The sequence below is a fragment of the Microcaecilia unicolor genome, chromosome 3, assembly GCF_901765095.1.
Source record: "Microcaecilia unicolor chromosome 3, aMicUni1.1, whole genome shotgun sequence".
Classification (NCBI taxonomy): domain Eukaryota; kingdom Metazoa; phylum Chordata; class Amphibia; order Gymnophiona; family Siphonopidae; genus Microcaecilia; species Microcaecilia unicolor.
Window position 1 is genome coordinate 434,745,441 of NC_044033.1, and position 72,089 is coordinate 434,817,529.

General features: G+C 44.6%; 1 protein-coding gene across 1 annotated transcript; it reads right to left on the bottom strand.

The window, feature by feature from the left end:
* Positions 1-18,668: 18,668 nt before the first annotated feature.
* On the bottom strand, positions 18,669-55,513 carry RRM2 (ribonucleotide reductase regulatory subunit M2). Its single transcript, XM_030198872.1, is given in 12 exon segments — positions 18,669-19,600; positions 20,291-20,404; positions 20,563-20,667; positions 32,144-32,277; positions 46,896-46,949; positions 46,952-46,989; positions 48,225-48,358; positions 50,967-51,083; positions 54,324-54,476; positions 54,691-54,768; positions 54,868-54,964; positions 55,265-55,513. Coding segments are annotated over 11 exon segments (1,173 nt in total). The 5' UTR covers positions 54,961-54,964; positions 55,265-55,513; the 3' UTR covers positions 18,669-19,447.
* Between the last annotated feature and the right edge of the window lie 16,576 nt (positions 55,514-72,089).

Genomic DNA, 72,089 nt, shown 5'->3' on the forward strand with positions numbered 1-72,089 from the left:
TTGCAACACCTATATTGGATTATTGCAATTCTTTATATTTAGAGCTTCCAAGTTATATGCTCTGAGCTGTTCATACATATAAAATGCTGCTGCTTGTAGGTTGTTTGGTTTATCAAGGTCGCCTAACATCACCCCAATATTGAAAGAACTTCACTGGTTACCAATCTTATGGTGCGTGAAATTTAAGGTCTTGTGTTGATATACAAGACTTTGAATAATGAAACTCTTATTAATTTAGCTAGTTGTTCAATAACTTACTGATAAACACAGTCTGTGGTTTGCAGATAAGCTACTGCTGGATGAGCCAACTTTTAAAGTTATTAGATTAAACACCTACCGTTCCTCCACTTTCTATATATGAGGTGCAGTGTTATGGAACATGCTCCCATTTGAAATCAGATAAATCAGTTCTATTGTGCTGTTTTGAAAGCATACTTTTCCTCCAAAGCTTTTGAAGCCCTGTTGAGATTTTGTGCACTGTACAGTCTGTATGTTATTTTATTTTTGTCTTGTATGATTTATTTTATGTGACTAATGTTGCTGTGTATGTTATGATTGTAACCCACCTAGAACTGTCAGAGAAAGATAAAAATTTTATAAATAAATAAAACCACTTGACTAAGTGCAGACTCACAAACCTCTTTGTGACAGCTCATCCATTCTGACCTTTAAAGCAGTAACTGCGCAGCATCTGGTTGGCAGAATCAGTTCTCTGAGGGGGTAGAGGGTACACAGGTTTACTAAAAGTCTCGTTTCTTTTGACTGTCACAATTTTAATTATACCATGTCCACAGACCCAGCATGAAATGCGTCCTTTTTCCCCAAGCAGCTCTAGTCCAGCATCGTCATTTTGGTACTTCTTAGTCTTTCTATTAGTGTTAGAAGCACGCATGCACATTCAGAACAGAGTAGCATTAGCAAACCAGCATCAATAACCAAGGCCCATTTCCATGAAAACAGGGCACAGCAAGCTGCAATCTTCAAGGAATCTCACAATAAGCAGATAAATCATAACAAACATACATTCAGGGGCCCTTTTACTAAGCTGTGCAGGCGTGTATGTGCGTCCTACGCATGTCAATTTTGAGCTACCGCCCAGCTACCACGTGGCACGGGCAGTAAACTCATTTTTGATGCACATCTGCTATGTGTGCCAGAAAATATTTTTTATTTTCTGGCGCACGGCGGTAACCGGACAGTAATCGGCATTGTACGTGGACTGACAATTACTGCCCAATTAACGTATGAGACCTTACCGCTAAGTCAATGGGTGGTGGTAAAGACTCAGGCCCAAAATGGACACGTGCCAATTTTCATTTTGCCGCACGTCCATTTTCGGCTAAAAAAAAAGGCCATTTTTGCAGGCGCACTGAAAAATGAACCTGTGCGCGATCAATATACGCATCTACACCAGCACAGGCCATTTTTCGGCGCACCTTAGTAAAAGGACCTCTTAGATATTTAGATAATGTAATGCTTGCAGGTTAAAGGAGCATTTCAATAGAGCAGACCTGTAAGTGGATGTCTAGGACTGTACTCTTGTCAGAAATAAGGACAGGAAATTTTCAAGGTCTTTCTGTCTGTATATCAGAAGGCACTATGCCTTGAAGATCCCCACTCTCTAGTAAGACTGCCCATGCTCCATCATCCGCTGCCCAATTGATACTAGGGATGGGCAGTTCAACAATTTTCATTTTGTATTGTTTTCTGTGTCATTTGCATCATTGTTCATTTTGTTTTGTTTTGGTTAGTTATAATTTTGGGCCTGGGTCTACCTGCCTGAAGTGCACTGCACCCACTAAATACTGCTCCAGGGACCTGCATACTGCTGTGATGGAGCTGGGTATGACATTTGAGGCTGGCATAGAGGCTGGCAAAAAAATGTTTTTTTTAATTTTTTTGGGGGGTGGGAGGGGGTTGGTGACCACTGAGGGAGTAAGGAGAGGTGATCCCCAATTCCCTCCGGTGGTCATCTGGTCAATTGGGGCATTTTTTTGAGGCTTGGTCCTAAAATAAATGGACCAAGTGAAGCCGGCCAAATGCTCGTCAGAGCCAGCCATCTTTTTTCCATTATTGGCCGAAGCCGGCCATCTTATAACCACGCCCCGTCCTGCCTTCCATACCCTTCCGAAATGCCCCCTTTAACTTTGGCTGGCTCTGTGACGGAAAGCAGTTGGAGCTGGCCAAAATCGGCTTTCCATTATACCGATTTGACCACGTTTGGGAGATGGCCGGCCATCTCCCGATTTGTGTTGGAAGATGGCAGGCGATCTCTTTCGAAAATAAGCAGGATAATTGAAAAGGGGGTGTGGTCATGGGCGGAGCATGGGCATTTCTAAAATGTATGCACATTATTATAGAATACACCCGATCTGCGCCAAATTTAGGCATCGAGATTTATACCAAGTAAATGGTCATGACCAAATTTAGTTGCGCAGTGAGCCTCTCAGCATATTCTATATACCATATGGAAATTTAAGTCTATTCTATAAAATTTAGATGTACTTTAAGATATGCCTAGGCGTAATTTTTTCTGTGCACATTTTTCAGGCACTATATACAGAATCTAACCCTAAGTGCAATTCCGCAGCATTTAGGGCCTTATTCTATATGCTCCTAAATTTATGCTCCTAAATTACGAGCTTAATCTATTTTGGAGCATAGATTATGCTCGTAATTTAGGAGCTCATAAAGTATTCTCATAAATTTAGGAGCATAACCTTTATAGAATAAGGCCCTTACCCCCGGATTCTATATAAGTGTGCTTAGATTTAGGCGCTGAAAACAGTGTGGATTCTATAACACCACATGTAACTTAATTGACTTAACAAACTAATTGGCACTGATTAGAATTTAGGCACACAACTTACAAAGCGTATTCTGTAACGATGAGTGCCGAACTTCTAAAGTGCAGCAGCAAAAAGGGGCATGATTATGGGTGGGGAAATGGGCATTTCATGGGCATTCCAAAATTTAGATGCCTAGTTATAGAACATGGCCCAGTGTGCCTACATCTATGTGCTGAGATTTACACCAGGTTTTCGTTGGCATAAATGTATGTGAACAGATATCAGCGCTGAAATATCAACTAAGCATATTCTATAATCAGCGCCTAAATCTAGGTGCTAATTACAGAATACGCTTCGTCAGCACTGATTTCAGTGCCAATTTTTTTTTTTTATTGAATTTACATATTTACAAGCCATACACTTGAATCAAGCAATATCGAGCTAATGTTTTTCCAAACATAATATTTAAGCAAGTAAAAGAAAAAGAATATAATATAAAGAAATTCCAAGAATTCTACAAGTATTACATAAAGTAAATATAGCTCAGCCTCAGACCACGATTAGAGTAGAGGGCTAGTGAAAATAATAGGAGAACAATTCACAGGGGGGCGTGTCAAAATGGCGGTCGCGACTCGTGAGTGATCTGGTCGCGTTTAGCTGGTCTCTGAGTCTTTTGAAATTATACATAAGAAATAATGCCACATACCAAGAGAAAAGGTTTGGTAAGAAATCAACCGTCGATGAGTCTTACGTCTTCACTGGTACAGCTAACGATAGACCGCTTCACAGCGAGTCGAGCACCGGAAGTTGGCGTGGTAACCCCTGCAGGGGACGCCGATGGAGGAGCATCGACGCCCCAAGGGTTTGAAACATCTCTGTCTCCGCCAGAAATCAACCCTCCACCGCGACCAGCTTTTGAAAAGGGTGAGCTGAAGGAGCCGCGAAAACCGGAAAGCGGCAATCACGACTCCTCGTTCGGCGGTAGCTCGCCCCGAGAAGCTGAGACAACCAGCTTAGAACGGAAGGTTCCCCAGGTGGTGACGCTGGAATTAATTTGGGAAGCGATTCAAGAACTGACTATGGCTTCGAAGAAGACAGCTTTAGAGACTGCTTCAATAGTGAGTAAACTTGACTCCTTATCCATAGCGTTTGAACAATTGAAAAGTGACTCGACATCTCAAATTTCTCAGGTTCAAACGGACTTAATAAATTTGAAATCAATGACAACAGCAGTGATGAAAGATAATATGATAATAAATCGAAAAATTGATCAGATTGAAAATTATAATAGGAGATTGAATCTGAGAATATTGAATTTCCCGGTTGTTTCTGGAATTTCTGTTCTTGAACTTTTTAAGAAATACCTCATAGAAATACTTCATTACTCATCTTCCTTGTTGCCCCCAATTAATAAGATTTACTATCTACCAAATTCGATAAAATCTGTGGAAGATAAGAAAAACGTAGTTTCTTTAGCGCAAGAACAAGAGAAAGAATCCTTGGATATTTCAGCAATCAGTCACTATCGGATATAAAGACTCGAAGTTCAGTCTTGGTCTCATTTGTCTTCGAACAAGACTTGAACTCTCTGATGAAAATGTATTTTAAAAATGCTTTGACTTTTTTCTGTGGGGCCAGGATATGGATATATCCTGACGTGACCAAGACGACTCAGGACAGACGAAAATTATTTTTGGCTTTAAGAGAAGAGACTAAAGCTATAGGAGCAAAGTTCATGTTGACATATCCCTGCAAATGTATTGTTTATTATATGAATAATAAGTATGAGGCTTATTTTCAAAGCACTTAGCCTCCCAAAGTTCCATAGAAACCTATGGAACTTAGCCTCCCAAAGTGCTTTGAAAATATGCCTCACATGTCTTCCTCGAGCCTGATCAGCTCAAATTTTTTCTGGATCAGAAAAGTTTAACCAAATAAATTCTATCAGTGCCAATTTTTTAGGTGCCATATATAGAATCTCCTCCTTGTGCACAAGGATTTACACCAACTGAACCTGGTGTAAATCCTCATGCCTAAATTTGACACAAATCTGCCATATTCTATGACACTGCATGCAAAACCTAAAAATGCCCCTGACCCAACCATGCCCCTTCCATGGCGCCTTTTTTAATCCGCATGTAACAATTTACGTGCATATCTTTATAGAATACTAACTAGGAAGATGTGCATATATATTCAAATTGTTGTCAATTAGTGCCAATAATTGATTGTTGGCACCCAATTAGCACTCTTGGTGCTAATTGGCTGATTGTTCAATTAAATTGCATGTGCAAATTGGGAGCATGCCCAAATTTGTGTGCACAATTTTGAGTGCCATATATAGAATTTGGGGGTTAGTGCATACTATTATCAGCAAATAAAAAAAGCACACACATGTCCAATTTTTCTCTCATTTTTATTTGTTAACAAACATGCAATGACATGGGATATGTTGTTGATATTTCCTAAAGGATAACCCATTCTTAATAAATACAGCAGGTATGAACAGCGCACCCAGAAACTCAGTATCTGAAACAATCATGCCAAAATATTAAGTGTAAATAGGTACTAAAAAAAATAAGATATCTATTTCCTGGTTTAACCAATTACTAACCAATGGCAGGCTGTTTTGTTAAAATGTATAATGCCAACCAATGGTGAGGCAGTTTTCAAAATGTTCAAAGACCTCACAATTTTCTTTGACCTCTCTGACACTTCACATCCATAATTAAATAATCAGAAGTAAGTCATGTACCACAAGATGTTCTTTCTGAATGCAAACTTCCAATTATGAGGTAGGGTTAGTTCTTAAAATTATTAAAGTTAGCTTGCCAGGTGCCCTTGGCCTGGATTGGCCGCTGTCGTGGACAGGATGCTGGGCTAGATGGACCCTTGGTCTTTTCCCAGTATGGCATTACTTATGTACTTATGTAATTGTGAACTAGATCTATTGCCTGGAAACATGATCAAAAGCTTTCATGATATAACTATTCCTTTACTGGCTTACGTGCACAGCCAACAGTTCCTTGGCTCAGGTATATGTCCCTCCATCCTTGAAAATGGTCACTGTTAAACCCTGAACTTAAATTGCTTCAATTGTTTTCACCCAGTTTCTAACATGCCATTTCTTTCCAACCCAATGGAAGTTGGAAAGAAAAGAGGTCAACAATGTTTGTCCATCTAGCCAGCTGTCTGGAGGCAAAATATCTCTCCTAAAATTTAACAGAATGGTATGAAATTTAGCATGTCAAAGTAAAAAGTAAAGTAAAAAGACACATCAAAGTTTCTAAAAATGGGCAAAACTGAACCAGGGTTCCAGAGAAATATGCCCTCTCTCCCCTACCCTACAAAAACAAATGACCCAGGGCATTTCTATGAGTGCAAGTCTGGAGAGAATAATTCTATAAATATTTAATAGAATGGGATGAAACCTGACATGTGGGGAAAATTAGCAAAAAGACACAAGAAGTTCAAAAATGGGTGAAATCAGACTTAGAGATCCAGAGAAATAAGCCCCCACTTTAAAAAAAAATGGCCAATGCTTTTCTATGGATAAAGAATTCCAGCTTCTGTACCATAGAAACTTAATATATAAAAAATAGCAGTTAAGGAATTCTTCCTTTCAAATTGTCTCTCCCTATTCTCTGCTCTCCCCTAAATTTACAAACTGTCCTGAACTCCCCACACACAAAAAAAAAAATCTCCACAAACTGCATCACCACTCCCAGCTTCCACCCACAGACACAACATATGAACCCCCTGATTCTATAATTTGCGTACATAATTTTATGCTTAGCACCAAAGTTGTATGCGCAAGTTATAGACTAATCAGTATCATGTGTAACTTAACAGCTTAATTAGCTACTAATTGTTATTAATGACCAATTATTGGCTGTAATTGGTGTTAATTGGCACTTTTTAGCAGTTGCATGCATAAACACCATTAGTCGATATTTTATACATTGTGTATGCAAAAACCAGCCTTCACAATTGCAAGGGGATGTGGACCTGGGCGGACTATTCTATTTTCAGAGCCTGAGCACATCAGTATCAGTTTATCTTTGTGATTTGTTGGAGCATCATATGCAGACTTGTGGAGCCACAGTGCTTGCTTGTGTTTGTATAAACGACACATCAGAAATATCAACTCCTGAAACAGGCATTGAGTTGCCAACACATGGTTCTGTGTTGAGTCTGATTTAATCTGAGTGTATTTGGTTTATCCTGGACAATAAATTCAGTATTTTTTACATTGACCTCTGATTTGGCCTCTTGTGTGGATGCCCATTGGTCCTTCACTACTCCTTTCCTTTTGAATTCAGTTCACGCAGGGAATTTACCTTTCTGGTTTTGTTGAGGGGTATGGGTGGGTCAAGGGCATGGCTAACTGCCTACAGTTAGGTGCAAGCATTTATGTCAGCCATTGAGCTAGCATAAGTATTAGGTGACTTAATGCCAGTATTCTATAATGGCAATTGCACTCACAATTTCTGGTATGGAATCACATCATCGTGACACCTAACATTAGGCGATCTATAAAGAATTACCCCTACAGTGTACATGCACACAACCGAGATACACATACACACACATGTGCAGAAGTTTGGAAAGAATATTATGGGCCTTCTCCACTTGTTTGCTTTTAATGTAATAGGACGTTTTAATTTGACATTATCAGGTAACCAGTTGTCTACACTGAAACTGGCACTTTACAACGTGTAATTAAACTCTGGAATTTGTTGCCAGAGAATGTGGTAAAGGCGGTTAGCTTAGCGGGGTTTTAAAAAGGTTTGGGCAGCTTCCTAAAGAAAAAGTCCATAGACCATTATTAAATGGACTTGGGGATAATCCACTATTTCTGGGATAAGCAGTATAGAATATTTCGTACTTTGGGGGGATCTTGCCAGGTATGTGACCTGGATTGGCCACTGTTGGAAACAGGATGCTGGGCTTGATGGACCTTTGGTCTTTCCCAGTATGGCAATACTTATGAGTTTTTGTTTTTTGTTGTTTTTTTTGTTTTGTTATTTCGCATATACCAATCCATAGTTACAAATTTGAACATGTCCTATTGCCACAGGTTGTGTAAAATGTGTAGTAATATTTTTGATATTTTTCAGGAGCCTGGATTTCCATCTCAGAGATACCATGGACGTAAGAGAAAGAATCAGGAGGATGGTCACTCTAATCTGAGCTCCGGTCAAGAAATGGAAAGTTGCTCCACAGCTGTTTTTTTATGTATGATATATGGTTTAATTCAAAGGGTACATTTTTTAACACTCCTTGCTCATGTACAAATGTGTGAAATTGTTACAATGTATGTCTAACCAAAAGAGTGGTCTTGATTTTCCTTCTTCATGTGGTCCCATTAGTGTGGTGAGTCTCAAGGTAGGAACACTCAGGCAACTAAGAGTAAGAGACTCTGAGGACCTGAAGAAGATCTGGAGACTTGGGGGCCCTTATACCAAGCCAGCTAAGCGTGTACGTGCACCCAACATGTGCCAAAATGGAGTTACTACATGGCTACCACATGGCTCTTATGGTAAATTTATTTTTGCTGTGCGGCCGATACAGACGGCTATTTTCGGCCATGCGTATCGGACGCATGCCAAATGGCATTTGGCGCACGTGGGTCATTACCACCCGGTTACTGTGTGAGACTTTACTGCTAGGTCAATGGCTGGCGGTAAGGTCTCAGACCCAAAATGGATACGTGGCAATTTTGATTTTACCGTACGTCCATTTTCGGCAAAAATTTTAAAAAGGCATTTTCTACAGGTGCACTGAAAAATGATTCTGCGCGCACCCAAAACCCGCGCCTACACTACTGCAAGCCATTTTTCAGTGCACCTTAGTAAAAGGACCCCTTGAAGAGGATCAGAGGCTGAAGCTAGTGAAAGAGAGACTAGTCTAGAACAAAAACAAAAATCCACAATATGAAAATGTTCAAAAAAAGTGTTACTGAGCTAAATAGATCTTCTCTTCATCATCAGCAAAAACCTTCTACTACTTATCATTTCTATAGCGCTACTAGACGTATGCAGCACTGTACACTTGAAAAAATAGCTACTGCATGAAGAAGTACTGATACCTTAAACAATATCAATTGTGAAATTCTAGGAATCATTCTTACCTTCTACATTAGTGTCTTTTGCAAATCTTTATAAATATCTCTTTTTGTTATTATTAATCCAAAATTCAATGTTACAATCAGTGCTAATGTGGAAGGCTTTTTTTGCCAATGATGAAGAGATCTTTTGATCTATTTAGTTCTGTAAATCTGTATGATTTTTGAGCTCTTTGAGGCTTTTTCCTTCCTTTCAGTAACACTTTTTAAAACATTTTCATATTGTAACTTGAGGGGCATAATCGAACGGCCGCCGCAAAAAGCAGTCCCGAACCATATTATCGAAAAAGATGGCCGGCCATCTTTCGTTTCGATAATATGGTTGGGGCCGGCCAAATGTCAAAGATGGCCGGCATCGGTTTTCGCCCATAAGGCATTTGGCTGTGGGAGGAGGCAGCATTTGTAGTGCACTGGTCCCCCTCATATACCAGGACACCAACCGGGCACCCTAGGGGGCACTTCTAAAAATTAAAAAAGCTCCCAGGTGCATAGCCTCCTTACCTTGGGTGCTGAGCCACCCAAATCCCCCCCCCCCAAAACCCACTCCCCACAATTTTACACCATTACCATAGGCCTTATGGGTGAAGGGGGGGCACCTAGATATGGGTACAGTGGGTTTGGAGGGGTCCCATTTACCACCACAAGTGTAACAGGAAGGGGGGGATGGGCCTGGGTCCACCTGCCTGAAGTGCACTGCACCCACTAAAAACTGCTCCAGGGACCTGCATACTGCTGTCGGGGAGCTGGGTATGACATTTCAGACTGGCATAAAAGTTTTTTTTTTTGGGGTGGGTGGGGGTTGGTGACCACTGGGGGAGTAAGGGGAGGTGACCCCCGATTCCCTCCGGTGGTCATCTGGTCAATTGGGGCACTTTTTTGAGACTTGGTCCTAAAAACAAATGGACCAAGTGAAGCCGGCAAAATGCTCCTCAGAGCCGGCCTTCTTTTTTTCCATTATCAGCTGAAGCCGGCCATGTCTTACAACGCCCCCGTCCCACCTCCCATACCCTTCCGAAACGCCCCCTTTAACTTTGGCCGGCTCTGTGACGGAAAGCAGTTGGAGCCGGCCAAAATCGGCTTTCCATTATACCGATTTGGCGAGCTTCAGGAGATGGCCGGCCATCTCCCGATTTGCCGGAAGATGGCCGGCGATCTCCTTCGAAAATAAGTAGGATAGTAACATAGTAAATGACGGCAGATAAAGACCTGTACGGTCCATACAGTCTGCCCAACAAGATAAACTCATTGTGGGTTTTTATTTATATCCACACCCAAAAGTGTTTGTTATTTTAGTGAAAGAGAAGCTAGTTCCATATTGCTGAATTTTAGAAAGCATTCCTAAATTCTAGAATAACTAGAGATATGGATAAGAGTCAAAGAAAAGACTGCCACACGTGAGAAACAGCATTGCAGCTAAAGATGAGTCAGCAGAAGCTAAGTAGGAATTTTCTAAGGAAAGTAGTTTGCTTGAAGTTGGAGTCTGTATCTTGAAGTAGGTAACCTACAATATGGGGAAAACCCAGGAACAATCCATCTCCAGAATGTACATTGACTCGGGAATGATTGAAGAAGAAATTTCTTTTGAGAGCAATACAGGAACGTAAGACATTTGAAGTCAGAATGATTGAATATTTTGACACCCAACAGACAGGACTTAACAAGGATCTGGGTTTTCTAGCCCATTCATAAAATTGTATTTCTCTGTTTATCACTCTCCTCGCACCTACCCACACCCATCCTGTTAGAATATCAATGAAATGCTTTGATGTCCCCATGAATACCTCCTACCCACCCCCACCCTGTCAGACTGTCAAAGTAATGCTTGGATGTTTCACTTATATATACTACCTGCTACCACATTTGCTTATTTCCGATCTGACGAAGAAGGGCAACCTTCGAAAGCTAATCAAGAAATGTATTAAGTTATGTCCAATAAAAAAGTTGTCATCTTATTTTCTTTTCCATGTTTTATTTTGTTTGATTTCTATTGATAACCTTTTGAGAGCAGAATTTCTTGCAAGAGACCTTTGTGATTTTTTTTTTCAGTTTTGCCTTTTCATTTGCTGTACCAGGAGTGTGAAAAACCTAGGGGTCCTTTTACAAAGGCACGCTGAAAAATGGCTTGCGGTAGCCTAGGTGCAGGTTTAGGGCGTGCGCCGATCCATTTTTCAGTGCGCCTGTAGAAAAAAAAAAAAGGCTTTTTTAAAAATTTTTGCTGAAAATGGATGTGCGGCAAAATCAAAATTGCGACAGGTCCATTTTGGGTCTGAGACCTTACTGCCAGCCATTGAACTAGCAGTAAAGACTCACGCGGTAGGCAGGTGGTAATGACCTATGCGTGCCAAATGCCACTTGGTGTGCATCTATTCCGTGCATCTGAAAATAAACATATTTTTCAGGCGCGCATATCGGATGCGTGCTAAAAATTAAATTACTGCAAGAGCCACATGGTAGCCGTGCAGTAACTCCATTTTGGCGCACGTAGATACCTACATGGTTTAGTAAAAGGGTCCTCTAGGTAGCATGGGGTGACTGCTTCTCCCACCACTCCTAAATGGACACCTAATTTCTGCTAGCCTAGGAGAAAAAAAAAGGGGGGGGGGGGGGGGGTTGCATAAGTACAATGCAGTATTTATACGACAATGAGTGGAGGAGTGGCCTAGTGGTTAGAGCACTGGTCTTGCAATCCAGAGGTGGCTGGTTCAAATCCCGCTGCTGCTCCTTGTGATCTTGGGCAAGTCACTTAACCCTCCATTGCCTCAGGTACAAACTTAGATTGTGAGCCCTCCTGGGACATAGAAATATCCAAAATACCTGAATGTAACTCACCTTGAGCTACTACTGAGAAAGGTGTGAGCAAAGTCTAAATAAATAAATAAAATGCTGAGCAAAGAAGCAGTTGGATTTATTGGATAACAGGAGCATTCAATTTGCTTTCAGAAAACCCACTGGAAAGAAAGGGAGCTATTGTTTGTTCAAAGTAACTAGGATGTTTTTGTTTTTTATCTATTGAGAGTTTGTTTTCAGTAACTTTTCCCTGATTGACCTCAATTAGTGCATGAATTGCAGACATGTCATTAAAAAAGGATGCACACTGCAATTACCAAGCAATGAAACCTCACTAAATGCCTCACTCTCCAACCCATAGCAGACTTGGCCAAGAGAGAAAGTTTCACACAGCACAAGCACATACGGAACTAATTGTACTAAAGGTGATGGAAACAGACAATTCTTTATACATTTTTACAAAATGACATCCAGAATGACCACCTTGCCCCTGCCTAATTTGCATTTTCTTCAAATATTGGCCAAGGCAATGGAAAAATCAGATCTGATATAATTATCATCTTCCAGTTCTGGTATATCAGGCCTAGCCAAGACTACTGATTCTAAAAGGAAACATTCTTGGCTTTGAAACAGCCTTTAAAGACCCTGAGAGCCAAATATGGGTTGTTTTATCCTGCATGGATGTTAATTTCCTGTAACAATGCCACTATTACATAAACTGACCTGGAGGCTTTACAAGGATATTTGGACTCGCTGTATATGTACTGAATTAGGGCAGATGCAAATGTGCTCATTCTTTGTTTTATTAGATATGAATTTCCATGCTTTGCTCAACTAGTTGAAATGCTCTATTGGTCTTATCATCCAGAACTCATGTGCCTTTAGACGGTAATATACAGTGGTTTTGGAACTGTACACTTGAAAGAGAAAAATGTAGGCAGATAAAGACCATATGGCCTATCGAGCCTGACCATCCATGCCATCTATTCTCCCTTTCACTCCCTTAGAGCTCCTATGTACTTGTCCCAAACAACTTTTGAATTCAGATACTGCTTTTGTCTCCAGCACTTCCACCGGTAGGCTATTCCACAAATTCACCACCCTTTTGGTGAAGTAGTCTATCCCCTTTCACCTGGGGTTCTGCACAGGCTATATATTTATATAGCGAATGATACATACCTGTAGCAAGTGTTCTCCAAGGACAGCAGGCTGATTGTTCTCACGCTTGGGTTGACGTCCACAGCAGCCCTCACCAACCGGAACATGCGCGGCCGTCTTCCCGCCCGTGTGCGACCGTTCCCGCTCAGTTAAATGATAAGCAAAGGAATGAGTAAACGCAACTTCAAAGGGAGGAGGGACGGTTGGTGAGAACCATCAGCCTGCTGTCCTCGGAGAACACCTGCTACAGGTATGTATCATTCGCTTCTTCCAAGGACAAGCAGGCTGCTTGTTCTCACGACTGGGGTATCCCTAGCTCTCAGGCCCACTCAAAACAAGAACCCAGGTCAATTGAACCTCGCAACGGCGAGGGCATAACAGAAATTGACCTACGAAGAACAACTAACTGAGAGTGCAGCCTGAACAGAATAAAATCGGGTCCTGGAGGGTGGAGTTGGATTCAAACCCCAAACAGATTCTGCAGCACTGACTGCCCAAACCGACTGTCGCGTCGGGTATCCTGCTGGAGGCAGTAATTTGATGTGAATGTGTGGACAGATGACCACGTCACAGCCTTGCAAATCTCTTCAATAGTGGCTGACTTCAAGTGGGCCACTGACGCTGCCATGGCTCTAACACTATGAGCCGTGACATGACCCTCAAGAGCCAGCCCAGCCTGGGCGTAAGTGAAGGAAATGCAATCTGCTAGCCAATTGGAGATGGTGCGTTTCCCCGACAGTGACCCCTTTCCTATTGGGGTCGAAAGAAATAAACAATTGGGCGGACTGCCTGTGGGGCTGTGTCCACTCCAGATAGAAGGCCAACGCTCGCTTGCAGTCCAATGTGTGCAACTGAAGTTCAGCAGGGCGGGTATGTGTTCTGGGAAAGAATGTTGGCAAGACAATTGACTAGTTAAGATGGAACTCCGACACCACCTTTGGCAGGAACTTAGGGTGAGTGCGGAGTACTACTCTGTTATGATGAAATTTGGTATAAGGTGCATGCGCTACCAGGGCTTGCAGCTCACTGACTGTACGAGCTGAAGTAACTGCCACCAAGAAACTGACCTGCCAGGTCAAGTACTTCAGATGGCAACAATTCAGTGGCTCAAAAGGAGGCTTCATCAGCTGGGTGAGGACGACGTTGAGATCCCATGACACTGCAGGAGGCTTGACAGGGGGCCTTGACAAAAGCAAGCCTCTCATGAATCGAACGACTAAAGGCTCTGCAGAGATGGCACTAATCGCACTAAGGTAATTCCTTACTGAGTTGGTCTTGAGGCCAGACTCTGATACGTGCAGAAGGTATTCAAGCAGGTTCTGTGCAGGACAAGAACGAGGTTCTAGGGGCTTGCTCTCATACCAAATGACAAACCTCCTCCACTTGAAAAAGTAACTCTCTTTTAGTGGAATCCTTTCTAGAGGCAAGCAAGACACAGGAAACATCCTCAGACAAACCCAACGAAGCAAAATCTATGCCCTCAACATCCAGGCTGTGAGAGCCAGAGACTGAAGGTTGGGGTGCAGAAGCGCTCCGTCGTTCTGCGAAATGAGAGTCGGAAAACACTCCAATCTCCACGGTTCTTTGGAGGACAACTCCAGAAGTAGAGGGAACCAGATCTGACAGAGCCAAAAAGGCGCTATGAGAATCATGGTGCCGTGGTCTTGCTTGAGCTTCAGTAAGGTCTTCCCCACCAAAGGTATGGGAGGACAAGCATACAGGAGGCCGGTCCCCCAATGGAGGAGAAAGGCATCCAACGCTAGTCTGCCGTGTGCCTGTAGTCTGGAACAGAACAGAGGCAGCTTGTGGTTGGTCTGCGAGGCGAAAAGGTCCACCGAGGGAGTGACCCACTCTCGGAAGATCTTGCGTACCACGCTGGAATGGAGCAACCACTCGTGCGGTTGCATGACTCTGCTCAGGCTGCCGGCCAGACTGTTTACGCCTGCCAGGTATGGGGCTTGGAGAAGCATGCCGAACTGGCAGGCCCAACGCCACATCCCAACGGCTTCCTGACACAGGGGGCGATATCCGATGCGCCCCTGCTTGTTGATGTAGTACATTACAACCTGATTGTCTGTCCGAATTTGGATGATTTGGCAGGACAGCCAATCTCTGAAGGCCTTCAGTGCGTTCCAGACCGCTCGGAGCTCCAGGACGTTGATCTGAAGATCTTGTTCGTGGAGGGACCACAGCCCCTGGGTGTGGAGCCCATCGACATGAGTTCCCCACCCCAGGGGAGATGCATCCTTCGTCAGCACCTTCGTGGGCTGCGGAATTTGGAATGGACGTCCCAGAGTCAAATTGGTCCAAATGGTCCACCAGTGCAGCGAATTGTAGCAACTGAAGGACAGACGGATGACATCTTCTAGATTCCCGGTAGCTTGACACCACTGGGAAGCTAGGGTCCATAGAGCAGGTCTCATGTGAAGACGAGCCATGGGAGTCACATGAACCGTGGAGGCCATATGACCCAGGAGTCTCAACATCTGTTGTAGGCGTAGGGCGCAGCCTGCCTGGCCCGGGAAAAACAGGCACCTCTTGAGGTGGATGGTGAAGGCGCCCGGTGGGAGAGCTTGTCGAGAGCAATTTCCCGCTGGTGTAGTTGGTCCACCACCTGCTCGACCTTCTCGCCGCAGATGTTATCCCGCGGCAAGGGACATCCGCCAGTCGTTGCTGGGTGCAGCTGTCCAGGTCAGAGGCACGCAGCCAGGAGAGTCTGCACATCACTATACCTGGGGCCGCAGCTCAAGATGCCACATCACAGGTGTCATAGACCCCTGGACAGGAACTTTCTGCACGCCTTCAGCTGCCTGACCACCGCCTCAAAGGGCCTGGACTGCTCCGGAGGGAGCTTGTCGACCAGGTCCGCCAGTTGCTTCACATTGTTCCGCATGTGAATGCTCGTGTAGAGCTGGTATGACTGAATGCGGATCACGAGCATGAAAGATTAGTAGGCCTTCCTCCCAAACGAGTCCAAAGTGCGAGACTCCCGCCCCGGGGGCGCCGAGGCGGTATCCCTCGAACTCCGTGCTCTCTTGAGAGCAGAGTCCACGACCGCCGAGTCATGAGGCAATTGGGGCCGCATCAACTCTGGGTCAGAATGGATCCTGTATTGAGACTCCGCTTTCTTGGGGATGGTGGGGTTAGATAATGGCTTCAGCCAGTTCCGAAGCAGTGTCTCTTTGAGGACATTGTGGAACGGCACCGTGGAAGACTCTCTAGGTGGTGATGGATAGTTGAGGACCTCTAGCATCGCAGCCCTCGGCTCATCCACAGAGACAACGGGGAAGGGAATGCAAATAGACATATCCCTGACAAAGGAAGCAAAGGAGAGGCTCTCAGGGGGAGAGAGCTTCCTCTCCGGTGAAGGAGTGGGGTCGGAGGGAAGGCCCACAGACTCCTCTGAGGAGAAATATCTGGGGTCCTCCTCCTCTCCCCCCCCCCCCCCCCCCCCCCCGAGGCCTCTTCCTCGGTGTCTGACATGAGCTCTTGCAGCTCAGACCTCAACCGGGCCCGTCTCGAATGCGAGGAACCAAGTCCCCGGTGATGGCATCGAGCGGTGGACTCCCGCGCCAGCGGGGATGAAGCTCCCTCCATCGACGTCTACGCCACCTGCGTAGCGGTCGACACCGGTGCCGCGGCAAAGCTAGAGCACACCGGCGCCTCCATCAACGGCGCTGGGGGCGCGGGCGCAAGCACCCCCGGTGCCGGCAGAGCCTGGCGCATCAGCCCTTCCAGAATCCCCGGAAGGATGGCTCGGAGGCACTCGTCAAGGCCTGCTGTCCGGAAAGGCAGGGGGGGGCCGGTGTGGGTGTCTGTGCCGGAAGCTGCTCGGGTCCAGGAGACGGTACCAAAGCACCCATGGACTGACGCGACACCTCTTCAACCGAGGGGGAATGCTCCTCTGGGCACTGCCGCTTCCTCGGCGTCGAATCATCTCTCAAGGCGCTGGAGCTGGTAGTCCCGTGTCACCGTGGGCGACCGCTGATGGTGCTTCTTGGTTTTCTTTTGGTGCCCGTCGTCGGCGCTCGGCAGTAGAGATGAAGAGGAGGTAGAACCCCCTCCCCCCGGCCTCGAGGGATTAGGTCTGACAGGGTTCGGTCCCGATGGCCCTGGGTAGAAGGAGTGGCCGGGGCCGATTGCCCACGCAGCCGCTCACCCCCGCCGTCGCCGGCAGGTCGGCGGGCCAACAGTACCTGTACTCCTGGGGTCGGTGCCATTGTCAGTGCCGATTTCGTCAACATCTGTACCAAAGATCCGGCCGTCGACACTGATGCCGTCGAGGGGCCAGCGCAAGTTCCAAAAAGACGGTCCCGAAGAACTTGCCTCGCCACCTGTGTCCGCTTCCGCAAGCAGAGACACAAGGTGCATGTCTTGGTATTATGTTCCGGTCCAAGGCACTGGAGGAACCAAGCGTGGGTATCGGTTTGCGAGAGCTGCCGGCCGCACCGACCACACTTCTTCAATCCGCTCGGGACCTTCGAGGACATCGACGGAAAAATCGCGTCGGCGAAGTCAGTGTCGTCGATGGTGGCAGTGAAAAGCACACCCGAAAAAGAAAACGACCGCGCGGCAACAAGGAAGCGCCCCCGTGGCTAAAGATGACGAGGGGACAAACTTTTTTTTTTTTTTTTTTTACAGAAGAAAAGGCTGGCTGGTCCTACCTCCACTACAGGGCCATATTTTGATGGGCAGGTTGGCCCCAGTGGTGTCTGTGCAGGGGTCTAAGGAAGGTGGCTGCCAGCACAGCTAAGGAACTTGAGGCTGCCATGCAGTCTTAACAGTAGAGTCATGCCCTTCTGATGATTTGGAGCTTATTGTTTACCTACTACTGATGAGCCAAGTAGTTTGCCCCTCTTATTTTTGTTACAATTGTACCCCGCGCTTTCCCACTCATGGCAGGCTCAATGCGGCTTACATGGGGCAATGGAGGATTAAGTGACTTGCCCAGAATCACAAGGAGCTGCCTGTGCCTGAAGTGGGAATCTAACTCAGTTCCCCAGGACCAAAGTCCACCACCCTAACCACTAGGCCACTCTTTTGGCAAGTCTCATGAAGAAAGCTGAGGAAAAGTATAAAAGCTTCAACTCAGAAACATAGAAAGTGATAGAGAAGCTGCCCTGCAGAACTCCCACTAAAGACTAATGCTAACTGTCTCTTGAACTGGAAGAGCTCCAGCATAAAGGATTTGTTTAACTATGTAGTGTGCCTGCCTGGCCCTGCTTGAATGCAAAGAAAAACAGGATCTCAATCCAGTCCTCAGGGCTCACCCCCTACCTGAGAATATCCTTATGAGAAATGCATGCAAATTTCTCATTTTTGTACATAGATAGGATCTTGAAGACTAGGTAGAGAAGTACTACTCTACTCAAGAAGACTCATGCAAAGTTATTTTAAAAAAAGTCATAAGGAGAGGCACTTTATTACAGTAGTGCATCTCAAGGCAGAGTAGCAAGAGATGCAGAATAAGTTACAGTACTGTTTTTTTTACACTTTAGTGCTAAAATTACAAAATAAAAGGGGAGCATGATATTAACATTAGAATACAGCAAGAACATGAAGACAAGCAACCAAAAATAGGGAATGTACAAGAATGTTCCAGTTTTCTAATAAGGATGTATATTCATTACAATATACTGTAATACTGCCAACACACCTATATAAGATTCCAAATATGCATGAAAAAAAGAGTCCTGTGTTGATGCTGTACCCGAGCATGTAGAAGTGATTTTACTTGACATAGGAGCCACACTACATCTTCCTTATACATTCAGTTGAAAGTACATGAAAGTAAACCAGCAAACCCAGACTTTTTAACCATGTTATGGTTTAATAAATTTCAATTAAGGTTTAACCATAATGCAAATAGCAGATGGAATCATTTTTCAGTGCTAGATTTTTCTAGTATAAAGACTATAGGATAAATTTAAAGCATGCAAAAGCTTTCAAAGAACAAAGTTAAGCAGGTCATCTAACAAAGCAACTTATTTTAATGGAAGACTCATTAATTCATTACATGCACAAACTAAAGCTAGGCTTGTTTTCTACTATACACTCTGCCTTAATGAGCCTAGTAATTTACCACCCCTAACTAGTAAAGGCTATACAGATGAAAAATGAAATACTGGAAAAATGGTTCACTTTCCCAAACTACAGATGTTTCAATCATTTATTAAAGTGCCATGTTTATATATTATATACAAACTTAAAATACTAAAAAGAGTAAACCTAACACCTGGTAACAGGCAGTGAGGCAATAAAGCTGACCCTGCAGACAATTCTCTTAAGCAGTCCCACAGCAATCTAACTTCCTTAAGACTGCACCCATTTCCTAGACATGAACCTGTGCAACAAGAGTCATTCTCCTTTGTGGCTTGATAACCCAAAGTCAGATTTTACTCTATGAAAAACCCTTAAACAACTGCAGCAAAAACGTCTACAAATGGGTTAACTAGTCTTTCAGAAGAGCACCAGTGACACAGTAAGGCAGTTTCTGAAAACTGCAAAACTTTAGCTGCATGCAAGATGCCAAAAAGGTTTAGATGAGATTTATGGTGACCAAGATGACAATACTGTATTCTCCATTTTAGAAGTCAGCATCTAGGGTAAATGCATTCTCTGTTGGCTTGGACATCACTCCCATTCTCTGGTACTCGCCTACTCTCTTCTCAAAAAAGTTAGTTTTTCCTTCTAGCGAGATATTCTCCATAAAGTCAAATGGATTCTCAGACCTGAAAATCTGAGAGAGAAAGATTAAGAGCAAGTTAGAAAGTGCATGTTACGTGACAAAAGGGGCACTATTTCCCTTCAAGCGGGTGAAATTCAAAATAGGACAAAGTGGCCTCATTTACTCAGCCACACTGATTTTGCAGCAATTGCAAAGCTTCTGCATCAACTCTTGGGAGGTGTTTCCAGCATTCTGTCTTGCAGTTAATGACAGGAAAGCAGTTACTCTGCCATGATACACCTAGTTATACTTCATATGACATTAACAGCAGTTAAACTTAAAATTGTGAGTCCACTAGGAATAGAACAATTCTGCACATAATGTAAAATGCTTTACTTGTACCACAGAAAATGTGGTATATCAAATCCATGACCCTTTACCCACTTAAGTTGATATGCAGTCATGACCTCTTAATTGTAAGGCATACACTTCTGCATTAGATGTTTTAGCATTTGATAGTTTCCATGTTAACACCATGGAGCCTATGCTACTAAGTTAATACAGTACAATAGCAATACTCGGGTTATTTAAACAGCTAAACAGGCCTCAATTGTAAAAGTGTTTGAATTGGTATCAAAACTTAAATTTCAAACAATCCTCTGTGCTGAATTGTAGCAAAGATTCATCCATACAAATATATTAAGTGCTTCCTAGTGTCAGGCTTGCAATAATTAGTGTGCAAAAAATGCATAGAGGTCTTACCTTGCCAAAGCCCAGCTCTAGCATCAGTCTATCTGCTACAAACTCAATGTACTGTTTCATTAAAGTGCAATTCATTCCAATCAGATTTACAGGCAGTGCTTCTGTCAGGAACTCCTGCAAAATGTCAACCAATTGTTCTAAGCAACATGTGCACACCAGCATATATTCAACTGATTTTGATCTTTATATTCCAAATAAATTTACATTTTACTGACTCGTGTTCCTCTCCCTGTTACACCCCACCCCCCAAAAGTAAAATATGGGACAGTTACCTGTTCAATCCTGACAGCATCGATTATTAGTTCCCTCACCCTTTCCTCTGATGGTTTATGTACCAGGTGTTTGAACATGAGGCAGGCAAAGTCACAATGTAAACCCTGAAATGTTGAATCATGCACAACACACAAGGATCAAAAACCATGGACTAAACCATGATAAGCTTCACAAATCGTGCTATAATGTAATATATACATTTGCTAATTGGCAAGCAGTTTCACCTATTATACATGCAATCCCTTTTTCTGTTGTCTTATGTGTTACAGCACTGAGTTAAATCAGTATCCAAATGCTTTATTGAATTTGAAATTTGAAGATGGCATACAGGTGAGCATATACAACTCTCACTTATTAACATGTACTTATTACTGCAGTCACTGAATTTACTGAAGGAGCCAAGGGTCTGTCTTGCCATCAGACTAGGGTGATTATGAAAACTCGCTGAAGGACCAACACCAGAAGTTCTCCAAATATGCTGGTCAAACAAAAGGCATACAAAAATAGATGCTGGGTGAAAAAAAAAAGCCACCAGGCCATAAAACCTGCAAATCATGAAAACTATATTTTTGGACACTTCTGTAATACTTCAGGAAGTGTTGCAATACTGTGACAGACTGAAGGTCCATCAAGCCCAGTATCCTGTTTCAAACAGTGGCCAATACAGGTCACAAGTACCTGGTGAACCTTTTAGGAAGTTATCTAGACCTCCTTTAAACCCTGTTAAGCTAACTGCTTTTAACCATATTCTCTGGCAACAAATTGATTTTAATTACACCTTAAGAAATATTTTCCCCATTTTAAAAAATTACCATTTTGTAGCTTTCTGCCCCCCAGTCCTAGTATTTTTTTCTCTCCAAGAAGAGTAAACAAGCAATTCACATCTACATGTTCCACTCCACTCATTTTACATACGTCTCTCCCCCTCATCCATCTTCTCCAAGCTGAAGAGCACTAGGCACTTCAGGAGGATCGTTTGTCACCCTTCTCTGTACCTTTTCTAATTCCACAATATATATTTTTTTTGAGATGGTGATCAGAATTGCACACAGTATAAGGTGTGGTCGTACCATGGAGCAATACAAAGGCATTATAAACATCCTCATTTTTGTTTACCATTGCTTTACTAATACCACCTAACATTCTATTTACTTTGTTTCAACATCTTGTCAACGATAACACCTAGATTGGGAGTCACCAATCAGGAAGACAATGGAACCTTGCATCATGTAGCTATAGTTCAGGTTCCTCTTTCCCACATGCATCACTTTGAACTTGCTCAGATGAAACATTATCTGCCTTTCGGATGCCAGTCTCCCAGTCCCGTAGGTTTTACACAAACTGCACATAATACTCCTAACTCCAGGGACCCAAAGATTAATTCAGTGAGCAGCTTTTTCAGATTGAATGCACAGAAATGGTGCATCTTCATTGCTAATGCATACAGTCCCAAATTTAACAGGTCAGTGGCATTTCCTCTCCACAAACCTCAGGGGTTAGTAAACCACACAAGTGGCCTGTTGCTTCCTTTCCCCGAATGCCTGCCTTTAATGACTAGGACTCCAGAGGTACTATAACCTCCATGTGCTTTAAGTTTGTGGCAAGCCAGGATCACTACACTCCCACAATCCACCCCAGTTCTTAACCCAGTTATCTGTGCAAGCACTACCAGTGCTCAGATTATATGCATGCTATAGGACATATCTGATCAGCTGTCATCCTACTGCAGCTTCAGAAGCTAGGCTAAAGGCCAGTAGTATACATCACAGTATCAAAGCTACTGTCTGGCATTGTGAGGTTGAAGCTAAGCAAAATCCTTCAGAAAATAGGAGGATCCAACTGAAAATAGGAAACTACATAAGGAATGGCAAGTCAAATGCAAAGAGTCAATAAGGAAGGCAAAGAGTTTGAAAAAAAAATGCACTGGAGGCAAAATGCATAGTAACATTAGAAGCAAGAAGCCGGTAAAAGAAATCAGTTGAACCACTAGACAAGTGGTAAAAGGGGCACTCAGGAAAGACAAGCATATAGCGGAGAACTTCAGCAAGTTTTCACAGACAGATGTTAAGATACCAGTGCCAGAAGTGATATTAAATGCTGATGAGTCAAACTGAAAAATCTGTTAAGCCTGGAAGATAATGGAGCAATCTGACAAACTGAAGACTAGCAACTTACCTGGACCGGGTGGTATACATCAGAGTACCGACAGAATTGAAAAATGAATTTGCAGAGCTATTGTTTATAATATGTAGTTTGTGGTGGGTTTTTTTTGTAAAGATAAAAAAGCAGTTTTAAGAATAAGTAATTATGTAGAAAACAGCTCTAAAATTTCAGTCTACAATTATGCAGAAGAACCAATTCAAAAGAGAAGAAAACGATAAATTGACATGAGATCTAGAGTAGCAGAAAAAAACCTCGAATCCTGAATATATTTTTTAAATTTGCTGTTGAAATTGGGGGTATTATCCGTACAAATGTTTAGTTCAGCGGAGATACATACATATAGCAAGTATTCTCCGAGAACAGCAGGCTGAATGTTCAGCTCCAGACTGTCCCGTTGAGCGTGTTCGCTTCTTGAGACTGAGAATTTACAGGCGGCTGGGCGATGTTCGGGCCCAAGGCACTGAATACACCACGCGTGTGGATCAGAACAAGAGATTGCCCAGTTGCAGCAACCGCACTTCTTGAAGCCACTGGGAATCATCAATGTCATGGACGGAAAAATAGCGGCGGCAAAGTCAGTCATCGATGGTGCCAAAAATAAAGGCACAAAAAATGAAAAAACCCGAACGGGCAGCCTAAGACGGGTGCAACGGTGGCGAACGAAACAGCCAGCCCAAAGTCTAAGGAAACAATTTTAAAACAACAACCTCAATGGAGCCAAAGAAAAAGAAAGAGAGAAGAAAAAAAAACGCGAAAATTGCAACAATAAAAAAAAAACAAAGGCTTCTCAGGACGCGCTGAGAGGGACCAAAACAGTCTCTCAATCGCGGACAAAAAGAAACTGGTGTCCCCGCGCAATGGGCAGGAAGATGGCTGCGTATGCGTGGTGCGCGTGACCGAAGGCTCTAGCAAACTTTTGTTGCTAGGATTTCTGGACCTCAGGGCTGCTGTGGACGTCACCCATCAGTGAGAACAAGCAGTCTGCTTGTCCTCAGAGAATTATAGATATCCCTGGTAGTCTAAACATTTGCACGGATAACGCAAAGAGGATGCCCCCAGAAATTAAAGTTTTTACTGTTACTATCCTTGGATACACCTGGAAGTTACTGATTTTAGCAATACAATTTGTCCTTTGTGCAAAAGGCATCCCGAGGAGCCACTCAATCAGGATCCAAAACACATGTAATCAGAAGAGTAGCCACCACAGGGTCCGAATCTGATCTTTGAAGAAAGTAAAATCTGAACTATCCAACTCAAGGGATAGGGCCTGCTCTGCACCCACGGTACCCTCTTTGCCTGTGGGAGATATGCCCTAGGAACTGAATCAGCAGGCACTTAATACTCTTTTTATACATATCCAAAGCTGAACCTGTGGGACTCTAGGTAAGATTTAAGTTCAATTCCTGTTTGAATTATCCAATATCTCCAGTCTACAATTAACAGAAATATTCTTAAAGTGTCCATTTGCTGAACTTACTGGAGATTGTTCAAGTCAGATATACGTTGCTTTAAATCCCCTACGTCAGCTTGAATCAGATCCTGCTGTGATACAATCTTATCCTTTGCCTGTCCCAAATGAGTGTTCCAAGCTCTGAATGCCATCCCATAAAGATTCTAATGTAAAAGTAGGAGCTCTTGTCTCCTAGTCAGCACTGAGAAGATACTGCTCCTGCTGCACTGTCATCCCCCACAGCTTGAGGCAGCAGGATCCCCCCGCCAACAAGATCTCCTTTCCTACAGTCGCACCTGCAACTAAGGGTTGCACCAAGGCTGCCCCTCCTAACTCTCTCCAGCGAGCTGGGGTTCCTAGATCCCTTGTGGCACAGGTGGGGCAACTGCAAATCTGAGAGAAACTCCCAGCCCAGGGAGTCAGCAACCTTCCTTCAGCTGCCAAACTCTCCAGCAAGCCCAGAGTAAACACTACCTTGACTCGACAGAGAACTGTATCTATCAGGCCAGAACGCAACAGTGTCAAGGATACCTATGACAACCGCTGCACTCCCCTTCCTCTTATCCATAAGTGTTAAATATTACAAGGAATATTTTAGTGGGTAATCACGACATCTCAAAGCTCCACACAGCATGTCAGCCACCTTGGAACTCCTCCCTGGTAGACAATTATAAACACCACAATAGACTATATACAAGCATCAAGAAAGCCACCATAGATTTAGTCAAGGGAATTCTCACCATCTACTACATTTCTTTGAAAGGATGAACATGTGGATAAAAGCAAGCCGTTCGATGTGTATCTGGATTTTCAAAAAAGCATTTGACAAATCCTCATGAAAGACTCCTGAGGAAATTAGAAAGTCATGGCATTGGAGGCAATGTCCTATTGTGGAGTAAAGACTGGGTAAAAAGGTAAAATTATGTATCATACCTGATAATTTTCTTTCCATTAATCATAGCCGATCAATCCATAGACTGGTGGGTTGTGTCCATCTACCAGCAGGTGGAGATAGAGAGCAATCCTTTTGCCTCCCTATATGTGGTCATGTGCTGCCGGAAACTCTTCAGTATGTCGATATCAAAGCTCCATCCGCAGGACTCAGCACTTAGAGAATTACACCCACAAAAGGGACACTCTGCCCAGCTCACCACCGCCGAAACGGGGGAGGGGAATCAACCCAGCTCATCCCCGCGGAGCGGGGGAGGGACACCACACCCGCCGATGCGGGGGGGGGGGATCTGGCTTATCCTGCAACCGCAACCGCGGGAGGAGCTGACTGACCCTAACACCGCCGAAGTGGGAGGGGTACAAAGCTGCCCTACAGCCGCACGAAGCGGGAGGGAGCGCCACCAGAATTTAGGTCTCAATCCAGCCCCGTAAAACGGAGGGGAGAGGAATGCAGCAGCTCACTGTAACACAAAATCGTCTCAACTCCTAAAGAATCCAATTGAAAAAAACTTGAACACGAAGTCCTCCTGAACAGGAACTGAAGACTAAACTTGAACCTGAAATGCAACCAGAATATAAACAGTACAGATATCTGGGAGGGGCTATGATTGATCGGCTATGATTAATGGAAAGAAAATTATCAGGTATGATACATAATTTTACCTTCCATATCATGCCAATCAATCCATAGACTGGTGGGATGTACCGAAGCAGTACTCACCCAGGGTGGGACATAGAAATCCCTGACCGCAACACTGAAGCTCCAAACCGGGCCTCCGCCCGAGCAGCCACAGTGAAGCGGTAATGTCTGGAGAAGGTATGAGCCAATGCCCAAGTTGCCGCCCTACAAATCTCTTCCAAGGAGACGGACCTGGCCTCTGCCATCGAGGCTGCCTGTGCTCTAGTGGAGTGAGCCTTCAGCTGGATAGGCAGCACCTTCCCCGCGGCCACATAAGCCGCTACAATGGTTTCCTTGACCCATCGTGCCACTGTAGGCTTGGCAGCCTGCAGACCCTTACGAGGACCTGCGAACAGCACAAACAGATAATCCGACTTCCGGAATCATTGGTCACTTCCAAGTATCTGATGATGACTCGTCTCACATCTAGATATTTGAGAGCAGAGTACTCCTCTGGGTAGTCCTCCCTACGAAAGGAGGGTAGACAGAGCTGCTGATTCACATGGAAGCGAGAAACAATCTTGGGCAGGAAGGAAGGCACTGTGCGAATAGACACTCCTGCCTCAGGAACTGCAGAAAGGGCTCCCGACATGATAGCGCCTGGAGCTCGGAAACTCTTCTGGCTGAAGTGATAGCCACCAAAAAGACTGCTTTCAACGTCAGGTCTTTCAGAGATGCCCTCGACAAGGGTTCACAAGGCGGCTTCTGCAAGGCTCTTAGCATCAGATTGAGATTCCACGCAGGTACCACTGAGTGCAGAGGAGGGAGCAGGTGATTAACTCCCTTTAGAAAGCGTACCACCTCTGGCTGCGAGGCCAGGGAAGCACCCTTCAGGTGACCCCTGAAGCAAGAGCCGCTACCTGGACCTTAAGGGAACTGAGCGACAGGCCTTTTTCCAGACCTTCTTGCAGGAATGCCAATACTGAAGAAATTGGAGCAGTGAAGGGAGAAAGTGAGCCTGCCTCACACCACGATGCAAAGGTATGCCAAACCCTGGCATAAGCAGTAGAAGTAGAGCGCTTCCTCGCTCTCAGCATAGTGGCGGTGACCTTGTCTGAGAAGCCCTTCTTCCTCAGACACTGCCACTCAATAGCCAGGCTGAAAGACCAAAGGGGGAGGGATCCTCCATTACCATGGGACCCTGATGCAACAGGCCCCGCTCCGCTGGCAGCTGCAGAGGGCCGTCCACTGAGAGCCTGATCAAGTCCGCATACCAGGGGTGTCTGGGCCAATCCGGACTCACCAGGATTATCTGGCCCGGATGCTTCGCCACCCGGCCTAGCACCCTGCCCAACATGGGCCAAGGTGGAAACACAGAGAAGCTCCTGTGTCGGCCACTGTTGGAGAAGAGCATCTACTCCCAGAGATCGAGGGTCCCGTCCTCTGCTGAAAAAGCGCGGCACTTGGCAATTGGCTGATGACGCCATCAGATCTAGGCTCGGCTGGCCCCAGCGCTTCGTGATGTCCAAGAAGGCCTGAACAGTATTCATGACTCCCGCAATGTGGGCCGCCGACAGCTGTTCCAGGTTTGCTTCCGCCCACAGGCATAGCTTCATGGCCTCCTTGGCTAGAGGGGCGCTCATGGTACCTCCCTGGCGATTGACATAGGCCACAGCCGTGGCATTGTCCGACCGGACCCGTACTGGCTTCAGCGCCAGGACCGGGAGAAACTCCAAAGGCGCCAACCGAATGGCTGAGTTCCAGGAGGTTGATAGACCACTTTGCCTCTGCAGGGGACCAGAGCCTCTGCGCTGTCCTTCCCAAGTAGTGGGCTCCCCAGCCCGTCAAAGAGGCGTCCGCCGTGACGACAACCCACTCCGGGGTCATAAGATGCATTCCTGCGGACAGCTTGTCTGGCCTCAGCCACCAGCTCAGCGCCTTGCGCATCGCTAGGTCCAAGGGAAGGCGCACAGCGTAATCCTCCGAAGCTGGAGTCCATCGCTGCAGCAGAGAGCTATATAGGTCTCATATGGGGCCTGGCCCAGGGCACTACTTCCATCATGGCCGTCAGAGCCCAACAGCTGCACATAGTCCCAAGCCCGAAGAGGAGAGGCTACTAGGAACTTGTCCACCTGAGCCTGAAGCTTGACAATCCGATTGTCTGGCTGGAACACTCTGCCCACTTGGGAGTCGAATCGAACTCCCAGATACTCCAGGGACTGAGTCTGGCGCAGCTGGCTTTTCTCCCAGTTGATGATCCACCCCAGGGAGCTCAAAAGAGCAATCACCCGGTCTGAAGCTCTGCTGCACTCTGCATAAGAGGGGGCTCGGATCAACCAGTCGTCCAGATAAGTATGGACTTGTACTCCTTTCTTGCGAAGGAAGGCCGCGATGACCACCATTACTTTGGAGAAGGTTCGCGGAGCAGTAGCCAACCCGAACGGGAGGGCTCTGAACTGGAAGTGTCGGCTCAGAACTGCAAAACGCAGAAAGCGTTGAGGAGGCCAGATGGGAATATGCAAGTAAGCTTCCTTGATGTCCAAGGATGCCAGGAACTCCCCTGCCTGCACTGCCGCTATAACAGCGGAGAGTCTCCTTCCGGAAGTGCCGCACTTACAAGGCCCGATTGACCCCTTTGAGGTCGAGGATAGGCCAGATAGAACCTCCTTTCTTTGGTACCTCAAAGTAAATGAAGAAACGTCCCTTGCCAAGCTGATATTCTGGCACCGGAATGACCGCCCCCAGGCGGATCAGATTGTCCAAAGTCTGCTGCACTGCCACAGCTTTGACCGGAGACTTGCAGGGAGAGTGCACAAACCAGTCTCTTAAGGGTTGGCAGAACTCTAGCTTGTAGCCGTCTGATGACTTCCAGCACCCAAGCGACTGAAGTTACCCTGGTCCACTTGCCCAGAAACGAGGATAGGCGTCCTCCAATCTGCTCTGGGCCATGGACCAGCGCCCCGTCATTGGGTACGAAACCCTGGGGGAGGACCAGAGCAGGCACCTCCGGGATGGCGGTCTCTGCGAAAGGAATGCTGCTTGGGGGAGAAGTTCCTTATGAAGGAAAAGGGGGCAGAGGAGCCCGACTTGCCCGGGCGATACCGACGGGCTTCCTGAAACCGTCCTTTGGAGGAACCGGGGTGGGCACCACTGGCCCAAGCCCTGACCTCCGGTAACCTCTTGCCCTTAGACGTGCCGAGATCGGTCACAATCTTGTCCAGCTCGACCCCAAAGAGCAGCTTGCCTTTAAAAGGCAACTTAGCCAGGTGAGACTTAGAGGTGTGGTCAACAGAACAATGCTTTAGCCAAAGCCCTCAAGGAAGGATCCGAGGGGGAAGCCTGCTGCACCAGCGTCAGGCACGCCCTGGCCACATAGGAGCCGCAAATTGAGGCCTGCAAACAAAGCAGCCGCCTCGAAGGACGACTAGAGCCGCCTCCAATCTCCTGTCTTGGGCGTCCTTTAGGGCCGTGCCACCTTCCACCGGCAACGCCGTGTTCTTAGTCACCGCAGTGATTAAAGAATCCACGGTAGGCCCAAGAAAGGACTCCCGTTCACCTTCAGGCAGAGGATAGAGGCGGGACAAAGCCCTAGCCACTTTAAGGCTCGCTTCTGGGAAATCCCAATGAGCCAAAATCAAGGTGTGCATGGCTTCATGCACGTGGAAGGTTCTAGGCAGGCGCTTCGTCCTCAGCATAATGGCAGAGCCAACAGAGGCTGAAGGAGAGACGTCCTCCAGAGAGGAAATCTTCAAAATGCTCATGGCCTGCACAAATAGGTTGGGCAAATCCTCTGAGCGAAAGATCCGTGCTGCAGAGGGGTCATCCTGTCCAGCCGAGCGGGAATCCGTCTCCTCCAAGGAATCTCCAAAGGACCGTTGGGAGAACTCAGATACGCTGCCCTCATCTACATCAGAGGAGACAGAGTCCTCTAGGGCCTGGAAGTCCACCCGAGGGCGTTTGCTTCCGGAGGCCTCAACCCCTTGATCAGAGGGGGGAGCCAGGGCAGCGTTTAGCATAAGAAAAGCCTGATGCAGTAGCAAAATGAATTCAGGGGAGAACCCCCTAGACTGTGCACTTCTGCCGCCTGGGCCACGGCCCTAGACGCACCCTCAACCGGCGCTCGCAAGAGCGCGGGGGGGGGGGGGGGAAGAACATGCTGCGCATCCAAAATGGCATCTGCCGCGAAACTCCGAGAAGGAGCCGCGCGGAAAGAACGGCACTTAACTTTCACTGCTTTCTTGCCGTCGCCCGAATCAAGGGCGACCATAGCATTAACGTCTCCCACCTCGAGGGCGGCCCAAGAAGAAGCCGTCTAAGCAGAGTGGCCGGCCAAAATGGGGGGGGGGGGGGGGGGGGGGGGGGGGGAGCAGCGGGGGATGGGCGCTTATGGTGGGAAAAAACCGCCGCGCCGGAGGAAGAACCGGGACACTGAAACCCCCCACATCCCTGCTAGACGCACACACACGGTCCGGGGAGCGAATCATCGCACCCTTGCCCTCCGACGCCATAAGCCACGTGGAGACCGAACGGGGAACCCCCTGCCCGCTATAAAAGGTAAAATTATCTGCTTCTCGCTCCGAGCTGTAACAAACTGGTGTCCCAGTGAGCAGCTGCTATAAACGCTGATATAAACGTTGAAATAAACGCACTTAAAGGACGTTCAAATTTTTTTTTTTTTTTTTTTAAACGGAGCCAGCGGGAGGGGGGAGAAAAGGAGGGACCTGGCACCACCAGGTTTGCACTTGCTCAAGAAAAGCCCTCAACCCCAGGTACTCAACAAAACCTAAGAATTAGGCTTGGAGACCTAGCCAGAGCTGCTGCTGTGTGTGACCACCACCTGCTGAGAGAGAACATACTGAGGAGTTTCCAGCAGCACATGACCACATATAGGGAGGCAAAAGGATTGCTCTCTTATCTCCACCTGCTGGTAGATAGACACAACCCACCAGTCTATGGATTGATCGGCATGATACGGGAAAAAAAAAATTGTCAGCCTTCTCAATGGAGAAGGGTAGATAGTGGGGTTCCCCAGGGGTCTGTGCTGGGACTCCTGGCTTAACATTCACAAAATGATCTATAGAGGGGACTAACTAGTGAGGTAATTCAATTTGCTGAAGACAAAGTTATGCAAAGTTGTTAAATCATAAGGATTGTGAAAAATTACAAAAGGACCTTGAGACTGGGCATCCAAATGGCAGATCTTTAATGTGAGCAGAGCAAGAGTTATATGCATGCGGGAAAGAGTAATCTAAACTATAGCTACGTGATGCAAGGTTCCACATTAGGAATCACTGTCCAGGAACAGATCTAGGTACCATTGTTGATATGTTGACTCTTTGCTCAGTGTGCAGTGGTAGCTAAGAAAGCGAACAATGTTAGGAAAGGAATGGGGAAAAAATATGAGACTGTTATACCTTTGTATCGCTCCATGGTACAACCACATCATGAAGTGTGCAATTCTGGTCAATGCATCTCAAAAAGATGCAGCAGAATTAGAAAAGGTACAGAGAAGGATGATAAAATAAAGGGGATGGGATGACTTCCCTATGAAAAGGCTAAAGCAGCTAGGGCTCTTCAGCTTGAAGAGACACAGGGAGATACAGTAGAAATCTATATAATATTGAGTAGAATAGGTAGATGTGAAATCTAAAAATACTAGGGAGCAGGCAATGAAGCTACTAAGTAGTAAATTTAAAACAAACTGGAGAAAATTGTCTTCACTCAGTGTGTAATTGAACTCAAATTTGTTGCCAGAGAATAGTAAAAGCAGTTACCTTAGCAGGGTTTAAAAATGTTTAGATAACATCCTAAAAGGAAAGTCTATAAGCTGTTAAAAGATGACTCATTTCTACGTTAAGCAGCATAAAATCCATTTTACTGTTCTAAATCACCAGACTGACAAATGGGTGGTGAAATCAAGTTACTATTTTGCCAGGTACTTGTGACCTCAATTGGCTACTGTTGGAAACAAGATACTGGGGCTTAATGAACTTCAGTCTGTCCCAGTACAGCAATGCTGCCACTTCAACTAGAGTATGATCAACTCTCCACAGATTGGTGTTGCTCCAATGTTGTCTGCCAAGGTCTAAGGAAGTTTATCTTAAGGAGGGGAGTAAGGTAGAGAGACGGAGGGGATGTCACCGGCACATATACCAGTTAGTGTCAGCTCTGTTTCAGCATATCTGGATATAAAAAAAAGCAGCCCCCACTTGATGACAGTGAGATGCTAGAGATATAGCAATGGTGACAAAAGACATGCAGTATTCACTATCTAGATAGCAGTATGACCAACAATTGACACTACCCAGTACAGGCCTGGTTTACCAAAATTAAGAACTTCAAACCACATCCCAAAACAAACCACACAATGAAAAAGGTTAATACATGAAGCCCTTACCTCATCTCTGCTAATTAGTTCATTAGAGAATGTGAGTCCTGGCATCAAACCTCGTTTCTTCAGCCAAAAGATAGATGCAAATGAGCCCGAGAAGAAGATGCCTTCCACTGCTGCAAACGCCACCACACGTTCCCCTATTTCAGAAAGCAATAGATGAGTAGAGTTTTATTTTCAGTACCTTTAGGGTCCACACACTTCATTATTTCAATTTTACCCATCAGAAGCAAGGCATGCCGCCTAAAGAGCCATTTTCCCCTCTTCTCACTACTTACACAGCTTCCTACCCCTCAACCTCAGCAACAAAAACCCATGTTTTTTAAGTTGCTGCAATTTACTGTTAACTTAGTCAAATGCCAAACACCAAGTGCACTCACTGGCTGAGTTTGCCTATCAGCACTAGATTGTAAAGCAGTAACCACAAATCCTTGTGCCTTGTAATGGCAGAACCTGCCAGTAGTGCTGTCAAGTGCATAGAAGCAGGCTTTAAGGAGAAGATAATGGAAACCAATCGATGTGATGAAAAATGGAGACTATGTGAAAAGAAAGAGTGGTCAAATGGCTAGAGTTTTGCAGCTCTTCCTGTTTCCAACTATAAGAGACCATAGGCTGTCTACTGGAATATGACAGAATATACTTGTAGATTTTTTCAAAATCCATGAGTAAGTTCCTTGTCACTGAAACATTTAGACACCCTGTTTAAGCTAAAGACAAACATTCAATATGTCCACAAGCTGGTGACAATCCTGAACCTCTAAATGCAGTCTCTGCTGCTTTTCTGGTTTTTTTTGCACGTCTGATGGAATCGTTGGCGCTAGTCAAGGGACTGAAGCCTGGAACAGAACTGAAGGAGCTTGTGGTTGATTTGAGTGGCAAAATGATTGACTGCCTTGAGATCCAATATTGGGCGAAGAGAGGCTTCCTTCTTAGGAACCACAAAGTAAAATTTTGTTGTGTTATTCAGTGCCCTTGCCACAAATTATATGTAGGAATGACGAGACCATTTAAAACTAGAATGCTGGAGCATAGATCTAATATATTAGAAAACATGAAAGAGCCATTAGTTGAATATTGTATTGCCAAGGGGCACTCATTTGAAGACCTTAAGTGTTTGTATTCTAGATGAGAGAGTGGAGACGAATATAAGGGGAGCTAATCACAAGCTACTGTTGCCAACGCAGAGAAGCAAGGTGGATATTTAAACTAAAAATGTTGGAACCTACAGGATTGAACAGTATGATCAATTGGCATGTTTAACTTAAATCAGTACAAGTAAAATTAGATTGTAGATTAAAAATTTATAAGATGATACATTCTAGAGAATTGATCATTGAGTAATGAAGTGAAGTAAATGCTCATATTTCTATTAAGCACTGTGGAGTTGAACATTGTAACTAATCAAAGTAGTCCACTTTTAAGATCTGGTGACGACATCACTATTTAAATGGCAGAGTTGGCTCACCTGGGAGCAAAGAGTCTGCCCCTGTGTCAGATGAACCGGGATCCTCTAACTGCTGATCTTCTAAACCTGTCTCTTCTAGGGACGGCATATCCAAGTCCTGGTCTGAGGTTTGACCCTCCTCTAGCCCCCCAGGACCCTCTGTTCCTCTTTGCAGGAGCCACCTGTTTAGTCACAGAACCCCCCAGAAGGAGAGAAAGAAGGACCTACTTGATTCAACAAAAAGGCCCGATACATTTGAAGTAGAAACTCTTGAGGGAACACCCCCCCCCCCCCCCCCGCCCCGCTCCTGGAATCCCTTCAAGTCGGGCAGCATTACAGCCAAACTGGCAGCAGGCTGAGGCAACACTGAAGGCCAGTCCTCTGAAAGAGCAGGGGTTGGCAAAATGGCCGCCATTCCTGCCAAGACAGAAGAATTAACTATCTCTGCTGCACAAGCTGCTGAAGAGGAAAGTGAGGGAACCGCTATCAGCGCCACGGAAACTGAGGGAGTAGAACCGGCTACCCAGAAGACTACTGCGGTGCACTATTTACAAGAGCTAAAGCCCCAGCTCCACCCGGTGCACCTCAGTTTCTCCAACATGGCGTGGCTCTCGTCACCGGCTCCCTGCACGGATTTCTCTTGTTTTAAACCCAGAAATGACAGATGTTCCCTGGGACTGGAGCAACGGCGTGCACCAAGATTCCCAGGATACCAGTCCCATGCAGATTTCTAGAGCCAACTCAAAACATGCCATTGACGACAGCTACTGCACCTAGTACAAAGCCACTCGACAGTTCCCACAGCCTGCACCCCCAGGGTGAAGGCAGAAGACACTTACTTTAAGAGTACCTCAGTCTTGAGGTTCTGTTTGTAATAGCTATATCATCTAGAGAAGGTTGGCAGGTCATGACTGATAAAGCATCCACCTTGAATATGGACAAGAGCCTCAAGTGAAGAGGATAGGGTTTGGAAACATTCCTTCCCCCTCACAGTACACCAACTCCATTAGGATCATATCGCACATAGCCTAATTGAAAAAGCACTCAAAGCTGTGAGGTTCCCTTTGGAAGTCTCTCTGCTGTTTATTCTCAAAGTAAGGAGAGAAGAGTTGACCTGCAGTAAGGGACCCTAGTTACTCCCAATAAGAGCCAGATGACCAAATCTTACTCCTCCATGGAGGATGGCTCCCTCAGCATGAACCTATCCCGCAGGCTGCTTAAATAGTCATTGTCTAGCTCTGGGGAGGGGGGGAAGTCTGGGACCATGAGAATAACCAGTTGTCTCCTGCTCTAACCATCTGGTACCTGCAAGACCCCATCTGCCCCAGAGAGAAGCCCCAAGTACTCTGAGCGCCAGACCCCTACAAGTCCTTCAGGCTGCTGCTGCATGTCTTTAAAAGGTTGATGCACAAGGATGAACTGACAAGATGGGTCCTCTACCAAGAACATATAGGGAGCTTCATAATTGACAACCTGTTCAGTCATGAGAACTAGTGACCCGGACACCGCAAGTGGGGAAACCCTGGGGAAATCACAACTCCCCAAATTGTGTGCGCCCCACTTTCAAAATCTCAGCTTTTACGACATTTAAAGACATATCCTGAGAAGCAACAGTCAGCTTGTTCCACAGCCCGGCCTGGAGAAGCCTCTAGCATCCTCCACAAAATCCCCAGGATGGTCAGGCACACAGTGAAGAGAACCTGCTACATTCCATAGAAGCCAGCCTTTTCCCCTCCTCGGGAGTTTCAGCTACTGCCTCCCACATAAAAGCACTTCCAAAGTTTTCACTTTATTATGAGCCAAATCCCCCCAGAAAAAGGGGTGTATCCTAGAGACTCCAATCTGCCCAAGCCCACCAGAAGAGATCTGACCTATATAGAAAGACTATTCAACAAGGAAGTTACATCTATTCTGTGAGCCCTCCGATCCCTTCTCCAGAGGGACAGCCATAGCTGTGCCCTGGAGGTTGACCAAGATCCTAGTCAAGCAAAGGAGAGGTACTGGCATCCTGGGAGCATCGGTGGCCCTAGTAATCCCTGAATTCTGTTGGAATGTAATTGTATTTTACATGCATTGCCTGTCACCTATTATTTCTCTGTGATTACTCTGTGACCTCTGATGTGAATTACTTAGAGAGGTCACACAGCTATGTAACTTCCTGTGGGGGTTAGACACAGCAGATGCAGCACATGGAGCACATGGAGCTCATGATCTCTCCTAACCTGAGAGGATCTATGGTGGTGTGAGCATCCATTACCATCTAAGCACATGGAAGGAGCTGATAAGACAAATGTATAGTAATATGTATATATAAGCCTGTCTGATTATAATCTAACTACAAACTGTGAGTAAACAGATGTTTTGTTACTTCAACTTTAAAGTGACTCAGCAGTGAATTATTCAGGGGTGAATGAGAGAGAGATGAAGAAAGAAATTAACATTTCTAAAGCTGAAGCTGTGTGTACTAAAATCTGCTAATTATTTACTACAAATAATCCAACAAAAGGGTTATGGGCCCAGGCTCAGGAATTGAAAAAGAAGAGAAATATTACCAGGCAGAAAAAAAGGCCACATTTTTCTCTTAAGTTTTAAAGGAAAGATTCAGTCTGTCTCTCTCTCCCCCCACACAGCAGACAGAAGGCTAAGAAAATGGCTGAGGGAGGAAATTCACCATTTTTCTATTCTCTCAAGGTGCCTAGATTAACTGAGTTTAATTATCAGCAGTGGGAATTAAGATTCATATGTCTCCTTCGAGCAAAAAGATTAAATATATGCTTAGACCAAGACAGAACAGCTGAAAATATGGCTGAATGGGACAATGCAAACTATTATGTGAAGTGCATGCTTTTGGAAGCTCTCTCAGAGAAACAAGCCATATTAGTGGAGGGAAAAGATACACCAAAGGACATTTTATATAAACTGAGAACTATGTATGCAACTACATATGCAAAGCAGCAACCAATTTGGTTGGCAGAGTTGAATGAAACCAAATTAAGGGATAAAAGTAAATGTAATGATCACATTATGCATCTTATGTCTTCATTTCAAAAGCTAGAACTTTCTGGAATTCCCATGTGTGATGCATTGAAAAGAGCATTTCTTTTTACCTCACTATCAAAGAAGTTTGATGTTTTTAGGTCTGTAAATGAGGCCATTGAAGGGCAATCTTTTGAACAGGCAACATCAAAACTAAGGCAGGAATGCATAATAAATGATTCTGAGGAGATGTGTTCTCAAAGCAAGTCAGAGAGAAATGAAACAAATTTCTTGGCAAAGAACAGAGGAAGGCGGAGCTATGGGAAAACTCCACCCAAGGGCAAGCTGATTTGCTACTCATGTGGAAAGGAGGGACATGTATCTAAATGGTGTAAGGAAACACAAAACACTCCCTCTAGCTCACCTAAGCCAATGGAACTAAAGAATTTTCAAACCAGGAAATGTATGAAGGACAAAGATAAACACAAGGGCTTTCTAATGGCAGAAAAATCTTTGACTATGGTAAATAATAATTCAAATGAAAGTACTTGGATTTTGGATTCGGGGAGCACATGCCATTTAACCAATTGTAAAGATTTCTTTCAGGAAATGTGTCCAGAGGAAGGTATTCTTAAAACTGCAAACGCAGGGACTGCTAAGATCCAAGCAAAAGGTATCGGATTCTTAAAATGCAAAGTGTCTAATGAAGTTAAAGAAATTCCTGTAAGTGATGTCTTGTATATTCCCCAAGCAGTTTGCAATATGCTTAGTGTATCTACATTAGATAAGAAGGGATTTGTGATTCATTTTGAAAACAGTAAGTGCACAATCTCTAAAAATGATGAAGTGTATGCTGAAGCTTTTATGCATAATGATGTTTATAAGCTGAACATTTCAGGTGAAGCCTCACATATGGCGCAAGTAAGGAAGAATGATGGTAAATGTAGTCTGGAAATCTGGCACCGCCGCCTGGGACATCGTGATTCTAAGGTGATCCAGGATCTTTACAGTAAGCAACTAGCCACTGGCATTCAGATAAGTGCAGATGCTGGTAAAATGGAGAAATGCATAGACTGTGTTACTCAAAAAGGTGTGAGACCCTCATTTCCTGCATACACAGGAAATAGGAGTAATAAAGTGCTGGACTTAATACACAGTGACTTATGTGGACCGTTTAATATCCCATCATTGGGAAATAACAGATATGTGCTAATATTCTTGGATGATTTCTCTAGATATTGTGTGGCCTATTTGCTGAAAGAGAAAAGTCAAGTCACAGACATGCTGAAGAAATACGTAGCCATGGTGAGCAATAAATTTGAAAGAAAACCAAAGGTTCTTCAGACCGACAATGGTGGTGAGTTCACTTCACAAAGCATGCGCACATTTCTAGAACAAGAAGGCATTCAACATATCACAACAGTAGCTTATACACCAGAGCAAAATTCTGTTGCAGAGAGAAAATTTAGGTCACTTGTGGAAATGACCAGATGTATGCTGTCAGATAGCAATCTCCCTAAAAGACTATGGGGGGAAGCCATTCTCACAGCAGTGTACCTACAAAACAGAATGCCAACTAAAGGCGCTGAGCGCACACCACATGAGACATGGCATGGTAGGAAGCCAAACCTGTCACACATAAGAACATTTGGGAGTACAGCATATGCTCATGAACCAAAGCAAAGAAGGCATAAGCTGGATTCCACAACAGAAAGGGGCATTTTAGTTGGCTATGCTCCAGGACACAAAGGATATAGAATTTTGAATCTGAAAACTGGCATTGTTGGCATAAGACATGTTACATATTTTGATGAAAACAAAAGGGTTGATAAAGGCTGGATTATCCCAGATGAGCCTTATCATCCAGAATATGAAACTAGAACCATAATAGACATGCCAGTGTATATAAATGCCATACCAAGGCAGATGTCTGAAAGCAACTCATCTGTATCTAACGAGGAACAGGCAGAGGAAACAGACACAGAAAGGATCATTGAAGAAGACAGTACAGTTGGAGAAGGGGAATCAATTGGAAAAGAACTCTCAGATTTAGAGGATGCGGAAAGGTCAGACCAACCTGTTGTCAGACGCTCATCCAGGGAAAACAAAGGTGTTCCACCCCCAAGACTGTCTTACCTAACAAAGTCAGCAGAAGCTCAAGAGCCCTTAACATGGGATGAGATTGAGAAAATGCCAGCAGAAGAAGCTGCTGAATGGCATAAAGCTGCACAAGAAGAAATTGATGCATTGGATAAAAATAATACTTGGATTCTAACAAAATTACCTCCTGGCAAGAAAGCTATAGGATGCAAATGGGTATTCAAGTTAAAAAGGAATGCACAAGGAAAAGTGGAAAGGTATAAAGCCAGATTAGTGGCAAAGGGATATCTTCAAAAATATGGAGAAGATTTTGATGAAGTGTTTGCACCTGTAGTGAAACACACGACAATCAGAACACTTCTGAGCATTGCATATCTTCAAAAATATGGAGAAGATTTTGATGAAGTGTTTGCACCTGTAGTGAAACACACGACAATCAGAACACTTCTGAGCATTGCAGTCTCAAAAGGCATGCAAGTCAACCACATTGATGTGAAAACAGCGTTTCTTCACGGAGATATAACTGAAGACTTGTACATGGAACAGCCAACAGGTTTCATAAATACAAAACAAAGACAGCTAGTGTGTAAATTAAACAAAGGTCTTTATGGATTAAAGCAAAGTGCAAAATGTTGGAATGAAAAATTGCATGAAATATTGACAAATTTAGGATTTAAGCAAGGTGAAGCAGATAAATGCTTGTACACTAGGTGCACAAATGGACAATATGCATACATTTTAGCTTTTGTTGATGATCTGCTCATTGCAAGCAAAAGTGAGCAAGAGTACAAGGACATTGTAAAGTGTTTAAACCTCAATGTTGAGATAAAAGAACTTGGTAATGTGTCATACTATCTTGGTATAGAAATTGAGAAACAAAATGATGGTTCTTATCTTCTAAGCCAGAAGCAGAAAATAAATGAGCTTATTGAAAGTTTAGGTATGCAAGATGCCCAAGTTGTAAGCACTCCCATGATCACTGATTTTCTGAAGGATGAAACAGTAAGAGAACCTTTACCAGATAACATCCAATATAGATCAGCCATAGGTAAGCTTTTATATCTAACTACCACATACAGGGCTGATATAGCAAATGCAGTAGGAATTTTGAGCAGAAGGGTCAGCTCACCTACCAAATCAGATTGGACTGCAGTAAAAAGGATGGTAAGGTATTTAAAGGGTACCATTGATTGTAAATTAAAGATTTCAGCCAATAGTAATCCAAAACTAATATGTTACTGTGATTCAGATTGGGCAGGGGATCATTCTGATTATAAATCCACAAGTGGATATGTATTTATGTATGGAAATGTACAAATTTCATGGGCCAGTCATAAACAAAGTATTGTGAGTTTGTCTTCTACAGAAGCTGAATATGTGGCCGTATCGGAAGCGTGCAGAGAACTGATGTGGATTGAAAAACTTTTGCTGGATTTTGGAATAGCTGAAAAGAGACCAATCCAGATAATGGAAGATAATCAGAGCTGCATCCGACTGTCACAGAATGACAAGGTTCAGTTACGCACCAAGCACATCGCAACGAAATACCACAACGTGCGAGAGTTGGCGAAAGAAGGGGTCATCAGTCTACACTATTGTCACACCAGTGAGATGACAGCTGACATCATGACCAAACCGTTACCCAGAGAACATTTTGTGAATCTGCGTATAAAGCTTGGACTTTGTATGAATAAATAATTGCATGACAGTTATGCATGAGAAGGGGTTTGTTGGAATGTAATTGTATTTTACATGCATTGCCTGTCACCTATTATTTCTCTGTGATTACTCTGTGACCTCTGATGTGAATTACTTAGAGAGGTCACACAGCTATGTAACTTCCTGTGGGGGTTAGACACAGCAGATGCAGCACATGGAGCACATGGAGCTCATGATCTCTCCTAACCTGAGAGGATCTATGGTGGTGTGAGCATCCATTACCATCTAAGCACATGGAAGGAGCTGATAAGACAAATGTATAGTAATATGTATATATAAGCCTGTCTGATTATAATCTAACTACAAACTGTGAGTAAACAGATGTTTTGTTACTTCAACTTTAAAGTGACTCAGCAGTGAATTATTCAGGGGTGAATGAGAGAGAGATGAAGAAAGAAATTAACATTTCTAAAGCTGAAGCTGTGTGTACTAAAATCTGCTAATTATTTACTACAAATAATCCAACAAATTCTGCAGCACCATTCCAGCCATCTATGGATATAAATACTGGCAGGCAGCTTAGCTACCCCAAAGGGTTGAAGTGAGGAAAGCTCCAAATGACCAATGCAAAAACGGAGTAAGAGCATCCAGGAGTTTTGCCAAAATATACCAATACAAAGACCCTACATGGGCCGTATTATGGCACAAAGCCTTCCTCAGGGGGTCATAGCGGTGCAAATAAAGTAAGCTTTGCAGAGTCTAAGTGGAAAAAAAGCACTAAGAGCGCTGGAAGAGTATGCACTGTAAAGCATGGCAACCAACCATCACTTGCAAAGCTTACTTTATTTGCACTTCTACGACCCCCCCCCCGAGGAAGGCTTTGTGCCAAAAACACAGCCCGTGTAGGATCTTTGTATTGGTATATTTTGGCAAATAACTCTTGGATGCTCTTATTCTCCCGTTTGCCTTGGTCATTTGGAACTTTCCTCACTTCCACTTGTTGGTGCTGCTTGACTGTTGAAATTTTGCTTGGAGGCAGCTTAGCTACACCATTCTATAAAAAGCAGCAATTTCATTGGGAAATCACTAGTGTTCTGTCTCATCTGCTGGCAGGGAGCATAATCTACTTGTTTGGACAGGTCTAGCAGGATATAAACACATCTCACATGTCTGCCCACTCCTCCTCCAAATAGTTCAACTTTACCTGAATATAAACAACTTAAGCATTTCCCTGTCTGACAGCTTAAAACCTCTCAGGTACAGATTGTAAGTGACTTGCCTAAAAATTACAAGTAATAAGGATTTTCAGGCGGCGTTTGACAAAGTACCCCATAAAAGACTCCAGAGGAAATTGGAGTCATGGGATAGGAGGTAGTGTTCTATTGTGGATTAAAAACTGGTTAAAGGATAGAAAACAGACAGTAGGGTTAAATGGTCAGTATTCTCAATGGAGAAGGGTAGTTAGTGGGGTGCCCTAGGGGTCTGTGCTGAGACCGCTGCTTAACATTTATAAATGACCTGGAGATGGGAGTAACTAGTGAGGTAATTAAATTTGCTGATGACAGTTATTCAAAATCGTTAAATCGCAGGAGGATTGTGAAAAGTTACAAAAGGACCTTATGAAACTGGGCATCTAAATGGCAGATGAGGTTTAATGTGAGCAAGTGCAAAGTGATGCTGTCGCGTCGGGTATCCTGCTGCAGGCAGTAATGAGATGTGAATGTGTGGACAGATGACCAAGTCGCAGCTTTGCAAACCTCTTCAATAGTGGCTGACTTCAAGTGGGCCACTGACGCTGCCATGGCTCTAACATTATGAGCCGTGACATGACCCTCAAGAGCCAGCCCAGCCTGGGCGTAAGTGAAGGAAATGCAATCTGCTAGCCAATTGGATATGGTGCGTTTCCCCACAGCCACTCCCCTCCTGTTGGGATCAAAAGAAAAACAATTGGGTGGACTGTCTGTTGGGCTGTGTCCGCTCCAGATAGAAGGCCAATGCTCTTTTGCAGTCCAATGTGTGCAGCTGACGTTCAGCAGGGCAGGAATGAGGACGGGGAAAGAATGTTGGCAAGACAATTGACTGGTTCAGATGGAACTCCGACAACCTTTGGCAAGAACTTAGGGTGAGTGCGGAGGACTACTCTGTTATGATGAAATTTGGTGTAAGGGGCCTGGGCTACCAGGGCCTGAAGCTCACTGACTCTACGAGCTGAAGTAACTGCCACCAAGAAAATGATCTTCCAGGTCAAGTACTTCAGATGGCAGGAGTTCAGTGGCTCAAAAAGAGGTTTCATCAGCTGGGTGAGAACGACATTGAGATCCCATGACACTGTAGGAGGTTTGAAGGGGGGCTTTGACAAAAGCAAACCTCTCATGAAGCGAACAACTAAAGGCTGTCCTGAGATCGGCTTACCTTCCACACGGTAATGGTATGCACTGCTTGCGCTAAGGTGAACCTTTACAGAGTTGGTCTTGAGACCAGACTCAGACAAGTGCAGAAGGTATTCAAGCAGGGTCTGTGTAGGACAAGAGCGAGGATCTAGGGCCTTGCTGTCACACCAGATGGCAAACCTCCTCCATAGAAAGAAGTAACTCCTCTTAGTAGAATCTTTCCTGGAAGCAAGATGCGGGAGACACCCTCTGACAGACCCAAAGAGGCAAAGTCTACACTTTCAACATCCAGGCCGTGAGAGCCAGAGACTGGAGGTTGGGATGCAGAAGCGCCCCTTCGTCCTGTGTGATGAGGGTCGGAAAACACTCCAATCTCCACGGTTCTTCGGAGGACAACTCCAGAAGAAGAGGGAACCAGATCTGACGCGGCCAAAAAGGAGCAATCAGAATCATGGTGCCTCGGTCTTGCTTGAGTTTCAACAAAGTCTTCCCCACCAGAGGTATGGGAGGATAAGCATACAGCAGACCTTCCCCCCAGTCCAGGAGGAAGGCATCCGATGCCAGTCTGCCGGGGGCCTGAAGCCTGGAACAGAACTGAGGGACCTTGTGGTTGGCTCCAGATGCAAAAAGAGATCTACCAAGGGGGTGCCCCACACCTGGAAGATCTGGCGCACTACTCGGGAATTGAGTGACCACTCGTGAGGTTGCATAATCCTGCTCAACCTGTCGGCCAGACTGTTTACGCCTGCCAGATATGTGGCTTGGAGCACCATGCCGTGACGGCGAGCCCAGCGTCACATGCTGACGGCTTCCTGACACAGGGGGGCGAGATCCGGTGCCCCCCTGCTTGTTGATGTAATACATGGCAACCTTGGTTGTCTGTCTGAATTTGGATAATATGGTGGGACAGCCGATCTCTGAAAGCCTTCAGAGCGTTCCAGACCGCTCGTAACTCCAGGAGAATGATCTGCAGATCACGTTCCTGGAGGGACCAGCTTCCCTGGGTGTGAAGCCCATCGACATGAGCCCCCCACCCCAGGAGAGACGCATCCGTAGTCAGCACTTTTTGCGGCTGAGGAATTTGGAAAGGGCGTCCCAGAGTCAAATTGGACCAAATCGTCCACCAATACAGGGATTTGAGAAAACTCGTGGACAGGTGGATCACATCTTCTAGATCCCCAGCAGCCTGAAACCACTGGGAAGCTAGGGTCCATTGAGCAGATCGCATGTGAAGGCGGGCCTTGGGAATCACATGAACTGTGGAGGCCATGTGGCCCAACAATCTCAACATCTGCCGAGCTGTGATCTGCTGTGACGCTCGCACCTGCGAGACGAGGGACAACAAGTTGTTGGCTCTCGCCTCTGGGAGATAGGCACGAGCCGTCCGAGAGTCCAGCAGAGCTCCTATGAATTCGAGTCTGTACTGGGAGAAGATGGAACTTTGGATAATTTATCACAAACCCTAGTAGCTCCAGGAGGCGAATAGTCATCTGCATAGACTGCACAGCTCCCGCCTCGGATGTGTTCTTCACCAGCCAATCGTCGAGATAGGGGAACACGTGTACTCCCAGCCTGCGAAGCGCCGCTGCTACTACAGCCAAGCACTTCGTGAACACTCTGAGCGCACAGGCGAGCCCAAAGGGTAGCACACAGTACTGGAAGTGACGTGTGCCCAGCTGAAATCGCAGATACTGTCTGTGAGCTGGCAGTATCGGGATGTGCGTGTAGGCATCCTTCAAGTCCAGAGAGCATAGCCAATCGTTTTCCTGAATCATGGGAAGAAGGGTGCCCAGGGAAAGCATCCTGAACTTTTCCTTGACCAGATATTTGTTCAGGGCCCTTAGGTCTAGGATAGGACGCATCCCCCGTTTTCTTTTCCACAAGGAAGTACCTGGAATAGAATACCAGCCCTTCTTGCCCGGATGGCACGGGCTCGACCGCATTGGCGCTGAGAAGGGCGGAGAGTTCCTCTGCAAGTACCTGCTTGTGCTGGAAGCTGTAAGACTGAGCTCCCGGTGGGCAATTTGGAGGTTTGGATGCTGAGGCGCACGCTGCTGATGAGAGCGAGCGCGCTGGGGCTTAGCCTGGGCCGCAGGCTGTCGAGAAGGAGGATTGTACCTAGGCTTACCAGAAGAGTAGGGAACAGTCTTCCTTCCCCCATAAAAACGTCTACCTGTGGAGATAGAAGCTGAAGGCTGCCGGCGGGAGAACTTGTCGAAAGCGGTATCCCGCTGGTGGAGCTGCTCTACCTGTTCGACTTTCTCTCCAAAATTATTGTCCGCTCAGCAAGGCGAGTCCGCAATCCGCTGCTGGATCCTATTCTCCAGGTCGGAGGCACGCAGCCATGAGAGTCTGCGCATCACCACACCTTGAGCAGCGGCCCTGGACGCAACATCAAAGGTATCATATACCCCTCTGGCCAGGAATTTTCTGCACGCCTTCAGCTGCCTGACCACCTCCTGAAATGGCTTGGCTTGCTCAGGAGGGAGCTTGTCCACCAAGCCTGCCAACTGCCGCACATTGTTCCGCATGTGTATGCTCGTGTATAGCTGGTAAGACTGGATTTTGGCCACGAGCATAGAAGAATAGTAGGCTTTCCTCCCAAAGGAGTCAGTTTCTAGAGTCTTTGCCCGGGGGCGCCGAAGCATGCTCCCTACAACTCAGCCTTCTTTAGGGCCAGATCCACAACACCAGAGTCGTGAGGCAACTGAGTGCGCATCAGCTCTGGGTCCCCATGGATCCGGTACTGGGACTCGATCTTCTTGGGAATGTGGGGATTACTTAAGAGGCTTGGTCCAGTTCGCCAGCAATGGCTTTTTTAGGACATGATACATGGGTACTGTGGACGCTTCCTTAGGTGGAGAAGGATAGTCCAGGAGCTCAAACATTTCAGCCCTGGGCTCGTCCTCCACAACCACCAGGAAGGGGATGGCCGTAGACATCTCCCGGACAAAGGCCGCAAAAGACAGACTCTCGGGAGGAGAAAGCTGCCTTTCAGGGGAGGGAGTGGGATCAGAAGGAAGGCCATCAGACTCCTCGTCAGAGAAATATCTGATGTCCTCCTCCTCCCACGAGGCCTCACCATCGGTATCAGACAAGTTCATGAACCTGTGTCTGAAGCCTTGCCCGGCTCGACTCCGTGGAAACACGGCCACGGTGTGAGCGTCGAGAGGTAGACTCCCTCGCCAGCACCGGCGAAGCTCCCTCCGCCGACGTCGCAAAGACTACAGGCCTGTGGGCGGTGCCCAGCCCCCAGACACTGAAGACACGACGCGTGCCTATCAGTGAGCAAGATTACCCGGGCGCACTTCTTGAAGCCGCTGGGAGACTTCGATGACATGGGCAGAAAAATCACGCTGGCGAAATCAAAACTCGTAATTGCGGTAAAGGCACCAAAAAGAGGGAGAGAAAAAACTCGAACCGAGGCCTCAAAAGGGCCTACCCCGAAAACGAAAGTAAACTTAACGGGGCAAAAAACTGGAAATACGGGAAGGGGAAAAAGACCGAAAAGGTCTCTGCGAAATCCTTTTTTTTTTTTAGCGAAAAGCCAAAAGACGCGCGAGGGTCAACTTAAGGGGCGCGAACGGCGCAAACACGACCGTCCCGAGCGAGGACAAAAGAAGACTAACACAAGCCAGTTCGGGCGGGAAGACGGCTGCACATGCGCGGTGCGCATCGGACTAGCAAAGGCCTTTGCTAGTGAAGTTTCCGATTGGAGGGGCTGCCGTGGACGTCACCCATCAGTGAGAACAAGCAGCCTGCTTGTCCTCGGACAATATAGTAAATTTAAAAAAAGGAAAAAAATCAGAGAAAAGTTCTCACAATGTGTAATTAAAACTCGAATTCATTGCCAGAGAATGTGGTAAAGGCGGTTAGCTTAGCGGAGTTTAAAAAGATTTGGACAGCTTCCTAAAGAAAAAGTCCATAGACCATTATTAAATGGACTTTGGGAATTTGTGACCTGGATTGGCCACTGTTGGAAACGGGAGGTGGGCTTGATGGACCTTTGGTCTTTCCTAGTATAGCAATACTTACGTACTTCTATGATTTTCACCATGCTTCACTGGTTGTCAGCCTGGTGCTAGATCATTCTTGCTGTTAATGAACTTTAGGTTCAATTCTTTTTCAAGGGACTACAACTCAACAGATTCTTGGCATCAAGGAAGAGGGATTAAAGAAGCCCACTTACCGTAGGTGGCCTGTTTGTCTGAAATCCAGCGTATTGCCCAGTCAGCTTTCTTTTAACACATGGCAGTGTTTCAATTGCATTAAATAGGAATTCCCTACAAAAATATAAAACCCAAGTTGAATATGTTATACTTGTGTACAAAGGACTTCACTGTGTGATATACTAACTGACAGGAAAAGTAGTCGTATGTTTGGACTTGTCATACAAGGCTGAATCAGGATATCCACATCCACTACATGCCATTACTATGCTAGTGGCAAAAACCCTCTGCCCTCAGTACATGACTAAACAGCGACTAGATGCTCACTTCCATTTTAGGTCACTTAAACCACATATAGGATACAACTTTGAAAACATGGCACTATTGTGATTTGAAACCACAAAAAGAACCAGAAGTCTCATAACTGAGGCACAAAACAGTATATTTTAATTGGATCAGTTTTAATAAGGCAAAGCTTAATTTTGGGATTTTTGGCAATTCAACTGCAAAGCCCAGCTCAGAACTTCTTGGGAGAATTCTACTCATATGTCCTGCTGCCTCTAGAGATGACCATCAGGTAAGCGTCTCCTCAAATTAGACAATCTCCTAAGACATACAACTTTCATGACAGAGTCAACTGCAAAGCCCAGCTCAAATCTTCTGTATAACTTGCAGAATTCCCATATGTCCTGCCTGCACAGGTATATCCTCCTAGGAGATTAGGCATTACAACTTTCATGACCCATCACACCAAAAGCTCTATCCTAGCTGCAGCCACAATAGTACAAAGGTCACCATTCAAGCTCAGCAGACATTGTGCATGACAAAATCTAATGACCAAACTGCATGGCTGCCACATCTACCAGAATATTTTAGTAAGTCCCTAAATGTCTTGTCAAGCCATCCAAACTTCTAACCTTCACTCCAGTTAATATAAAACCATACTCCCACTATTACGTCTGACGTCAATGTGCTAAGAACTCAGATTTAGTCATTCCGATTTAAAAGTTTCCACTTTTGAATTTTGAAGTAAAACAGTATTTACAAACCTCAATATTTCTTCTAACTTTTCAAGCTTTACCTTTGCTATGAAAAGTCAGGTAAAGAAATCCTAAGGAACATGACAAAACCACAATGGGAAGCTTCCTAGGATTGTGTACGTTTCATCTTTGGTGAAAAGCTTGACACAAATTCATAATAGTAAACCAAGTATAATTTATGTATACAATACTAATCTGGATATATCCAGAAGTTGTCTTGGAAAATGAATGTACAAGTATTTCAATAGGTCTCAAACAAGGGATTTATAACAATTTAGTTTTGACAAAAGTTAAGTGAAAGCTCATTACCTTTCCTTTGAATCTTTAATGTAGGTATCAATGAGAAGGCTGTACATTTCAGAGTGTATATTTTCCATAGCAATTTGGAATCCATAGAAACAACGAGCTTCCGTTACTTGCACTTCCTTGCTAAATCGCTCCACCTAGAGGAAACACACACACCATGGCCATCATTAACTGCAATGACTAAGTACCAGCTTTAATCTTTTTAAAGTGTTTTAAGCACAGGAAGCAAGTGCTGTGCACTGCCATTTAGGCTCTTAATTTGGTCCTAGCATCGGCCTTCCCTTCCCCAGGAAAGTCATTCTTAAGCAACATCTAGTAGCCACTCAGGCCTCATCAGTTTCTGGCTATCTACATGAAGATCATGACTAGGTAGATTTGTGAGGAGGGAGTATGTGGTGGGTAGGGACAGTATTAAAAGAAAAATTCCCAGGTAGTTGCTCAAATCCCTGTCATATGAAATGAAAGAAAGGAAACTGCTAATTATTCATGTACTGAGAAATGTAATGCCTCCTTCCTGTTGTGAAGTGAACTAGTAGCTATTCCTGGTGTTCCAGTGAGGAAACATTTGACTGGGGAACTCTGATGGAAATCTGCTAGTGTTGTGCGCCACTGGAGCAAACCCTGAGAATTACCACAGGTGTGTAGGCTGCCATCAGTAGGCAAATCTGCTACTTTGGCCTACAGGCTTTTAACAGAAGGTGCCTGTGAAGAAAGTGTGTTTTAAGCCCATAAAATGTATTAGATATTTTCCTGTTTTAATTATGTCCTGAAGTGTATGGCCCAGGAGCTCATCTCATTTGGAGATTACTGGTTTTGAGTTCTGTTTCAGCCCGGAAGAGCGCTCTTTGCTGAAGCCCTGTAAAAAACAGTAATGAACGGCTATATATGTCCTGATCTCCCCAGGTACTTTCTAGGAAGTATGTCCATGTTTAGCTTTCTAATTGATCCATTTTTCAGTTACTTGCTACTGTTTGCTAACTGCACATTTTTTGCACACTGTTCTAAGTTACGAGAATACAATTGTTTGTTCCGCCTGTCTGGACTGAAAGAATCCTGGTGGTTTGTATGTTGGGTCTGAGTGATTTCTGGGAACTGTGGGACCACTGGAGTGTGGCTCCAGTAACCTAGAAGTCACTGGGGATAATTTGAGAGCGAGAGACTTTCCTCAGAGGCAGTTGTGACCCAGTTGGTGGGAGGGTGCTAGTGTAAAGCACAAGAAGCTTGTGCAGGTGGAGTGGACCTGAACTGTGCTGGGGACAGACCCTCTAAATGGCTACGGGGTAACCCCAGGCAGATAGCTAGGTGTTTCATGACAAGTGCCCCTGCCAGAAACAGCAGACTAAAGCTCTCATGTATGGCAAAGAAAGGATAGTTTCCACCTCAGAGCGAGTTTACTCTCACTTGCTACTATAAGCTGCCACTGTAGTCTGGCTAGCAAATGCTGCAGTTAAAGTAGTTCTCTTACCTGAGGCAAATCAACCTTTCATCTATTTAAAATTCCACTCAGGAGAAAGGAAAAGTGCTGCCCTCCCCTGGGCCTACCTTAAGACACCCTGTGTGTCTAGTGTCCTTGACAGGGCAGCAGGAGTGATCCCTAGTCAACTCAGGCTCATGCTGGATGTAGTCAAAATGGCTGCTGTGACTTCCTGCAGCAGCCTCCTAGACTGCTGCAGAAGTTATGGCAGCTGTTTTGAGATTGGAGCCCATGTGCATTGCTCCACTAACCACTAAGGTTTTTAAGGTTGGCCTTACAGTGGGTGGGGGGGGGGGAGAAAAGGAGACAAGTTTGTTTCCATCACCCTCTAAAGTGGGTTTCTGAGGAACTTTGAGCAGCACAAACCCCAACTGTACCCCCTCTGCTCCACTAACTGTAAATATTAAGCATCTTAAGCTGCAGTGGCCTTATTGGTAACAGAATTGTCACCATCCACTGGTGGACAAGCATAATCCAGATTTTACTTACACCGATCTGGCGAGGATGCTAAGTAATGGGAGATTATTGTAATGCACCTACAAATCCATGTGATTGTACTTGTGTATTATGTGCAGTTACATTTATCATGTTGCCCAAAAGTTATGGACAGTTTCCCTATGAGGAAAAGGTTAGGACTCTAGCCCAGCCCAGTGTTTGTCCAGTCATGAGTACTGTTTGCCAATCAAGTTACCAGAAACGCATGAACTTGATTTGCACACACTGCCTCCATTACATGGAACTCTCTCATGAACATTCATTGTGAATATATTGAAAAGCTGACCAGCAAGGACTTGTGAAAACACTGGCCTAGCCAGACAACGAAGAAAATATGGAAGTTTAAAATTTTGTAGTGTAAAACAAATTAGGGGGGGGGGGGGGAACTGTTCAAATAAACACTATGAAACCAATAGGCAGAGTGTTTCGGAAACAAAACTTGAATATTAAACTGTGCAATGAATTTAGAATTTTGTGCTAAAGGTTGAGGTAAAAGCAGCACAGCTGGGTTTAAAGAAAAAGTCTTCAGGCAAGTTTCTGAAGTCCATTAACTATTCATTCAGTAGATTTGGGGAAACCACATTTTATCCTGGGGTACGAGCAAAACAGACTTGGAATCCTGTTGGGTTCTTGTGGCCTGGATTGGCTATGCGACAGGACACTGGGTTTGGACTCTTGCTCTGCTCCAGTATTATAAAACTAACCTGTATCAAAGATTAAAGGTTTTAAATGAACAACTTTCTATCCAATATGTTAATTGAAGGCTCTCAGCTTACCAGATTCTCATTTACAATGCCATCACTTGCTGCAAAAAATGCCAATACATGAGAAATAAAGTATCTCTCCTCAGGCTTCAGATGCTCCCAGTGCTGAAGATCTTTAGAAAGGTCCACCTAAAAACATTTGAAGATTAGCATGTTACTTTTTTTTTAACTTCTATACTACATATTTGCTCTCACGTGCACCAGATAGCTTAAAAGACTGAATTATCACTACAAAAAAGCTACTTCTAAAAAGGTCATGCTGCGGAGAACAGGGGAATAGTCAGTTGCTAGGTTCACACTGGACTGAGGGAGTCTATAGGACACAGCCACTTCCCCTTAAGGACACTCCCTCGCAGTCAGAGCCACCTTAAATCTCAGTCTTGCCCATGGAAGTGGCACAGGAGAGGTGGAGCCAAGAGGGCATAAAAGCTCCCTGCACAGCTAGGTTAAGGAAACCCAGAGGGAAGAAGCATATGCCTCCACCTTGTGTCTGAACTGTAACAGACAGGTAGGCCAAGTTTAACTTGGGACCTTGATCCATCTGGAGGCAGACTGGTGAACATTGAGACCATAGTGCATGCCATGACCTGCAGAAGCAGTCCATGGGAGGACTTTGCTGTATAGGACTAGTTATTTTCCCCCTTGTCTGTAATGTTAACAGGACCCATCATACCTGGCACCTTATCCTGTTCTCCTGTACCCACTGTGTGGCCCCTATTTGGGCCCATCCTCACCTGTACTACCATATGCTCTGAACCAGAATACTGCACTGTCAGAATTGTAAATCATGGTAGATGAAGGCTGTTGCTTACACACTGTATTGTACATTTGACATGTTCTAAAGCTAGTTCACCTGTGAATGTAATTCTATAACAGATTACTAACAGCTGCTGTTGAAAATATCAGTATCATGCCTTCTTACTAGAGCCTAAGATGTAGGAATGCCAACATTCTTGAAGATACATCTGTATACAGCCACCCATTTCATAAACACACGTCCTCCATATCCTTCAGACACTACTCTACACAAGCACAGAAGGTAGCTGGTGAAGCAGCAACTTGAAAACCAAACAGACTGGTTTATATGCTTATCTATAAAAAGACAAGTCTGTTCAAAACAAATGTCGGAACTACCACACCAGCAGGAGCATTCAGACAAGAGCCAGTGAAGTAGATGGTCAGTGAAAAGTTAGATATAGACCAGTAAAGCCACATAATGCAATGAGGAAGAATAATGCATCAGGCCTAGATATTTTAAAAGTGAGAATCCCAGAATACATTTCTATGATCACCTTGTAGGTTTAAGATAATGAAATCAGCATATGGGGAATTAGGCATAAGAATTTCTGCCCAATGTAACAAGCCTTCATTACCTATGGCAGGGGTAGGCAAGCAGTCAGCAAGGGGCACAACCCAGTCAGGTTTCAAGATTTCCTGAATGGATATGCATGAGATCTAATTGAATACAATGGAAGCAGTACTGCAAAATCAGGAAAACCTGAAAGGTTGTGGCCCACCCCTGACCTATGGCATCATACAATATGAATAGCAAGTCCCATTGTATAAACAAATTTCATTTTACTTTAGGCTGAGTTTCTTGAACTATGGTAATGAGACAAGAATGAGTTGCACAGCATGCCAAACCAAAAATTTGTCCCCTTTCATTAGTCTGAGCGGACATCTCTGGGCAAGTGAACATTTTGCTCTATTCTTGTTCACTTAAGCTTGGGATAAAGAATTTGTTTTAAGTAGGCTAAAAATGGCAGCACAGCCTGGTAATGCACTAGACAGGGCCTGTGCCACAACAGAACATGAGTATAGTAGATATACTCCTGCCAGAGTTCTGCCAAGTACAGATACTTGCGCAGAATTCCACATTTGTACAGAATCTATGCTTGCCGCCACCCCCCCCCCCCCCCCCGAGCCTTGGATGTCCTGCCCAAGCCTACCCGAGTATGCCCAGGTGGTTGAGGCCTCATCAGGGGCAGGAAAATGACCCACTCTTTCCTTCCTGCTGCTGCCACTTTTTCAAAATGGCCGATGCGTCAAGCAGTAATCTTGCTAGACTACCACTCAGCTACCACTTGGAAAAAGCAGCAGCAGCAGGCAGGAAACAGGGTTCTTTCCTGCCCAGAAGAGGTACTGCTGTGTATCTCCTCCTGCTCCTACATCACAGATGAATGCAGGAGCAGCTGCCAAAAAAAAAAAAAAAAAATTGGGGAGGGAGGAAGCTGTAAGAGTGTATGCTGTAGGGGGGGTGTGGACTAAAAAGAGTGGCTGCTGTGGGGGAGGGGCTATAAAAAAGTTGGTGGATGCTAGAGATGACTGTAAAAAAAGGTGCATGCAGGGCTATAATATTCTATTACTAATAAACTGGCAGAATTTGCAAATTGGGTACATCATTTTGAATTTTCTTGTGCAGAATGCCAGCAAGAGTAAAGGGTACACAAATGGGCAAAAAAACATTGATATATTTGCTCCCACAGCATGCAAATAAGTGCTCTGACTACATACTGGGTCAGACCAATAATCCATATACCCTAGTATACCATTTCCAACAGTGGCCAATCTATGCTACCCAATCCCTTGGCAAGCAGTGGCTTTGTGTTCCTCAACAGCAGACTATGGGATTTTCCTCCAACACTATGGCCAAACGTTTAAGCCTAGATATGCTAACCATTGTTACCACATCCTGTAGCAACAAGTTTGAACTACTAAGTGGAAAAAAAAATTCCCCCTAGTTATTTTAACATGATTTTCATGTAACTTAGAGTATCTTTGTACTTTCTTTCAAATCACTTTTACCCGTTCTATAACTCATGATTTTGTAGAACTGAACCATATACCCCATAGCCATCTTTCCCAAGCTAAACAGCCCTAATCGCTTTACCCTTTTCATATAACCCCTTTCCCACCCCTCCCCCCAATCATGATCAGTTTCTTAGCAAGGTAACTAGATTTGAAAACTACCCACCCTACCTACTGCTTTTTTTTTCTATTTAGTTATGACTTATTACTACCCCTGCTACTTAACATTTCTAGAGTGCTACTAGGGTTACACAGCGCTGTACAAATTAATAAAGAATGGTCCCTGCTCAAAGGAGCTTACAATCTAAAGAACGAAATGTCAAGTTGGGGCAGTCTAGATTTCCTGAGTAGAGGTGTAGTGGTTAGACTTCTGTTCTGCTTTGAGTGCAGCTGTTCTTTGTAACCCCCTCCTCCAAGAACCTACCTAATAGGTAGCTGGGCTTAAGAGCCAGGTACATTAAGCCGCAGCGCCCCACAGAACAAGTAGATAGCTTAATAAAAAGTTCCTTGAGCAAACTTGAAAATTAAAGGCAGTCCAACATACGGGAAAGCAAACCTCACCTCCTCTGCCGTCCAGAAAGAAGCCTCAGCTTTCTTATACATTTGCCAGATATCGTGGTACTGGATGGGGAAAATCACAAACCGATGGGGATTATCTCTCAGCAGTGGTTCATCCTGAGGGTTGACAGACTGAGGAGTTTCCTTTAATTTTGTCTTAAGACAAAAAAAAAAAAAAACCTTTAGTGAATAACGCATATACGAACTCTTGATACCAAAGAGAAAAGGAAGAAAGTTTGCATGGAGTAGACGCAGCTACCTTATTTGGCGCGCTAAAGGCCAACCACCAAACAATAGAAGCCACTTTTGGCGCTACAGAATCCCATCACTATCCCCCACCCTGGAACAAGCAAACCCAGCGCACACTCACTGCTTCATGTTCTACATCGTGGAAGATCTTCCGAGCTGTCTTAGTGGCCAAAACGCGAGAACAATTCAAATTAGGCGGCTGAAAAGAAAAAATATTTTTACACACATTTGGTGAAGAACAATAGAATTACATTCAAAATGTGGCTAGCTATTATAGCTTCAAGCAACAGGCTCTCACCGTGTTTTCTTTGTCAATCAGAGTCAACTTCTTCATTGGGGAGACACGGACATTACTGTTCTTCTGCGACAGGGAATTACGTACTGAGTGCATCTTCCTTAAGTGAAGCAAGTCTTTTTTACATTAATAAATTAACAAAGTAAAGAAAAAAAATACGGTTATAGAAGTAATGTTAGATTAACTTCAACGTTCTACGGTTTAAAACAACCCCTTCCCCCGGCCCCAAAACAATTAAAAAGGTACAGAGAACATAAAAACTAAACGCACGTACTATCTTTTCCTGTAGGCTGTAACAAAGTAAGATTAAAAGGCGGCTGTCGTTTACATTTTATAGATTTAACATTTGGCGCCACAAAGCGTGAAGCCAATAGGAAAAAACGAGTGTACTGTTACCAACCAATGAGATTCTCCTCTAAAGAAGAGGACAAATGCTGCGCCGACAGTCTGGGAGGGTGGAATGAATCCGCTGACACAGCGACCAATTAGAGGCTTCGCGGGAAACTGTGAGCTTCTGGTTCGGTGCTGCCAAATGCCAGTTGCTGGGTTTTCCGCCAAATTGGCCTACTTTTTGAAGGGCAGCTATGGGAAAAATTTTGAAGCTGTGGACTGTGGGATTTTAGACTGCTTTCCCAATCCTGCGGTGTGTGCGGGGTTTTTTTTTTTCTTACGGTATTTACTATTGAACCAATGAGCGTTCCAAGCCTCATTATAGTGATCCAATAGTCTCTCTTTCTGTCGCCTCACTTTGGTGTTTCCGTCAGGTTTCCCCGCCCCCTTCCTTTTGCCTGTTTCAGAGCGATTTATCATGGACGTTTGATGACGAAAAACAGCTTCATGACGTTAAAAGGGTCGGGTGAAGCCGACCCCCACCCCCGCAATTGTTGTTTATTGTTTTTTTTTTTCTCGAGGACAAGTAAGCCTTTAATTTTCACAAATGGGTAACACGGGTCCGCATTGCCAGGCCAGAGCTTGGTAATAAGCTTAAAAAAAAATAGGGCTTTGAACAGATGCACTACATTGCGCATGCATGAGTGCTTTCCCGCCCGCCACAAGACAGAGTTTAGTTACTTAGGACCAGCAATTCTCTTTTTTCCTGTTGTAAGAGAGGACGTGTTATCCGCTTCTCACAGAAGGTTCGGTTGGTCTTTTTGTGCCTTCCTTTTTTTTTTCCTTTTCTTAATACCTCTTTTGTGGTTTATCTTATTTTATCCTTCCCCGTATATATTTTTTTTAGATTATTTTTGCCTTTTTTTAACAAAAGTTTGCATTGTTTTCACCCTGCTCGCTGGGACACGTGGTGCTGGGAGTTCTGGAGCACCAAGGATTTTACTGGTCTCTGAGACCAGAGGAAATTGGAGAGTCATGGGATAGGAGGTAGTGTTCTATTATGGATTAACTAGTAAAAAAGGCCCGTTTCTGACACAAATGAAACGGGCGCTAGCAAGGTTTTCCTTGGAGTGTGTATGTTTGGGAGAGTGTATGTGAGAGTGACTGTTTGAGAGTCAGAGTGAAAGTGTGAGTGTGTGAGAGAGAGAGTGAGTCTGGGTGTGAGTGTGTTTGTGAGAGTGTGTGTGTGAGAATGAGAGTGTGTGCAAGTGTGTATGTGAGACACAGTGTGAGAGAGAGTGTGTGTGTGTGTGGGCAAGAGAGAGAGTGTGTGTGAGACACAGATTCTCTGTGAGAGTGAGTGTATGAGACCAAGCGAGTGTGTGAGTGACTGTGTGGCACATAGAGAGTGAATGTGATACAGTGTGAGACAGAGTGTGTGAGAGGGAGAGTCAGAAAGACATTGTATATGAGAGAGAGTGTGAGCCGTGCCCTCCCAATCCATGGCCATCTGTCCCCTGCCCCCTCCATTCATCCTTTTCCAGCAATTCCCCTATCTCCCTGAGCCCTGCCCTCCCAATCCATGGCCATCCATGTTTCTCTGTCACCTGCCCCCTCCATTCATCCCTATCCAGCATTTCCCCTCTCTGCCTGAGGCCTGCCCTGAAATCCATATCCATCCATGCCCATGTGTCCCCTCCATTCATCCCTATCCAGCAATTCCCCTCTCCCTGAGTCCTGCCCTTCCAATCCATGTCCATCCATGCTCCTCTGTCACCTGGCCCCTCCATTTTTCCCTATCCAGCATTTCCCCTCTCTGCCTGAGGCCTGTCCTGCAATCCATATCCATCCATGCCCATCTGTCCCCTCCATTCATCCCTATCCAGCAATTCCCCTCTCCCTGAGTCCTGCCCTTCCAATCCATGTCCATCCATGCTCCTCTGTCACCTGGCCCCTCCATTTTTCCCTATCCAGCATTTCCCCTCTCTGCCTGAGGCCTGTCCTGCAATCCATATCCATCCATGCCCATCTGTCCCCTCCATTCATCCCTATCCAGCAATTCCCCTCTCCCTGAGTCCTGCCCTTCCAATCCATGCCCATCCATGCTCATCTGTCACCTGGCCCCTCCATTTTTCCCTTTCCAGCAATTTCCCTCTCTCCCTGAGCTCTGCCCTCCCAATCTATGCCCATCCATGCTCCTCTGTCCCCTGCCCCCTCCATTCTTCCTTTTCATGTAATTCCCCTCTCTTCCTTCCATGACCCCTCCTCGCATCCATGCTCCTCTCTGTCCCATGTCCCAGCCTGGCCCGCCCTCTTCTTCCCCCCCCCCCCCCCCTCTTCGCATCCATGCTGTCGTTTTTCCCCTGCCCTCCTGCTCCCAGTGTTCAACTTTGCTGCCCACCCTCTTCTATCCCCCCAACATCCCTTTTCTTTTTTTTTTTTTTTATTTACCTCCGTGGTGGCGGTTCCGGCAGCGCAGCGTCAGGGAAGGAGGCGGCGTTTCCGACGTCTAGCCTTCCCTTCGCTGTGTTCCGCCTTCTTCTGACGTCATCATTGACGTCAGAAGAAGGCGGAACACAGCGAAGGGAAGGCTAGACGTCGGGAGCGCCGCCTCCTTCCCTGACGCTGCCGGAACCACCACCACAGAGGTAAATGTAATATAGTAAAACGCACCGTGCGTGGGTGCGATCCGTTTGTTTTTTTTTCTGCCCTCGCGATCCGTGTGTTTTCCCCGCCCTCGACGTCATGACGTTTGACGCGAGGGCGGGGCAGAGACGGCTGGGTGGCTTCACACCACGAACGCCACGAACCCTTCAGAACGTTGTCCTCATTAGAACGTTCACGGTGCGTTTTATTATATTAGATAGAAATACAACATGGAAAAGAAAATAAGATGATACCTTTTTTATTGGCCATACTTAATATATTTCTTGATTAGCTTTCGAAGGTTGCCCTTCATCAGATCTGAAATAAGTAAATGTTGGTAGATGACAGTATATATGGGTGAAACATCAAAGCATTTCAGTGACCGTCTCACAGGATGGGGGTGGATAGGTGAGTGACAGGAAGGTGACAGAGCAATAGGATTTACAAAGCAATACAATTTTATGCTTTATAATGGGCTAGAAAGCCCAGATCTTTAAGTGGATGGTGTAAAAGCCAGATCTGCGGGATCCCCGGGATCTTCCGGATCCAATTACGATCTTAAGACTGGGGTGCGTCTTCGTTTTGACGACCGCTGCTGCTTACAGTATGCAGCTATCAGCAGCCGTAACCCAGCGCTACTAGTTTATGTTCATTTTTCTTCAGTGTGCTTCTATACAATTCAGATGGCCAGATTTCAGTGAGAATATTCTGTTGCCTGATGGGTTCATCCTTACAGGTTGTAATCTGCTTTGGGAAGCCTGGTGTTTATAAAGACAATGGAATATGGAATATTGCAATTAAATGGAAGTAGAATTAAACTCTCCTTTCATTGAGGCACATGAAATCACATTTTCATCTGTTTTGTAGAAGTTTGCCTTTTAGATACACAAATGGATTATTCTGTTTTGGAACATGTTTCAGGGGCAAGTGGTTTCATAAATATTGTGTTTCATGCAGATCTCTTTTGTTTAAACATAACTAAATGGGCTATAAGCCCCAAATGCAGTCGAGTAGTTTTGAATGTACTCTGTGGAAGTTGTTAACTTTTTCAATGTGATGGATGCCTGTTCTGGTGTGTGCACGCAATAATCTTTGAATAACTGCCTATACTTAACGGCTATGATTTCTGAACAGGTGGTATCATTAAAGGATAAACTTTTAAATGCCCAGCTGGGTATATATGCTAATCTCAACTTTATTAAATGTTACAGACATAGTAACATAGTAGATGACGGCAGAAAAAGACCTGCACGGTCCATCCAGTCTGCCCAACAAGATAAACTCATATGTACTACTTTTTGTGTATACCTTACCTTGATTTGTACCTGTCCTCTTCAGGGCACAGACCGTATAAGTCTGCCCAGCACTCTCCCCGCCTCCCACCACCAGCTCTGGTACAGACCGTATAAGTCTGCCCAGCATTATTCCCGCCTCCTAACTACCAGCCCTGGCACAGACCGTATAAGTCTGCCCAGCACTATCCCTGCCTCCCAACCACCAGCCCCGTCTCCCACCACCGGCTCTGCCACCCAATCTCGGCTAAGCTCCTGAGGATCCATTCCTTCTGAACAGGATTCCTTTATGTTTCTCCCACGCATGTTTGAATCTATTTGCTCCCATTATTCTGTCTCAGTGTATTGTCAAATAAAGCCACATTGAAACTGAGTTTGCTTGGGATAATGTGACATAAATGTAAAAAACCTAAAAAAAAAACCAAAAAAACAACTTTTATCCTACAGCTTTTAAGGCACTGCCTGTCCAGCTGGATGGTGATGGCACAATTGAAAACAAGTTTGGTCGCGTGAAGACTAACTCAAAATAACCTGTTCCTTAGCTGGGCCCTAGTATTAACATTTTGAAAATGCGATCATACCTTGCCTCTGTGGTTATGTTCCACTAATTTATTAAACGATCAACTGGCTATCTTGAAAGGATTATATAACCTTTGGATGCATGACTAGGGACACAAACATACACTTATTTATTCAATATCACAATTCCTCCTGTACAGCCCCACAGAGCAATCTTTTAGGGTGGATAGTGTTCACAATTATCGAACAGATAGAGATAAGAGATTTCTCTTTGGGCACAGTATAAATCATGACAAGAACAAAACATAAGAAAACCTTTGGACTGCATTAGGGGCTTCTAGCCCATTTAGTTATGTTTAAGCAAAAGAGATCTGAAACATGCCAAAAAATAGAATAATCCATTTGTATATCTAAAATGTCAACGTCTACATGACAGATGATTTGAAGATGTGATTCCATGTGCCCCAATTAAAGGACAGTTTTTTATTCCATCTTTATAACACCAGGAGGCTCATTTTCAAAGCACTTAGCCTCCCAAAGTTCCATAGAAACCTATGGAACTTAGCCTCCCAAAGTGCTTTGAAATATGCCTCCAGGCTTCCCAAGGCAGATTCCAACAACAGTTAAGATGAACCAATCAGGAAACAGGATCTCAATGAAATTTGGCTATCTGTAGCCAACTGGATTAGGTTTAGACTATACAGATGGACCACGCATAACCAGTCCGTTATTTCTAATAATCTTTTGCTAGTGCTTTCAATTGCTATTTTTTTGGTGAACTAAAACGGCGGCATGCTCAGTCCATTGCAGGCAAGCTCCGCCTATTGGCTTTTCTGCTAAGTCACACCCCCTGTGACATGACGTTACCATCCTCTGGAGAGGAACCAGTCAAATTTCGGCAGTACGGGGGCTCGCCCCTTTTAAGCTGGACGAGATTGTGCGCAAATAGGAGGGTCAGGGAGAATAATCAATAATCTCCAGCGTTATATACCATGAACATAGAAAACAAAAAATTTGGAGGATAGATGTAAAATTTCCATATCTAAACGACTGCCAAAAAAAATGAACTTTTAAAAGTTTTCTGTTCGAATCCGGGAAGATCCCGAGGATCCCGCTGCATCCGTTTTGTACCTTTTGCCCTCTTTACAATGTGCAAGGACTGGACCGCTCCCAGGTGTTTTGTCATCCCGCCTCCTCCTGGTTTCATCCAACCTCCTTCCTTGCTCCTTGCATTGGTGGCTTGCTTGGCGCGGCTTCTGGTCCCGCCCCCTGATGTCAGTTCCTGTTCCGGGCAGAGCTGGGCAGTCGGCAGCCTACCTGCGCCAATAGAGAAAAGTCCTTGGGCCCTGTAGTGGTAGGTTTATCTTCTTATCGCTGCTGCTGACTTGGGTGACTGCGACCAGGAAGGAGGGAATGAATCGGTTGCGGCATTGATTCGAATCGTGAATTGGAGAGTAGTGTATATGGACTTGAAATGGAGAGTCTTGCGGCTGTAACCGGATAGGAATGCTAATGAACGCTCTTTCCTCTCCACGGAGGTCTTCGGTATGTAATTGCTTGACTTTGGCATATACCTAAACAAAATGGCCAGCACTGTTTTTCTTCGGATGATAACACCCTGGAGATGGGGTAAATGCTAATATTTAAATGCATTCTTTGCCTTTAGTTGTCTACACGTTTTACATTTGAGAAGGTTCATTGTTATACTTTTAATCTTGTACTTAACTAAATCAATTAGAATCTGCTTCAGAGTACAAACTAGAGAGTTGCACGGGGACAGAAATCTTACCCATCCCAACCCGTCCCCGCAAGAATTTTACCCATCCCCACCCATCACTGTAAGAATTTAATGGTTCATAAAAGAAAATTCCAGTCAGCTCCTTCAGTCTCTCTCTGGATTTGAGCCACAGCACTGTAGGCAAGGAAGGAATGGAAGCTGAAACTTGGAACACTCTGGTGTGCACATGTAAGATTTGTCTCTGATTTACTGGCACTGTGTGCTGAGAGGTCACCACATGCATGCGCCAGTAGGTCAGGTGACATCTGATGCTCATGCCTGTGTCAGAGCTGAGGTCTGCTCATCAGCCCGGGAGCAAAGAGGATTAATTGTAACATAGTAAGTGACAGCAAATAAAGACCTGAATGATCCATCCAGTCTGCCCAATAGTCACAATTCATGATTAAATCAACGAGTGTGATATTACATACTTGATTATGGTCTTTCTTTTGTGTTTCTGGAACATAGACCATAGAAGTCTATCTGGCCCTATCCTTATATTCCAACTGCTGGAGTTGTCGTTGAAGCCCACTCCAGTCTATTCATCTTCTTATTTGTGGAACACAGATTGTAAAAATCTGTCCAGAACTGTCCTTATGTTCCAGTCACTGAAGTTGCTGTCTCAGCCCTTTCCAGCCCATCCTAAACCAGACTTCCATATATTAGACACAGACCATACAAGTCTGCCCAGTATTGGCCCTAGTTAATCACAGCCAGAGTCGCCATCTAAGCATTACTTCACACATCCACACACATGCAACCATTTAAGGTTAGGTTTTTTATAACTTCCATTTTCTAATAAGAGATCCTCTGTGTTCATCCCACGCCTTTTTGAATTCCATCATCATTTGTATCTCTACCACCTCCTTAATGGAAAATTTTCCACATTTGTGCTGTTAAAGCGAAGAGGAGGAGAAGACAGCACTCAAAGAACTTGGTACTCGGTAGATGAGAGGCTGGTGCAGGTGTAGCTTACACTTCCACTGGAACCCCGCAAAACTGCTTCCGTCCCTGCGGGAACCCCACAGGAACTGCTTCCGTCCCCGCGGGAACCCCGCAGAACTGCTTCCATCCCCGCGGGAACTCCACAGAACTGCTTCCGTCCCTGCAGGAATCCCATTCAGCTCTCTAGTACAAACTTGTGATATCTTCAAATCACCACATGCTGTGAGAGACAGACATTAAGGTGTATTTTCAAAGCACTTACTTACAAAATTCCATAGTAACCTATGGAACTTTGTAAGTGCTTTGAAAATGAGCCCTGATGCCTTGTAATTAGTGACAACATTTCAAGTGTGCCATCCTGGTCTTAACCACCTCAGACTGGGTCTGCATTATTGCAGCTGTATTTCCCCAATGGAAAAGCTTATCAAAGCGGGAATCCCAGTGATCGAAGTCTCTTGAGTTGTGTGGAAGGGTGAATCACAAAGGCATAGGCACCACCATTCAAAAACAATTGGAAGTGCTAAACTCAGCATGGGTTATTCCTTGTGAGATAACAGGTGCTCATTTTCAAATACTATGTTCTTTGAAAATGAGCCTCACAATGTTCAAGCATGTGGGCTGTAGTGGGTGGGACTTGTGATTATGAGACAGGTGGGAATAATCTCACTGTTAATATGATCACAATAAAAATTTAACAGGGGCTTAAATGTTCCAATAATCACACCTGACCAAAAATATGACAAATTAATTAATAAAACAAATTTTGAATAAAAATATCTATTTAAATATGTGAAGTGTGCTACCTGAACAGGACAGTACCCACCAATCCCATCATCGCACACTGAAAATCATAGTCTATGTGATGGTTTTATTTGTTAATGCTGATACCCACAGAGATTAAAAAATGGTCTCTGAAGTTAAAGTCTCAGAAGCTGGTAATTTGCCAAATGGTGAGTAAACTCAAGGCTAATCACAAACCTATTTCAGCAAGCAAAGCAAATGAAGTCTTGTTTTGAAACTTATCTGTAAAGCTTATGATTTCAATGGAAGGGATCAAGGCGGTGAGTGCTACTACTACTACAAATTATTTCTATGTTCCTGAATGCCGACTGTGCTCGAATACAGTCAGTGTTTAGGAACACAGTGGAGCGCTCGCCGCCTTTATCCCTTTCATTGAAATCATCGGCTTTACAGATAAGTTTCATAATTAAGGAAGACTTCATTTGCATTGCTTGCTGAAATAAGTTTGTGATTGGCCTTGAATTTACATGAACATTTGGTGATAGACCAGTTTCTAATGCTTTAATTGCAGAGACCAATTTTTATATCTCTGTGGGTATCATCAGCATTAACAAATAAGACCATCACATAGACTTTATCATTTTCATTGGGCGATGATGGTGATGGGATTGATGGGTGCTGTCATGTTTGGGTAGCACAAGGTTATGCGCATATTTCACATATTTAAATAGATTTTTTATTCAAAATTTTTTTCACTTAATAAGTTAACTTTGACACCTAGATCTTGCTTTTTGTTTAACTTTTAATATGATGAGAATGACTAAAATGATCTGATAATCCAACTTCTTTTTGCTACCAGAAAGTGAACAATATAGACCCTAAAATATGTACATAAGAAGTGCCATATTGGGTCAGAATAAAGATCCTTCATGCCTTATATCTTTAATTGATGCTTCTTATATTACATATTGAAAATGATAAAAATATTATTAAAAAAAAATCCTTCAGTTCTAGCAACCTGCCTCTAACAGTGGTCAGTCCAGGTTATAAATACCTGACAGGATCTCAAAGAAGATCTGGTGCTTGGTCATACTTATTTCTTATACTATGGGACTCATTTGAAACAGAAAAACATCTAAAAAGTGGCATAAAGCAGCATTTGAATGTTTTTCTTTCCAAAATGTTCAAATCGGTATTTTCAAAACCCATTTTCCAGACGTTTTCTATGCTGTTTGCCTGCAGTGCATCCAAGTCACAAGGAGGCATGTTGAGGGCATGTCATGGGTGGGATTTGGGCATTCCTAAGACCTGGACATTTTTCAGCCGTAATGGAACAAAATGAAAATGCCCAGGATTAAAATTAAGATGTTTTGAGGTAGACCTGGTTTATTAACGAATAAGCCACAAAATAGTGCCCTAAATGACCAGATGATCACTAGAGGAATAAAGGAATGACTCCCCCCTCCCAAAGATATAAAAGAAACAGTGCATACAAGTCTCTATGACAGCCTCAGATGTTATAGCCAGTCCTATTAGAGCAGCAAGCAGGTCTCTGGAGTAGCCTAGTGGTCAGTGCAGTGCACTGTGGAGAAGGGGACCTAGGCCTATATCTCTATGGATATATAGTCTGTTTTGTGGAGATTTCCTTCACTCATGACTCTTGTCTCGAGTTTCCAAGCCTAAACTACTATGTTTGTGTAAAACCTTGGAGTAGCACCAGGCCTCAGATCAAAGTTCTAGTATTCTTTAAACAAAATAAGGGTCAACAATGGGATATCTTTTTACTGGACCAGCTTTTCCATATCTGTGATTAGCATTTGAGAGTTAGTTTCCTTTAATCAGGTCTTTAAAAAGAAATTTAAGGAAGTGATCCAGCTGATGGCAACTTAACCGACGAGCTCTTCCACACTCTGAGCAATAAGTTTTCTTTAGCGACTCCACTGTAAAGTTATTGACCAGCTTAGAGCAGCTGTGAACAGTCACAGATGTTGGTGAGAGGTATGTCAAGTTGAAAGATGCAAGCAGCCCAGAAAGCCTATGCTTACCAAGCATAGAGCACATCGGAACGAGGGGCAGCCCTGGAGGGAATGGCTGCTCGAATGACCCACTGCAATGGACCAGACGGACATCCCCACCTGGATGGTGGATCTTAAATCAACTATGAAGAGCCTTAAACAGGACTTATAAGCGGATGTTGCGAACCTGCATAAAAGATTGATGTACAACAGTATTGTCTCCACCAGCCGCAACCACTTCACCCGCTAAAGGGTGGGAAGTCTGGCTTCGGATGTTTCACCCATACTTTTGCACCATTGGCCACCCACAGATCCGAAGCCAGACTCACCACAATCAGTAGGAGGGAGGGAAGAAACAGAAAGGGGTGGCAATACAGTGGAAAATTAATTGACCACCTGGTCTCTAGCTGAAAAAGCAAATGGAGTGGCAGAAAAGGACAGAAAAATTAGTTTGCAACTGTCCCTGAAAAGCATCAACGACGCCTTCCAGCAAGGTAATGCCCTGTTTGGCCAGACATGACCGAATGTACAATTGGGCATACCAGAAAAACAAAATGGTGTTCACACTCTCCACAGCAATCGAACACAACAACAACAAAAAAAAAAAAAAGAGGGGGGTGGAGAGGGCCCAATGTCAAGAGATCAGTCACCACACTCAAGGGTAAGATGCTCCAGAAAAACCTTTATACTTTTTTTAATACTTTTTAGCAGTGCGATATACGAGGCGCCTGTCAAGGTTTCATGTGACTTATTAATTGATCAGTAAATGCTCCATCAATCGATATAGAACATCTATTGATTGACCCCTGAAGAAGGCTGATACAGCCGAAACACGGACCGTGTTGGGTCCTAATAAAGGTTTTTCTGGAGCATCTTACCCTTGAGTGTGGTGACTGATCTCTTGACATTGGGCCCTCTCCACCCCCCTGTTTTTTTGTTGTGTTCAATTGGGCATACCAACCAGATGGGAAGGCAAGTGCGAACTCAAGAGGCAGCATGTGGGGTAGCATAGTGTACAATGTTCAATCTTCAGGACTGTAGATCTCCAAACCCACTGCATCTGGAGTGGCACGCAAAAGGCAGTTTGGCTGCAAGAGACAACAAATAAAAACTAAAAATAGGGAACTCTACAGGAGAATACCAAAGCCATAATGCGTAACAAACGAGTATTAGTGGCAGTAACAGGTTTATTATTAACTTCCATGCATGCAGCCACAAGGTGCTGAGACCACTTAGAATAATCAGAAGTATGTTTACGCAACTGTGTTTTCAATAATCCATTTAAGCGTTCAGTGAGGCCAGCTGCCTGGGGGTAGTAAGGAATGTGGTAAACTCACCGGACATGGTTTTCCGTGGCCTACTGTGAAATTGTAGTTCTTAAAATGTCAGATTGCATGTCCACTGGATACACCAAAAAATTATAAAAATAGTGGATAAATCACATTATACTACAAACACACAGATCATGGCATTTCTTAACAATCCTTTTGCTTAGTACCATTACATTTGTCTTTTTTTTTTTTTTTAAGAGAACTAAACAAAAAGGAGGAAAAAAGACCTAGATCATCTCTTCATTTATAGTCAATTCTAATTAGGACAACAAGAGGGGCATTTTCATTAGAGCTTTAATTATATTTAACTAGTTTCTGAGAAGCAAACACTAAATAAATTACAAATTAAACCAATTTTAAGGCTCTTTATATTCATCTGATATCCCTAATACCTTAAGAAGTTTTAATTAAACAACTCTATAATACTAAGATGCAGACAGTACTCCAGCAGCGAGATGGGTGCTATCCAGTCTTTTGCATTGAGTGTCACATGTATGATTATCTCCCAGTTGATGAGAGGTCATATGTGTGTGCTTGATACAAAGAGCTCCTAGCTCTCGGAGAAAAGTCCGTTCTCTTGAGGCTAGAGTAGCAGACTTGGAGGAGCTGAGGGAGACAGAGAGATACATAGAGGAGGCCTAGGGGAACGTTGTAGAGAAGTCCCACCTGCAATCTGGCAGCCCCTGTGCTGCCTTGGAGGAGGGAGGTGTTCTAAAAGGAGAGTATCACCCTGGTGCAGCTGGAAGTAATCCTGTAGACAGGACCTGCACACCAGGGGATGCAATATCCTCTCGCTCCGAGGATGTGTCTCCTGGAGCTACTGCACAGGAGGAAAGGGTTAGGATGGCTATTGTAGTTAGTGGTTCGATTATTAGGCATGTAGATAGCTGGATGGCTGGTGGACATGAAGATCACCTGATTGCTTGCCTGCCTGGTGCGAAGGTGGCTGACCTCACACGCCACCTAGATAGGATTTTAGATAGTGCTGGGAAGGAGTTGGATGTCTTGGTATATGTGGGTACCAACTACATGTGGGAGAGAGGTTCTGGAAGCCAAATTTAGGCTCTTAGATAGAAAGCTCAAATCCAGAACCTCTAGGGTAGCAGTTTCTGAAGTGGATGAGGCGATGGTGAAGGAAGGAGGGTTTTAGATTTGTAAAGAACTGGGCAACATTCTGGGGAAGGGGGGAGCCTATTCCGAAAGGATGGGCTCCACCGTAACCAGGGTGGGACCAGGCTGCTGGAATCGGCATTTGAAAAGGAGATAGAGCAGCTTTTAAACTAGATTCTTGGGGGGGGGAAGGCCTTCGTTCAAAAAGCATGGTTCGGAACAAGGTATCTTTCAAACAAAACAGGGAAGATAGGGTATCCCGATAGTGAGGTTGCAAAATAGACCATAGTAGATCAGGTGTCCTTAAAAATCAGACAAAAGATTGCAAATTAACACTGTCAACTACCAAGCAAGATGTAAATAGGAACAACATAGGGCCCTGTTTACTAAGCCGCATTAACCATATACATGTCTACAATATCCCTGTAGGTGCCTGCATGGTTAGTGCGCACACTAATTGGTGTGTTAAAAATCCTAATGCGCGTTAGTAAGCAGGACCCATAGTTTGAAATGTCTATATGTGAATGCCAGAAGTCTAAGAAATAACATGGGAGAGTTAGAATATATTGAACTAAATTAAAAATTAGATATAATAGGCATCTCTTAGAGCTGGTGGAAGGAGGATAGCCAGTGGGACACTGTCATACCAGGCTACAAATTATATCGTGGTGATAGGGTGGATCGAATTGCTGCAGGGGTAGCATTGTGTGTTAAAGAGGGCCTTGAATCAAATAGATTGAAAATTCTGCAGGAAACAAAGCACATCTTGGAATACCTATAAATTGAAATTCCATGTGTAAAGGGGAAAAAGATAGCGACATGAGTGCACTATCACCCACCTAGCCAGGATGAACAGACGGATATAGAAATGTTATCAGAAATTAGGGAGGCTAACAAACTGGGCAACATAATAATAATGGGTGATTTCAATTACCCCAATATTGACAGGGTAAATGTAACATCAGAGAATGCTAGAGTGGTAAAATTCCTTGAAATAAAAGGACTGCTTTATGGAGTTGGTATAGGAGCCAACAAGAAAAGGAAAAATTCTAGACCTAGTCCTTGGTGGAGTGCATGATCTGGTGCAGGAGGTAATGGTGGTGGGACCATTTCATAACAGTGATCATAATATGATCAGATTTGATACTGGCTTTGGAATAAGTACACACAGGAAATCCAATGTTAGTGTTTAACTTTCAAAAAAGGAGACTATCCTGCTTATAATCGAACGAGAAAAACGCCAAAGTTCCGACCTAAATCGGGAGATGTACGTTTATCTCACAAAAACGAATAACGCGGTATAATCGAAAGTCGAACTTGGACGTTTTCAACTGCACTCCATCATGGAAGCGTACAAAGTTGACGGGGGCGTGTCGGAGGCGTGGTGAAGGCGGGACTGGGGCATGGTTATCACCCGAACAGAGATGGGCGCCTTTCGCCGATAATGGAAAAAAAGTATGCGTTTGTAGCTAGAATTTAGGGCAGTTTTCCTGGACCCTGTTTTTTCACGAATAAGGCCCCAAAAAGTACCCTAAATGACCAGATTACCCCCAGAGGGAATCGGGGATGACCTCCCCTGACTCCCCCAGTGGTCACTAACCCCCTCCCACCACAAAAAAATGATGTTTCACAACTTTTTATTTTCACCCTCAAATGTCATACCCACCTCCCTGGCAGCAGTATGCAGGTCCCTGGAGCAGTTGTTAGGGGGTGCAGTGGACTTCAGGCAGGTGGACCCAGGCCCATCCCCCCCTACCTGTTACAATTGTGCTGCTTAATGCTTATTAGTCGTCCAACCCCCCAAACCCACTGTACCCACATGTAGGTGCCCCCCTTCACCCCTTAGGGCTATAGTAATGGTGTAGACTTGTGGGCAGTGGGTTTTGAGGGGGATTTGGGGGGCTCAACACACAAGGGAAGGGTGCTTTGCACCTGGGAGCTCTTGTACCTTTTTTTTTGTTTTTGTAAAAGTGCCCCCTAGGGTGCCCGATTGGTATTCATCCCAGAGTATTAATAGAACTAAAAAATGAACTTGCGGAGCTACTGTTAGAAATATGCAATCTGTCCCTAAAATCGAGTGTAGTACCGGAAGACTGGAGGGTAGCCAATGTTACTCCGATTTTTAAGAAGGGTTCCAGAGGAGATCCGGGAAATTATAGACCGGTGAGTCTGACGTCGGTGCCGGGCAAGATGGTGGAGGCTATTATTAAGAATAAAATTGCAGAGCATATACAAAAACATGGACTGATGAGACAAAGTCAGCACGGATTTAGTGAAGGGAAGTCTTGCCTCACCAATCTAATGCATTTTTTTGAGGGGGTAAGCAAACATGTGGACAATGGGGAGCCGGTTGATATTGTATATCTGGATTTTCAGAAGGCGTTTGACAAAGTGCCGCACGAAAGACTCCTGAAGAAATTGCAGAGTCATGGAATCGGAGGTAGGGTATTATTATGGATTAAGAACTGGTTGAAAGATAGGAAGCAGAGAGTAGGATTGCGTGGCCAGTATTCTCAGTGGAGGAGGGTAGTTAGTGGGGTCCCGCAGGGGTCTGTGCTGGGTCCGTTGCTTTTTAATGTATTTATAAATGACCTAGAGATGGGAATAACTAGTGAGGTAATTAAATTCGCCGATGACACAAAATTATTCAGGGTCGTCAAGTCGCAGGAGGAATGTGAACGATTACAGGAGGACCTTGCGAGACTGGGAGAATGGGCGTGCAAGTGGCAGATGAAGTTCAATGTTGACAAGTGCAAAGTGATGCATGTGGGTAAGAGGAACCCGAATTATAGCTACGTCTTGCAAGGTTCCGCGTTAGGAGTTACGGATCAAGAAAGGGATCTGGGTGTCGTCGTCGATGATACGCTGAAACCTTCTGCTCAGTGTGCTGCTGCGGCTAGGAAAGCGAATAGAATGTTGGGTGTTATTAGGAAGGGTATGGAGTCCAGGTGTGCGGATGTTATAATGCCGTTGTATCGCTTCATGGTGCGACCGCACCTGGAGTATTGTGTTCAGTACTGGTCTCCGTATCTCAAAAAAGATATAGTAGAATTGGAAAAGGTACAGCGAAGGGCGACGAAAATGATAGTGGGGATGGGACGACTTTCCTACGAAGAGAGGCTGAGAAGGCTAGGGCTTTTCAGCTTGGAGAAGAGACGGCTGAGGGGAGATATGATAGAAGTGTATAAAATAATGAGTGGAATGGATCGGGTGGATGTGAAGCGACTGTTCACGCTATCCAAAAATACTAGGACTAGAGGGCATGAGTTGAAGCTACAGTGTGGTAAATTTAAAACGAATCGGAGAAAATTTTTCTTCACCCAACGTGTAATTAGACTCTGGAATTCGTTGCCGGAGAACGTGGTACGGGCGGTTAGCTTGACGGAGTTTAAAAAGGGGTTAGATAGATTCCTAAAGGACAAGTCCATAGACCGCTATTAAATGGACTTGGAAAAATTCCGCATTTTTAGGTATAACTTGTCTGGAATGTTTTTACGTTTGGGGAGCGTGCCAGGTGCCCTTGACCTGGATTGGCCACTGTCGGTGACAGGATGCTGGGCTAGATGGACCTTTGGTCTTTCCCAGTATGGCACTACTTATGTACTTATGTCCTGGCATGTGAGGGGGACCAGTGCACTACGAATCCTGGCCCCTCCCACGAACAAATGCCTTGGATTTATTCGTTTTTGAGCTGGGCGCTTTCATTTTCCATTATCGCTGAAAAACAAAAACGCCCAGCTCACAAATTGTCGAATAAAACATAGATGTCTATTTTTTGCGAAAATACGATTCGGTCCGCCCCTTCACGGACCCGTTCTAGGAGATAAACGCCCATGGAGATAGACGTTTTCGTTCGATTATGCCCCTCCCACGATAAAATGAAAAAAAAAAAAACTTAAAAGGAGCAGCTGCGAAGGACAAAAATTTACATCAGGCATGGATACTGTTCAAAAACACCATCCTGAAAGCCCAGGCCTAATATATTACACGTATTAAAAAAAGGAGGAAGGAAGACCAATCGACAGCCAGGATGGTTAAAAAGTGAGGTGAAGGAAACTTTTAGAGCTAAAATAAAATCCCTCAAAAAAATGGAAGAAGAAACCGACTGAAAATAATAAGAAACAGCAAAAGGAATGAAATCAAATTCAAAGCGCTGATAAGGAAGACAAAGAGGGACATTGAAAAAAAGATTGCGTTGGAGGCAAAAACACATAGTAAAAATTTTTTTAGGTATATTAGAAGCAAGAAACCAGCAAAAGAAATCAGTTGGACTGCTAGATGACTGAGGGGTAAAAGGGGCATTCAGGGAAAACAAAGCTATAGTGGAGAGATTAAATGAATCCTTTGCTTCAGTCTTCACCGAGGAAGATTTGGGAGAGATACCGGTGCCAGAAATGGTATTCAAAGCTTACGAGTCATAGAAACTGAATGAAATTTCTATAAACCTGGAGGATGTAATGGCTCAACTCGAAGAGTAGCAAATCTCCTGGACCGGATGGTATTTATCCCAGAGTACTGA